We start from the raw sequence: 72089 nt of genomic DNA, 5'->3' as shown, positions 1-72089 counted from the left end.
TTATTATTATTATTATTATTTTATAGTTAAGGAAACTGAGGCAAACAAAAGTTAAGTGACTTGCCCAAAGTCACACAACTATTAAATGTCTAAGCCCGATTTGAACTTGGGTCTAACTAATTTTGGGAAGTATGTCACTAGAGTGTTAGCTGCCAGGTAATGAATCCCTTGGACCACATTAATTCGTGAAAGCCTCTACTGAAGCCTAGAGGCTATAACAACTGAAATTCTCAAGAGGCAGTATTTCTTAATTTTATTTTTAAAATTTTATTTATTTTTATTTATTTTTATTTTTTCCATGGCTACAAGATTCATGTTGTCCCCTTTCTCTCTTTCCTCCCTATCCAGAAGCTGACAAGCAATTTCATTGGTAATATGTGTATTACCACTTGATACCTATTTCCATATTATTTATTTTTGTAATAGAGTAATCTTTTAAAACAAAAACTCCAAATCATATACCCAAATAAACAAGTTATAAATCATATGCTTTCTTTTGCATTTCTATTCCAACTGCTCTTTCTCTAAATGTGGATAGCAATCTTTCTCATAAGTCCCTCAGAATTATCTTGGATCATTGCATGGGTATTAGTAACAAAGCCTATTACATTTGATTGTTCCACAGTATTTCAGTTACTGTGTACAATGTTCTCTTGGTTCTGCTTGTTTCACTCCGCATCAGTTCATGTAGATTTTTCCAGTTCTTAAAGAAATTATCTGATTCATTTTTCCTTATAATACAATAGTATTCCACCACCAGCTTTTACCACAATTTGTTCAGCCATTCCCCAATTGAAGTACATCCCTTCATTTTCCAATTTTTTGTCACCACAAAAAGTGTAGCTATGAATATTTTTGTACAAACAGGTCCATCCTGAATTTGTTTTAAATCTCTTTGAGATTTAAACCTAGTCATGGTATTGCTGGATCAAAGGGCATGCATTCTTTTAGAGCCCTTTGGGCATAATTCCAAATTGCCTTCCAGAATAGTTGTATCAATTCACACACAACTCCACCAGCAATGCATTAGTGTCTCAATTTTGCCACAGGCCCTCCAACATTTATTATTTTCCTTTACTGTCATATTGGCCAATCTGTAGGTGTGAGGTAGTACCTCAGAGTTGTTTTGATTTGCATTTCTCTAATCAGGAAGGATTTAGAACATTTTTATATGATTATTGATAGTTTTGATTTCTTCATCTGAAAACTGCCTATTCATATCCCTTGACCATTTGTCCATTGGGGAATGACTTGATTTTTCATAAATTTGACTTAGTTCTTGATGTATTTGAGAAATGAGACCTTTATCAGAGAAATTTGTTATAAAATGCTCCCCTAGTTTGTTGCTTCCCTTCTAATCTTGGTTGCATTGGTTTTGTTTTTACAAAACCTTTTAAATTAAATATAATCAAAATTATTCATTTTACATTTTATGTTTTCTCTTTTTTGGTCTTAAATTCTTTTCTTCTTCATAGATCTGCCAGGTATACTCTTCTATTTTCACCTAATTTACTTATATATCACTCTTTATGTTTAAGTCATATACCCATTTTGAACTTATCTTGGTACAGGGTTTAATTTTAAATTAATTGAAGATAACTTAATCTGGTCAGTTGTCTCTCTCTACTATACGGAAAAAAAAAAGCACCTCACCCCTCTTGCACAGGTCTCTATATACTACTTGTGAGTCCCTCCCCTAGACATCCCAAGACATATCTCATTAGTAAATAGACACTGAGGAGATGGACTTAGAGAAATCAACTCCTCCCTTATTACTTCATCACAAGAGGGTTGTGTCCTTGCTGGGACCCAGAAGATGCCAGCACATTTTACCATGTGGCTGGACCACTATTTTTTTTTTTTAAACCCTTACCTTCTGACTTAGAATCAATACCTTCTGACTTAGAATCAATACTGTGTATTGGTTCTAAGGTAGAAGAGTGGTAAGGGCTAGGCAATGGGGATCAAGTGACTTGCCTAGGGAGTGTCTGAGGTCAGATCTGAACCCAGGACCTCCCATCTCTGGGCTTGGCTCTTGATCCACTGAGTCACTCAGCTGCTCCCTGGCCACTATTCTTTAAATCAGTTTAATATGGCTGTTTAGCCCACTTTTTTTTTTTTTTTTTAATTTTAAACCCTTAACTTCTGTGTATTGACTTATAGGTGGAAGAGTGGTAAGGGTAGGCAATGGGGGTCAAGTGACTTGCCCAGGGTCACACAGCTGGGAAGTGTCTGAGGCCGGATTTGAACCTAGGACCTCCTGTCTCTAGGTCTGACTCTCAATCCACTGAGCTACCCAGCTGCCCCCTTAGCCCACTCTTAATCTTTCAGCTGGGTCAGGGTTCACCATGTTTGGGCCAGTCTTACCTTTAATCCTTTTATCTTTAACAAAGATAAAAGATCCCAACTCCTTTTCATAGCTTGGGGAAGAAACTGGATGTAATCTAGAGGTTTAGAATCAGATAATTTCAGGCTTTCATTAAAGGGGAATCTCACAATCTAATATTAATTTTCCACAAGGCCTTGAGATCTGTGTCATTTGGTTAGGTATAAAATGATAATAGCATCCATAGAACCATGGATATACATAGCTGACTTATTCATGCATGCATATACACAGTTCATAGTTACCAGATCTGTGTCATTTTGTTCCCTGCTCTCCACTCATCTCCTCTTCAGCCTCCCCAACGGCTTTGCTAAATGGAAGAAAGAGACTGTTCTCTATAAGAACCTATGTCCTGGAGTATCACTATCCTGGCTGGTGAGGGGCTCTCTGAGATCACTATTTCAAGATCATTATTTCCAACACCATTCTTTACTTCATTCCTTCATGAAAAAAGAGGCAAAAGACCATCGCCCTCAAGAAGCTTACAATCTAATGGGGGAAACAAGAAGTGAACAAATATATGCACACAAGCTATATTACAAAGGTAAATAGAAAATAATTAACTGAGTGAAGGAACATTGGCTGCAATAACAAATGTCTTCCAAGACTTCCTCTTTCTATCCTTTTCAGTTCTGGAACCATAAGCAAATCAACCTTATCATTGTTCCTGGAATGGATGGGTCAATCTACTATTACTCAAATTAGATAACAAACTATCTTCTTTACAAATTTTAAAGTACTATATAAAAACCAGTCATTATTGTCTTTGCTGTTATTAGCTCAGGGTAATAATTGTCCCAGTAACTTTCTCAGACCCAAATAATCCTTTCCTATATTTACTGGCTTTCCTCTTAGAAAGTGAGCTCTTTAAGGGCAGGGACTATCACTGCTTTTATATTTAAATACTTGTACATATATTAATGTTGTCTATGTGCCAACCTAGGAATACAAATATAAGTAAAAAGAAAGTCCCTGATCTCAGCAAACTTATATTCTAATGAGGGAAGACAAGTAATAAAAAGAAACATTAAAAGGGAGAGAAGTGGGAAGGGGATAAGAGGAAGTAACTGAGGCAAGGGCATGGTAGAAAAAGTCTGAAGAATCAGAAGTACAACCTGAAGGGGAATGAAGATATGGCTAGCCTCAGTAAAACAAAGATTTATAGCATAACCAGGCAATCAGGGGAATGATAATTCTCTGTAGAAGTAAAGGGTACTTCCTGTATCTTCATTCCTTTATTCTTTTGTTCATTCATTCATATATCCTGTCCTACTGACTGTCAAACCCTCTTCATCTGTTGTGGAGTCATGGCCTGAGCTGTGGTGACAACCAACTCTTCAATTGATCTCAATAGTTCCCAAATGGTACCGTTACTATGTTTGAAGTTTCTAGGGGAAATTGTTCTCATTGACATTCATATTTTTCCATTTGATTCAATCCAAGTTCTCTTGAATCCAAATCAACCTTCTTCTACTAAAACATACTGTCTGTAAAAATTTTTAATGTTACACTGATTAAGTTATTATATGATATAAATGATGTAGCATGATTAGGATTAAACAGATATTTTGGTTAAAAAATGAAAAAAATGCTTTGTGCATGTGCTAGTAATTTCCAAGCTCATCATCACTCATGATTGTAGCAAATCACATTTTTGAAAAATACCAGTAGTTAAAATTTTTTTATTATGTTTTAATTTTACCAATTACATGTAGTAACAAATTTCCATATAAGTTTTATATGATCCAAATTGTCTCCCTCCTTCCATTTTTTCTCTCCTCCCTTCAAAAGCTGGCAAGCAATTCAATTTAGGTTACACATGTATTATCATACAAAATATATTTCCATATTGTTCATTTTCATAAGAGAATAATCATATAAAACCAAAACTCCAAAACAGAAACCCAAATAAATAAGTGAAAAATTGCAAAGGGAAGCTTTGATCTGAATTCTGACTCCAACAGTTCTTTCTCTGGAGTAAACAGCATTCTTTGTCATGATTGTTCTGGATTGTTGTCTGTCCCTCAGAATTATCCTGGATTGTTGTATTGCTGAAAATAGCTAAATCTATCACAGCTGATCATTCCACAATATTGCTATTACTGTGTACAATGTTTTCCTGGTTCTGTTTATTTCACTCTGCATCAGTTCATGCAGTTCTCTCCAGTTCTTTCTGAAGTCATTCTGTTTATCATTTCTTGCAACACAATAGAAATACCAGTAGTTTGGAGGCAGAGCCGAGATGGTAGAGTTGTAGGAAATGGTGTAGTGAGTTTGACACTACACACTCCTCCAATGAAATCTAGAAAATGTATCAGACAGCATTCTAATGGGGAAATACATGTTGAATCATTTGCCCAAGCCATTTCAGTGTAGACAGATAGACTGAGAGGTCTACAAACACTTGGGACTGAGCTGGGTCAGAATCATGCTTTGATCTGCATTTTAACTATAATAGTTTTTTCTTTGGAGGTGGGTAGCATTCTTTGTCTTAATTTTGCCATATCTCTACCAACACTGATCATTTTCCTTTACTATCACATTGGCTCATTTGATAGAAATAGAGGTTTAACTGGAGAGATGCAAATTGCTTATAGTTGAGTTGTATAAATATAACAAAAATAATAATATTCCCTCTGAACCAATGCAAATTGGCTTAATGTAATTGATCCTAGCCCTCAGGATGCAAGAATATCCAGGCTAATAAACCAAGAGGCTGGATATTGCCTGGTCTTTTGACAGATGATACAGTTAGAATTAAGTTCCCTGTGTCTCTGCCCCTTATTCCTCATGCTTTATTAGACAATTTAAAAAAAAAATCCTCTTTTCACTGGTCCCAGATATGTTATTATCTCCCCCTACGGATGACAAGGCACTCTTTGGTGCCATGCTGGCTCTCTGTATAAAACCCTATATGTTTGGGCCCAAGGCTTTGAGTCTTTGAACAGTGAACAAAATCATTGCATATTTCCACATTCAGAAAACACACTACTGTATGCTGCACAATGAGATTATACTCTTTTTTTACATTTATTTTCTTCCTTTCCTTGTGAGAATACAATTTTGTTAATTTCTATCCCTGTGTAGTTCTGCTATTCTATATTTTAACTTGGCCATACTACATTACCTAAATTAATTGACTGACTTTATAAAACTAAGATCTCTGGCTTTTGTCTTTCTTTATGTCTCTCTCCCCACTCCCCTCCATTGCTTAGCACAGTCCTTGACACACAGTAGATACATATTAGTTGTTGGATAACTGGTCAAAGGATCGTAGTTCTAGATCAAATGAGATATTTGTAAAATGCTTAGCACAGTCCCTAGCACATCATAGTGTAAAAGGGAATTCTTGGTTCTCTTTGAGTTCACACTTGTGAAAAGGGAATCCTTTGTTCTCTTTGCCTAGTTGGAGTTAACACTTTGGTTAACAATAACTTTGAATCAACACAAGCTTGAACTAGGTGGAAGAGCTCACAAATCACTTAGTGAATTCACACCCTACCTAGTGCTAGGTGAAAAGCCAACAAGACACTTGGAGAATTCCACCTTTTTTTTCCTAACTCAGTCAGAAACTTGTTCATACCCTCAGAAAGTGTGAACCTTTTTTGATGAGTATTCACCCCTGAAAAGTGTGAACTAGCTCCCAAAACACTGCCTCCTGGGCAGTGCTAAACATTTTGGAAACTGTGATTGGCCCCTGTGAAGAGGGGAAGAGACAAGAAGTCACCATAAAAGCAAGCCCTGAACACAGTCTGGGGAAGTTGAGTCTAGTGGAGAGTGAGTCACTCCAAGAAGGAAGCTGGTGTCAAGAAGGTTGGCTCAAAAAAGAAAGTCAGCCTCAGGAGTCACCTTCAGCTCCAGTCATTGTCTTGGGTGAATGGATAGCTGGTTTTCCCTTCCTGTCTTCTGGAGATAGTTTAATTCTGATTGAAGGTTAACAAATCCTGGCTGAGCCAAGCACTGGAACAATATTTAGTTAGATAGGTTAATGTCTTCTCTACCCTTTTGTATTTCTCTACTTTCACTCTTTCCACCTCTTTTATAAATATTTATAATTTTCATATATTTAGTCAAACCCATTAATTTTAACACTTACAATAGATGCTTATTCCTTTTCCCTCACTTCCCCCTAGAATAGCCAGAGCCCCAAGAGGCCCTCTGGTCCAACTCTTTAATTTTACAGATGAGAAAACTGAGGCCCAGAGAGGTTGCTCTTTGTTTAGGGTCACACAAACAATATATGGCAAAGGTAGGATTTGAACCAAAGTTTTCTGGCCTTAGAAATTGCTCTTTTGACTAGATCATATTGTGTTCTTGAGTTATAGGGATGTTTACCCCCAGGCTTGTGAAACAGAGGAGTGGATGGATAAGAACAGTTTATTCCAATGGCCATGATAGCAGCTGAAGCAGATGTTGTGGAGCACTTAGAGCTTGGTCAGGTATCTAGGACACTAAGGTCGTCTATTGCATTGGAGCCATTACCTTTCATCCTGATTTTTTGTCTTGTCACTGGGCTTTGATGACTGGAACAGAGAATGAGGCTGGTCATTTTGTGCAATTCTGCCTCACTTTATCCAGGTCACTTGCCTGCATCACCTCTTGATGTCATTGGTCCTCTCTGAAAACAAGGGATGAACAATAACAATTTGTTCTTGTAAAGAGCAAGTTAATTTGATAATCAACCACAACTCCAGAAAAATGATGATGAATCACAATTTTGGTAAAGATGTGGTGGAGTAGAGATAAGGAATGAGACATGCATTTTCAGATGTGGGCAACATGCGATATATTTTGATTTACTATGCTTATGTGTCACAGAGGAGGACTTTTAATTCCTTGTTGGGGAGTTGAGGGGTGAAGGGAAGTGATGGAAAAAACACCACCAACCAATCAAATATACCCAAGATCGGTGGGGAGAATGGACATAAATAGAAGTCAAACATGGGGAACTGGAATGGCATGGACATATATTGGGAGGGACATGTAGCCAAAGCATGTGTATGGAGAGGTAATTCACACTCTCCATGCTGCAAGGACACTGATATTCTCTTGGGATGGATATTGCCAAGCCACTCTATAATGAGTTGGGATATCTTGCCTGTGCCTTTTGCTTTAATAGTTAGCTATTGTTTCCAGTAACTTCATCTTCTGGAGAAGCTTAAATACATGCCTATAGGACTACTAGTTTCATTCAGAAAGAACAAGACCCTTATCTTAGTAGCAATAGAAGGCCCTTCTACTTCTACCTTCTTGGAATCTTAGCTGTGAGATGCATCATGTCCTAGCAGCAGGATTTCTGCTCCAGGTGTCAAGCTTTATTTCTTCCAAACCTTTTGTTACATAGGAAGATAGGATTCGGGGAGCAATGTCTTCTCAGGAGGCATGTAAATATATGTCTTCTATAACCATGTGCCTTTGCAATAAGATGCCATTGCCAGTGGTAAGAACGGAGGGAAGCCTCCCATTCCTCAGAAGAGAAAGGAGGGAAAAAGTAAAGAATGAACTTCTTATTTGGGCAGCTAGGTGGTACAGTAAATAGAGTGCTCAGACACTGACTAGCTGTGTGACTGTGGGAAAGTCACTCAACTCTGCCTCAATTCTTCAGCTGTAAAATGAGCTTATTGTGGGAGAAAAACAACCAAGTCTGTAGCTGGGTCTCGCCCCAAGAATGGGAGATTCAAACTCCATTCAGGGCAGAAGTAAGAAAAGAATAGTATTTGAAGAAGTGGTGGCTTATGGTGTTATAATAGTCTGATAGCTGGTGGAATAGTCTGGGGACTAATCAGGTAGCCGTAGGGCTGATGGATAAGCCCAGAGGCTAGTTGAGTAGCTTCTCTGTAGCTGATGGAATAGCAGGTGTGGAGTAGCAGCTCCAAGTGTGGAATAGCAACTCCACTAGTGTGGAAGCTTCTCCTTTAAGAGCGGTAGCTTTTGCTGTAGAGTAGCACCTTCTGCTCTCTGTGGATCAGGGTCAGCATATTTATTAGGGTTTGGGGGCTAGTCATTTCCCATTCCAGAGAAATCTTCACCATTCCTGAAAACTGTGGAAAATGGGCATGACTAAATTCAGGTGGAGATGTATTTTGAAGTTTGACATGTATGTCATAGGGAATAAGGAGCATGCACAGGTTTGAGGGATTCTTTTGGAATGCCAGAGTCCCTATTGCACCGGTTCCGTGTTCTCCCATTGTCCATCTTGTCATCATTTGTCAATGTGGGAAATGTCTTGCTGCCCTTTTGGAATGACAAAATTGGGGGGAGGAGGAATGTGGTACATTGGAGCACCATTATAGGTAATTAATTATATCACAATTCTGAACTAAAATAAATATAGAACAATATGAGTAATTATTTTATTTATTTATTTGAAAACTACCTTCTGTCTTAGAATCAATACAGTGTATTGGTTCTACGGCAGAAGAGTGGTAAGGACTAGGCAATGGGGGTTAAGTGACTTGCCCAGGGTCACACAGCTGGGAAGTGTCTGAGGCCATATTTGAACCTAGGACCTCCCATCTCTAGGCCTGGCTCTCAATCCACTGAACCACCCAACTGCCCCAAATATGAGTAATTATTAAAACAGATTAGGCACAAAGCTGGTAACCAGGATAGAATATTACAGATCCAGTATAGGTGATTGATGAACTGATCAACAATACTGATTCTGCAATTCATGCTTGACTAATGCTGAAACTACAGATTTTCAGTTGATGTTTAACTTGTGCTAACTGGTAAGAAATAAAAGATTTCAGAGTATGAGGGTCTCGTTCCTTTTACTGCCTGTCTCCCACAAGCTGGAGAAAGAAATGGCAAACTAGTCCTATATCTTTGCCAGAAAACTTTTTAATGTTAGAAATCTTTTTAATTATCATTAAACACCAGCTTAACATCACAAACATTCTGAAATGATCCTTAAATCCCAATCTTCTTGGAAAAGAGTTTTTTCAGTAAAGCTGCGTCTCCTTTCTCTTGGCATAAAATTTCATGAAACAAAGGGCAAGTATTGTGTACATCTTGCTGCCAAAAGTTGGATGCTGCTTCACTGGTAAAGACTGCATGAGGTCCTGTCACTGCCCAGGCCTTGAAAGCCATTTGCTAGTTTTGTCACTCTGAGGATCAAAGATTTTCTCACAAAACCTCAACCTGGTTTCTTGCTGAAGCTGCTGTAAATAGGGCCTCATCATTTCATCTTCTTGCTTATTTGCAGGTTTGGTATTATTTGCATTAAGAGGGAAACCTGGTTCTCCAGGAATAGGAAAATTAGTGATCCTCAATGTATAAATTTTTTTCTTTGGCTTTCTGAGTTGCATTTCTGGGGTTTCTTTAAGCAGTCAGAAATTTAAGAGTTATGTAGATCAATGTCCTGTCAGCTTCATTTCTAATTTCATAGTTTTTGAAGAAGACATTGTCCTTGAAGATAGCTTTGTCCACAATATCTGTGCCTTTTGTCTCTCTTTAGAGTCGGTCCCTTTAAAATTGACTTTTAATGGGTAAGAGTGCCATGTTTCCAATTAGTTTGGTGTCAGGGCCCATGAGAGAGGAATGGTATGCTGGCATCTTGGCAGCTGGGCCTAGGCTTCTGATGAGCTGAGAGTGCTGGCTCCTGTCAGAGACCCTGGTTCTTCTGGTCTCAGTAAACCTTTTAGAGAGGAGTCAGAGTCAGACACAACTGAAAATGAATTAACAACAACAACAAAAAACCCTTTTTACTTTAACACACTGTCTCCACAGCTGTCAGGCTTGCTTTTTAAAGACCAGCAGTCTTTATATCATAAAGATTTGTCTGTATCTGATATTTCAGCCAATCACTTTCATCCAAGTACAACATTTAAACAGGTTTTTTTAAACTCTTGATTGCCAGGTTATTTAGGTTCCTTTACACTTCATTATCCAGTTGTTTAAAAAAATTCTTTAATCTGATCAGAGACTTCCTTGAGTCACCTCCTTCACTCTGCTTTTCAGAGGGCTTGAAAGAAGTATTTCTATTGGGAACAAGAAAATCTTGGCTAAGGTATTATCCTATCATTTAGTAGAAATAGTATCTCTGAAGTTTTTGACAACAAAGGCCATCACTATCTGTTCTTTCAACTTTTTAATTGTACTCTACCATAGTGCTACTTACTGAAAAGGTATTTAGTAATTACGTATATGAATGTGATTTTATTTATATATATATTTTATTCACAAATAGCTTTATATACATAATTATATGTCTCTCTATAAATATGTAGCTTTATGTATATATTTGTAACTAGCTTTACATATAGTTACATATAACTATATGGGAGATATATGTGTTCAAGAAGGACTAGCACCTCTGGTGTGATGGCTTGCTGAGTCCTTTTCAGGGCTGCTCATTGACCTTTGGTGTCTACCTCTCACTCAGTTCTTACCTGTGGCTCCAAGAAGCTGTGGTATATGAAGTGGCCACATACTGGTAATCAATCTCAGCAGATGGGCTAAACTAGGCTGAGAGTTATCAGTGGGTGAATTACAGGAGTGTCTACCCCAAGCATGTAAATAAATAATTCCCCCAGTGAAATGGGCTGGTAAGAACAATTTGTTCCAATAACCATGAAGGTGCTGAGGCAGGTGCTGTGTGGAGTGCTTAGAGTTTGGTCAGACATCAAAAAGGCTAAGGCCACCCACTGCATACTGGGGCATCACCACTCGTCCTGACACTTGGACTTCCCAGACTCTGAAAGAGAGTGTAAGGCTGACTTTGTATAACTCTGTCTCACTTAAATTCAATTCATGCACAAGTCAAAGCATTACCTTGATTGGACCTCCACAACAAAGGACAAACAACAATATAACTATATAATTTTACATATACTTTTTATGTAGAGAGCTAGATATATTGTATATCTATAATGTTGGCAACTAATTTTAGATATATATAAGTAATTATACATATAACTATATAGTTACACATGTAGATATGTGTGGTTATATATATAAATTTATACTTGTTATATATTACGTATATAAATTATATAAATATAAAACTACACATGTAGCTAATAGTTATATATGTGTGTATGTAAGGTTTTTACGAAGATACATATATACATATATAAATAATGTATACACACAAAATCTCATTGGATCCTCACTACAACTCTGGAGGTTTTATTATTATCATTTACAGATGAGGAAACAGGCTGGAAGAGGTTAATCGATTGCCCAGGGACACATGGCTTACATTTGAAGCTAGGTTTCTCTGACTTCAAGAACAACATTTTATCTACTTCACCACCTAGAAGAACTAGAGACCATTTAGTCCAATTTCTGAGGCTGAGACACAGGGAGGGCAAGTGATTTCCACGGGGGTCACACAGCGAGATTCTCAGGAGTCTCAATACAGATTTTTTCCTACAACATCACTCTAGGCCAGGTTAACTCTCCTCTAAATCAGTCCATTCAGGAGATTTGGGGGAAGGGAAAGAGGAAAGTCAGGCCCTGCCAATAGCTGGCGCACCTGCTGTTGTTGCTCGGACAACCTCTGTTCTCCGCCCCTTCTCCGTCTCTGCCCCACCTCCAGTAGTACTTCCAAGCTTAAAGGGAGCGTTTCCCCTTTAAGAGGCTGGACTTCCTGTCGCGTTGCCCCGGGAGTCGGAACGGGAAGTTTCCTTTCCGGAACACCCCGCCTGCTGTTCTCTACCCCCGAATTCGGCCCCGCCACGTCTTGGGGGCTGCACCCGCCGGTCTCCGCCTCCTGTGCCTGTCTCCGCCGCCTGCCGAGGCTTCCGCCTCCACAGCCTCGCGGAGCCGGAGCCGGGGGCCGGCTGCGTATCGCGGGGACAGGCGGGGGGCGGGGAGTCGGCGACGCTGCTAGTCCCGCTGACCGAAGCTGCGAAGATGTCGGATCTCGGAGACTGGTTTAGGAGCATCCCGGTCATCACGCGGTACTGGTTCGCCGGCGCCATCGTGGTGCCCCTTGTCGGCAAACTCGGCCTAATCAACGCAAGCTATTTCCTACTCTGGCCAGACGCCTTTCTCTACCACTTCCAGGTATCGGCCCTTGGCGAAGCTGGGGAATGGAGAAGACGAGGGGGTGGGGAGGCACGAACTACAAATCCCAGGTGGCTTTGCGGCGGTTGGAGCCCAGGTGGCCTCAGGTTTAGACGCACTTTGCATCACGGGATTTGTAGTCCCTTGTGTGAGCGTAGGCTTCAGAGGGTAGGGTGGGGTCAAGTCCTAGGTGGAGAGGTCAAGGACTATTTCGGTTTTCTGACCCTTGAGGATTTTCTCCCTTTAATTTGTCTCAATTTCCTCTGTTCTGCAAAATAAGGCCTAGGTAATCAAAATGGATAAGAGACAAGAGAGGAAGCATGGTGTAGAGGAAATTCCTAGGATTTAGACTGGAATATCTGGGTTTGAATCTGGACGACTTTGGGCAATCCCAGTTAGCCCTGGGCCCCAGTTTCCTCATCGACGAGGTGAAGAGGTTGGATTGGATAGACCTTTACAAGTCGTAAATCCTGTGAACGTGATGACTAATCATATCTTTCAAGCACTCTTTGGAGTTATCTGCATAGTAGTCTAGGACGTTCCCAAGTTGGATTATATATATTTACAGGGTTCGGAGTAAGACATTACTGACGACTTGAGTGATTTTATGTATTATGGTGTCCTGTCCCTACCTTCCTTCCCTCCCTTCTGACAGCCCCAGAGACAGAGAAGAGGAAATTAAGAGGTGGTGATGATTCCCAAGGGATTGGTTCCCAGATGCCTTGAGTGTCATAGTTACCAGATGGAAGGAGAAGAGGTGTAGGCTTTGGGCTTATTTGGGAACCTGTGTCCTCACTTTGGTGAGTGTGAGGATGGCACTTTGTCAATTTATGTTTTCCTGTGGGTGAAGTTTCTGTACGTTCCACTTAAAAGCCCTGCTGGAAGAAGTCTCATAGGTACCATTACTTTTCAAAGTGGTTAGGATTAGACCATAAGGGAAACACAAGAGAAGTCAAATTCTGACTTGATATATCAGTCTTTTTTGACAAACACTATTGAAGAAAGTCAACTGCTTTAAAGATGTTAAGACATTTTTGTATTAATATAGTAGTCTTTTATTCCATGGATTCATATTTACTGCTAGACACATCACATTCTCTGAAATAACTCAAATTTCTCATAACTGTTGCATTACATATATACTGCAAGTATCATCCCTATTTTCTAGATAAGGAATGGGGTTCAAAGGTTTAAATAACATGCCCAAGGTCACCCAAATGGCATAAATGGGATTTGAACTTAAGTCCTCATTCTCTAAATCCAGCGTATTTTCTTTCATACTGGTGGAGTCAAACTCAAATAGAATGAGATCCCTGCCAGCATCATATTGTCTTAGAAAATTATAAAATAACATTATTTGTATTGCATTGTTGGGCAGTATGGTGGCCCAGTGGATAGAGTGCCAAGTTCAGTAAGGAAGACATCTTCCTGAGTTCAACTATGGCCTCAGACTAGCTGGACAAGTCACTTAACCCTCTTTGCCTCAGTTGTAAAATGAGCTGGAGAAGGAAATGGCAATCTACTCCAGTATCTTTGCCAAGAAAGCCCTGAATAGTCAAAAAGAGTTGGAAAAGATTGAACACCATGCTTTATTTTGTTAAACATTTACCAGTTACATGCTATTCTTGTTCAGGCTACATTGGGGAGTTTTGCAGTCCTCAGGTAATGTGTTTGATACCTTCACCATTACATAATGATTTCTCAACACAGTCGGTGATATAAAGACATTTCTTCATATTTACTTAGTGTTATTCTTGCTATTGGCAACTAATGACCAGTTTTATTTCCCTTCTATTTTTGCTCTATGAATCAAGAGTGAATAGCCTCTATATATTTCTACATAAAGCCTTTCTTGATCCCCAAGGCAAGTAGTTTATTCTCTACCAAAACTATCTTATATTTATTTTATTTTTTATATGTTAATATACTTACATGGGCATATTAATGTTGTCTTCCCCATTAGAATGTAAGCTCCTTTAGGGCAGAGAGTGTTAGGTTTTTGTTTTTGTATTTCCATGTCTTACAACAGTGTGGCACATATAAATGCTTTATACTCTATTTGTGGTTACTAAATGACCCTGAAACTTGTAAGTTATAGAGAGAGTTGAGAATTTGATCTTGTGGACATTTTATTTTGCTCCTCTTCACCCCATAAAACCAAAAATAACCCAGAACTGATTGACTTGACAATCTTGCTCATTTTGTGCTTTTAAGGGAAAAAAGTGGTGATATGGACTCTTTTTTTTAACCTTTACCTTCTGTCTTAGTATCAATTCTAAGACAGAAGAGCGGTAAGAGCTACACAGACAGGGTTTAGTGATTTACACACAGGAAGTGTGTGAGGTCAAATTTGAACCCAGCTTCTCCTAACTTCAGGCCTGGCACTCTATACACTATATTGCCTAGCTGCCCTATAAGGTGGACTCTTTAAGGAGGGTATGGAGAGCATATAACCGAGAGTTATAAAACTGTGATTAACCTTAGACCCAGTTGCTGAGTTTATTTCCCAAGGAGATCAGAGAAAAAGGAAAAGAACCTCTAAATTCCAAAATATTTATAGCAGCTTTCTTTGTAGTGGTAAAGAACTAGAAATCAAGATGTCCATTAATTGGGGAACAGCTAAACTGTGGTATATGATTATGATAGATTATTACTGTGTAATGATAGATTATTAAGAAATGAGCAGATTAATATTTTTTAAAAATTGGAAAGAACTACATGAGGTAATGAGTTAAATGACTGGAACTAAGAGAACATTATTTCAGCTACAGATTTAATCTTTGAAGAATAACATGTGAATATTCACCTCCAGAGAATGAACTGAAAAATGGAAACATGAGACATATGTATACATATCAGTTTACTGGATGATGCCTAATGGTATGGGGAGGGGATGGTGGAGATACCTGCAAATAAATTCTATTAATAAAATTTATAAAAAAAACCAAAGGTATGGTAAAATGAGGGGGAGAGGAGATTTGAGTATCAAATGTTAAACACATTCTTCAAGGGTTCCCTTGACTGACTTCTCCTTGTATCCTTCCTTACCATGCATTTGGTTCAGAAATTGAGTCGATACAACCAAAATTCATTTTTTATGTAAGCCAGTGGGCTTGGGCTATGGCATGCCAATAAGCAATCATCAGATATTAAACAACTCCTAGTACACCATATCCTACCTTGGTTCTCTTTTCTCCACTTACTGGCTGTGTCCTTTACTCACAAATTCCTCAAACATGGCTAAGTCATGCAGAATACCAAGAACATCCTGTCAAGCCTGTCTATATATTCTGTCCCCTACCCCTAGAAAAGAAGTCAGTCTTGTATTTACTTTGGGCCTACCATGTACTAGGCTGTGCTAAGCACTAGGGTTACAAAGAAAGACAAAAAATAGTCCCTGTTTGCAAGGAGCTCATAGTCCAGCAAGGGAAACAACATGCAAACAAAAACTATATATAAATTTATTACAGACAGGATAAATTGGGACTAATCTCAGAGGGTAGGCACTAAGATTAGGGAGGTGGGATATTAACTGAGATTTGAAGGAAATCAAGGAAGCCCAGAAGTGGTGGAGATGAGGAGGGAGATCAGGCCAGTGAAGATCTTTGTAGAGGTGGAATGGAAGGACATATTTGAGAAAAAGCAAGGAGGCTAGTGTCATTGAGTCACAGAGTACTTGGAAGAGAGTAAGTATGAAAACACTTGAAAGGTAGGAAGGGGCCAGGTTACGATTTTAGCATGTTTGATGTACCATCTGCGGAGAATGTGTGTGTATGTATAAATAGATTCAGATTTTTCAAATCTCATCAAGGCATAAAGCATATCTTCATTAGACTGCTGAAAACAAAGTTCAAATATGTATACATCTGTTTATAGAAAACCTCATGCTTATTTAGAGATTTTATTAAATTACTTATTTGACAGATGAGAAAACTGAGGTCCCCAAAAGTGGTCAAGGCCGCATAGTTAGTCGCAGCTTCCTATCTGTTGCTATTTCTACTTGATCATATTTTGTATTGTTTTTTTTCTTCCTTTTGGTACTGTTTTAGAAGGGGAATATATCCTCTTGGCAACTGGTGTCATATTCAAATAGAAACAGGGACCAAGTACATAAGGCTCCAGATGGCAGCATATTGACTTAGAAAACTATATATTACCATCATTTATGTCCTATTGTATTTTTATTTGTTGTTAAATTACATTTTAGTGTGATTCCTGCTACACTGTCCATACAGGGGACTGTTGCAGCCTGTGTTTGACAGCTACCTCACTTCCATTTGTAACAAAATAAATGGCTTTTTAGCCATTTAATTACAGTTCTTCTTTGTAACTTATTGGTTTGGAACTTTAGGTAAAAGTAATTTATTTTCACTTTATTTGGTGCAGCATGCATGTATTTGTCACAGGTGCTAGACCAATAAATCTCATTACTTTTTCTGATTTGCTCTGTTCTCAGGCTTGCGGTGCACAATGTCTGAATTTTTTTTTCCTGTTATCACTCTCATATTTCTAGCTTTTCAGTTTTTTCCAATCATCATTTTAAAAAAAACCTCTTACTTTCTGTCCTAGTAACAACTTTAAGACAGAAGGGGAAGGTCTAGGCAAATAGGGTTAAGTGACTTGTCTAGGGTCACACAACTAGGCAATATCTGAAGCCAGATTTGAACCCAGGTTCTCTCCATTAGAGGCCCGGTTGTCTTTCCTATCCATTGTGCCACCTAGCTGCCCCTCTTCCAGTCATCATTAACTTAGCTCATAATGATGATGAAATTCCACCTTCTTTTTGAAAAGTCAGTCTCTTTTTGTACTTCTTACTTGTTCTATAGACATTTCGTGAAAACTTTGCAATTGTATTGGGCTAGGGGAAGATGTGGAATTATTGTTTTTAATAAGACTTTCACTTATTTAGACCTTTAAGAATTCAAAGTGAGAGGTAATAAACAGTATAGTCTTTACTCTGACAGGTACTAATTTTCTGGTTCTTGGCAAATCCCTTCCTTTGTCAGTTAACCTGTTACTCTCTAAGAGTTATAGATTTGTAAATTTATGTAGGTGAAAGTTAGTTTTCCACTGGGATTTCTACTACACCAGTGAAGCCACAGGCTAGTGATTAGCCAAGGATTAACAAAGCACTTTCTTTCCACCAATCCTGTGAGTTGGGTCAGAGGATCATAGAATAGAGCTTGAAAGGATCTTAGAGCTCATCTTGCTCAATATTCTTTTTTTATATGAAAGGAAATTGAGACCCTAATTGTAAGCATTATTATGGATGGTGTGGTCCATTTAGAATCCAGAAGACCTGGGTTCAAACCCTCCCTCTGATAGTTACTAGCTTTGTGAAACATGGAAAAGTCACATAACTTCTTTGATTTTTTATTTTTTTCATTCTACCTCAGAGTAGTTAGGAAGCTCAAATGAAATAATGGGTGTAAAGTGTTTTATGAATCCAATTGCAGTTAAATGATACCATTTTATAGAAGAATAAGAAGCTGAGACAAAGAAAGATTTAAATTCCTGGTTAGAAGTCACACCTCTGGTAAAGTAGAACTGGAAAATTCATGTTGGATGGATTTAAGACCAATATTCTTTCTACCATAATTGTTAACATAATATCGGGTAATGATAAAAATACATATGTAAATCTGTCCCAAAAATGAACTTCTAACAAATTTACCTGTCATTTCCTAAAATGTTCTGAAACTTTCTGCTTTCCACCTGTTTTTTCAACCTACAGAAATAGAAACAAATTATAGTTTTGACTTTATCAGAAAAAAATGATTCAACTTCTAAGTTTGCTTTTGATAAAGAGGCAATTTCAGATTTTCATTTTCATCATTGCCTCTTTAACTCTGATTATTTTAACAAGGGTTTTCTAATTGCTCTATTTTTTGAAATTAGCTTTCATATTTTATATTCCTAAAAGTAAAATAACGTAATTTCTCATGAACTTCATGAACTCTTGCTTATGGGGAAGATATTCTTCTAAATTGATTCTACTTAGCTAAGCCATTACAAACTAGTTTATTTTTTAAATTACTTTTTAATATGTTTTTATTTTTTTGTTAAACATTTCCCAATTACATTAAAAATTAAAAAAAAATTAAATCCTTCCTCCCTCCTAGAGAAGGCAATCAATTTGTTATAGAATATACATGTGAAGTCATGCAAAATATATTAGTCATGGTTAAAAACTAGTTTATTTTAGTATTATCATTAGATTACTTAAAAAAATTTGAACATAATGTACACACACACACAAAAGTACTTCCATATTCATAGTAGACTAGAAAAAGGGAATTTTATGAAACTATGAATCTATTATCTACAATTTGCTTTTTAAAAAAGTATATAATAAATTCAACATAATACTTCCAAAGCAGTCCTGCCTTCCCGTGTTTCCTTCTAAACTTCCTTCTGTTCTCTTCTCTGCTTTTTAAAAAATACTTCAATGATTATGAGGCCATTTTCAAAGTGTGTTAAGTTAACCTTGAATTACTTTTTGCTTTTCAGATTGAAGATTTGTATTTAGGAATCAGAAATACTGTTTCTAAAGCTTTTAGGTTGAGAAAATTGTGAATAACGCATTTATTTGAAAAGTTGTCTGTTTATTCCATGATCTCAGCCCATATTAGTACTGATTGTCTTATATAATTCCTTTATGTGCTACCAAGCAAAGTATATGGCTGGTGTTTAATAAAGATACTTTGTCTCCATGACAAATTAATTTTCTCCTTTTACTTCTACTACATTTACAGCATAGTTAAATGCAATTCTAGTGTCAGTTGTTGAAATGTTTTTGAGTGGCACTTTCTTTTTTGTTCCTTTAGAAAAATACTTCACACTGAAATAGGAGAAAATTAATCTTACATTTTTTAGATTTATTTCAGGAAATAGGAAAAAAAAACCTAAAAAAACCCCAAATCCAAGTCTGTGTGGAGATCTAGTATCCTTGATTATTTTTCAAGGTTTTATTTTTTATTGTCTTCTAATCATTACATTCTTTCCCTTGGCGATATACTTCCCATATTCATAGTAGAATGGCTTTTACTTGGCTTTTACTACTTCCCTCTCCTCCCTTCCCCTGCCCTCCCCTCCCTAATTTGAACCCAGGTCCTCCTGACTACAGACCTGGTGCTCTACCTACACTATCACTTTTATACACTGGGATTAAGAAAAACTTCTTGTAGAAGATGGAATTTTAGTTGGAACTTCATGGAAACTAGAGTAAGCTATTAGTAGGAGATAAGGTGGGGAGTGCATTTCTGATATGGGGGGCAACCAGAGAAATTACCTAGAGCATAGAGATGTTGCATCTTGTTTCTGGGACAGCAGGAAGCCAGTGTCATTGGATCATGGGGTATGTGGTGGGACCAAAGGGGTAAAAAGGCTGGAAAGGTAGAAGGGGACTAGGTTATAAAGTGCTTTGAATGCTAAACAGAATATTTTGTATTTGCTCCTGGAGGTGATAGGAGTCATTGGAGTTTGGGGAGTAGGAGGAGTTATGTGGTCTGACTTATGCATTAGGAAAGTCACTAGTGGCTGAATGGAAGATGGATTGGAATGGGGAGAGTCTTCAGGGCTGTAGACCAACCAACAGGGCTGAAAAGGAGGCATATTCAAGAAATGTTGCAAAGGGGGAAATTGAGAGGCCATGGCAACAAATTGGAAATGGGGAGAGAGAGATAGTAAGGAGTCTAAGATGAAAGCAAGTTTCCCTGTCTGAGGGAAGATGGTGTTGTCCTTTATAATAATAGGAAAGGTAGGAACTTTGGGGGAAAGATGAGTTCAGTTTTGGATGCTGAGTAGATATTTATTAGAGACATTGTTGGATTGGAGAGGAAGAAGAGATTTTGTTGTATTTGCAGTATTAATACCATACGTTTACAACATCCTATTTTTCCAGGACACTTGATGTTTATAATATTTTAATGTTTCACATGAAGAGTTGATATGTGGCTACAGTCATTTAAATACCATTAAAAGCCAGCTTCTTGGTTAAGTTTAATTAAGGGGAAAGTTGTTTTTTTTTAAAAACATCAACAGTTATGAGTTCTAAATAGCAGGTGCACATTGTATTGCTAAAAATAGTACTGTGGTATCTATTAGCATTTATAAAGCTTGTCAGAAAGAATTATGGTGGTTTCTTGAATGAAAAAAAGCATTTATTAAATACTTACTATGTGCAGAGCACTGGGGAGCCAAATAGAAAAGTAAGACAAGGAGCTAGTCTCAAGGAGCTCACATACTAATAATAGCTCATATGAAAGGTTTCAGCTGCAGGTGGCAGGGGTAATGCATCTCCTTTAATGTCATTTCCCCTCTTTTCTTTTCCAAAGTCAGGTTCTTGATAATTTCTTAGAACGTAGCATAATATAAGTGGCAGTGTTGGAGAAAAACCACGGGGACTGGGAAGGCAGTAGCACTTTGGATTTTAAGTTCTGAGCCTTTGAACTCTTAACTGTCAAGTGCCTACGTTGGACCAGAAAGCTACTTTTAGCTTTAAAATTCTGTTTCTGCTCAATTAAGAGAAGAAAATGTAGAGATATCTTAAGGATAATTTCAGTTATAATCTAGTACAGTTGTGAGATTCCCCAAGGAGGTGCAACCTAAAGTAAGTGTTCTACCTATTGACTTTGTTTCCTAACGTGAACAATAACCCAGAAAACAACATGAAAACAGGACTCCTGTTTTAAATTCTTGACCATGAACTGTTTTGAACAGTAAAGGAAACTGGGAACGTAAAACAAAAGTATTGTTACACTTCTAGTTTCTTCTCTTATTCTGTCTCTGTCTCTCTGTCTCTCTGTCTCTGTCTCTGTCTCTCTCTCACAACAAACATACACATTGTTAACTAACTGGCCTAGGCTAAATTTGAATTCAAGTCTTCTTGACTCCAAGCCTGACATTCTTATTTACTGTACCTACTGTACCTTTTTTCTTATTTTAATGAACTCCAATGGATTTCTGTTACCTCCAGGATCAAATATAAAATCCTTTGTTTGTTAAAGCCCTTCATAACCTTGTCCTTTCCAGCCTTTCCAGTCTTCTTACTACTTATTATTCTTTATTATTTTTCTCTCAACTTTCTTTACCAATTCCTGGAAGATACTGGTGTTGGAAGAGTCACTCTCTAAACCAAGTAATGATGGATGATATAGCATGCCAAAAGAGGCAATAACCACGAATCTCCCACCCAAATGTGACCTTGTCACAGTATAACATAAGCCCATAATGAGTCAGTAGTTGTAATATGGTAGCTAGAAAAGCTAAGTGAGTTATAGACTGTTAAAAAAAGTGTTTTGCTTGGAACTAGAGAAGTAATGGCCCCATTATACTTTTCACACGTTAGATCACACTTAGAGTATGTATTTTGTTTGGGGAGATCTGGTTGTTACATTTTCAGCACATTAACTAAACTTCGAGAATGTCTTAGGGAGGGAGACCAGAATGCTGAACAGCCCCATTATAAAGACTGTAATGAGGATTGGTTGAAGGAGCTAATGATATCTAGTTTTAAGAGTGAAAACTTGGATGGAGCATGGTTGCTGTCTTTTGAGTATTTGAAAGACTTAGAGAAGGAGGTGTGAAAAATAAACTGGCATTAGAAGCTCTTTTCAACTTGATTTTCAACTTCATTTGACTTTTCCAGTGTTAGTACTCAGCATTTCTTTGCATGCACTTCATAGGCCAGCCAAAGTGGCTGCTTTGCTCTTTTTCCTCAGGATGTTCCATAGTCCTCAGTCCCTGGAACACTCTCTGTCCACTTCTTAGAATGCCTGGACTCCTTAAAGACTTAGCACCTTATGCATTCACATGAGGCTTTTTTTGGTCTCCTTTCTGACCCCAAGGTTTCTTTGTCTGTGATTCATATGTACCTATATGTGTGGTTGAACTCAGAAGGCCTATAACTCCTTGAGGATATTTCATTATTGTCTTTGGATTCCTAGCACCTTTCACAGTACCTGGCATATAGTTGATACTTAATAAATGCTTGACAGCTAGATGGTTGGAGTACCTGGCCAGGGCCCGGAGTCAGTGAATTCATATCTGGCCTCAGACATTTACTAGCTGTTTGATCCTGGGCAAGTCACTTAACTCTGTTTCCCTCAGTTTGTCATCTTTAAAATGAGCTGGCGAAGGAAATGGCACTCCAGTATCTTTGCTAAGAAAATTCTAAATAGGGTCATGAAGAGTTGGATGTGACTGAAAAACAACAATAAATGCTTATTAATAAATTACAGCTTCAATGAGGCAGATTTAGGCATGATTATTAGGAAAATTTTCCTTACAATTAGAGCTTTTTTACTGTAGAATGGGCTGCTTCTGGAGGTAATGAATTCTCTCACACTGGAGGTTCTTCAGACAAAGACTATTTGTTAGATATGTAGAGGAGATTCTTGTTTTGTAGATTATCTATATGCATATATTAATCTATTATACTGAGGCCTTTTCTAACTTATAGTCTTTGTGAGGCTGTAATCAGGTATTATATAACCCGGAGAAAGAATATTGTTGGGAGCCCTCCAATCCATTTTGTTTCTGGCAACCTAGAGAGGATGGGAAGTGGGGCATCAATTGATAGAACTATTACTATTCTCTATCCCTTCCCTTAGCCAAGCTGACCACAGTCTAGTATGTGGAGGCAGAATTGAGTCTGCCTCACTGTGCTGGTTGGCTCTCTAGTTTCCCAAGGTTCATTGGTATTGAAAGATGCTTAATTAAGTTAGTTGTTGTTGTTGTTTGTTCTCCTTAGCAAAGGCAGCCAGGATGGTTTGTGAGGATCCATTGACGCTGAGTCTAGCTTTTATACCATATTTAGTTGAGAGACATCACAGAATGGTAGATAAGGTCTGCTAATTTTTACCTGAAGTTAGGAAGGCTTAGGTTAGAACTCTGCTTTGAAAAATTACCATGTTAATGTACATGACTCTGGGGAAGTCATGTAACCTCTTAGAGCCTCAGTTTCCTCATCTGTAAATGGTCAATTGGTGAATGTTGATTAGGTGCCTGCCTACTCTATACCAGGCAGTGTCTTGGGAATGCAGAAAGAGGCAAAAGATGGGCTCTGCCCTCCAAGAGCTCCCAGTTAAATGGGGGAGACAACATGGAATCAAATATATGCAAAGCAAACTATATACAGGATAAATGAGAAATAATTAAAAGAGAGAAGGCACTGGGATTAAGAAGGGTTAGTGAAGGCTTCCCATGGAAGGTGGGATTTTAATTGGGACTTAAAAAGAAGCCAGAGAGGTCAGTAGTCACTGTAGGCCTGGAAACAGCCAGAGAGAATGTTTGGAGGCAAGAGATGAAGTGTCTTATTAATAAAACAGCCAGGAGGCCAGTGTCACTGGATCCAAGAGTATGATTAGGGAATAAGGTATAAGGAGACTGGAAAGGTTGGAAGTGGCTAGTTTATGGAGGCCTTTGAATGCCAAACAGAGCATTTTGTATTTGCTCTTGGGAGGCAATTAGGAAACCACTGGAATTTATGGAGTAGAGAAATGTCATAATCAGACCTTCATTTTATGGAAATCACTTTGGTGGCTGAATGGAGGATGAATTAGAGGTGGGGAGAGGCATGAAGTAGGAACCTGTAGGTTATTGTAGTAATCCAGGTATAAGGTGATGCAGTTCTGCACTAGAGTGGTAGCAGCCTCAGGGGAGAAAAGAGCAAAAGTGAAAACTACAGGTATTGGCAGTAGCTGGGGTATGGGAGTGTGGGATTTAGTGAGGAATCCAGGATGATCTCTAGGTTGTGAGCCTGAACTTCTGGGAGGATGGTATTGCTTTCTACAGTAATAAAGAAGGTAGGAGGTAGGGGAAGTTTAAGGGAAAGATTATGAATTCTGTTTTGTACATATTGAGCTTGAGATGTCTTCTAGACATCCAGTTCAACATATTGGAAAGGCAATTGGAGATGTAACATTGGAGGTCAGCAGCAGAGAGATTGGAGTGGGAAAGGTAGATTTGAGACTTGTCAGCATAGAGATGGTAATCAAATCCATGGGAGTTGATGAGATGACCAAATAAAGTAGTCCAGAGGGAGAAGAGGGTCCATAACAGAACCTTGAAGGATACCTATTTATCGGACACAATCTGGGGAAGGATCCTGCAAAGGAGACAGAGCAGGAGCTGTCAGATAGGTAGGAGAAGAACTAGGAGAGAGCAGGGAGGAGAGGATGATCAACACTGTCAAAGGCTGCAGAGAGGTCAAGGAAAATGGGAATTGAGAAAAGGACCTTGGATTTGGCAACTACAAGATCACTAGTAATTTGAAGAGAGCAATTTCTATGGAATGGTAATGTTGAAAACCAGATTGCAAAAGGTTAAGAGGAGAGCAAGAAAAGAGAAAGTGGAGGCATCTACTGTAAGTGGCCTTTTTGAGACTAGCTAATACCTTACTTTGGTGTTGAGGTAATGTATACAAGTGCTTTGTAAATCTTAAAGCACTATATGAATATGAATTCTGGGTTGCCCACGCTTAGGCCCTGGGATGAATTTTTGTATACCTACTTACCTTTGAGAGCTTATCTTCCTTCCTTGCCCTCCAAGTCTGCTCTGAATTGAGAAGTGGAGCAGCTAGAAGGCAGTTAGTTAATAGAGTACTGACTTTGGAGTCCAGACTATCCAAGTTGAAATCCTGTCTTAGTTTTGTCTAGCTGTGCAATCCTGTCCAAGTCTTTCCACATTCAGTTGCCTTATTTGTAAATGAAAGTGGTAATAGTCTGCTCTCTTACAGGATTGCTGTGAGAGTCAAATGAGATAACATTTGTAAAATGCTTTACAAACCTTAAAGTTCTATAGAAATATTATTATTGTTGTTGTTATTAGACCTGGAGAAAACCTGCCCAGGAAGTAATGGGGTTTCTTCTTCCCACTCCTAAGTGATTTAAAGGTTGGATTTATAGGATCCCAGAAAAACCTGGGTGTCCATAAGATAATACTTAAAAAAATTTTTTTTTTTTTAAACTCTTACCTTCTGTCTTTGGATCAATACTGGGTATTGGTTCCAAGGCAGAAGAGTGGTAAGGGCTAGGCAATAGGGGTCAAGTGACTTGCCCAGGGTCACACAGCTGGGAAGTGTCTGAGGCCAGATTTGAACCTAGGATCTCCCGTCTCTAGGCTTGGCTCTCAATCCACTGAGCCACCCAGATGCTCCAAGACTTACAAAAATTAGCACTTACATAGTACTTAGAAGTTTGTAGAATCATTTTAAACCTATTATTCTTGCTTGTTCTTCACCATGGCCCTGTGAGGTAGGTCATATTATCCCCATTTTTACAGATAAGGAAACTGAGGCCAAGAGGTGAAGTGACTTGCCTAGAGTCACATAGCTCTTGTGTTGAACATAGACCTTTTTGACTACAAATTTCATGCCCTACCCTCTGTGCCACGTGTCTTACTTTGTTAATGATTTCTTTCAACTCTTGAGATAGGAGAGTGCTTATCATTGTAGTGTGCTTATTGCCATTAAGGGAGAGGGCTCTGCCAGGGTCTAATTTTGGCCTTACTTATAACCTTATTAATGTTTTTAAATCTTTGTTTTGATTTGAACAGATATGGAGGCCAGTCACTGCCACCTTTTTTTTCCCAGTTGGCCCAGGAACCGGATTTCTCTATTTGGTGAATTTATATTTCTTATATCAGTATTCTACACGACTAGAAACAGGTATGTTTTTCTTTACAATGATTTCCATATGGGTATGGGCTTTTCAGTGTGGCCTTTGCATAATGAATCTGTTCACATACTTTCTTCTTTGATTGGGATATTGAGGGCAATTAGGAAGAGAAACCTAAATTATGCCTTATATCAGAGAAAAATTGCTTGTCTTAATGTTGACCTTTTATTTGTAATTGGGTAGGCTCACTTTACTGTCACATTTTTTGGTTGGTGTGGGGAGAGGTGAAGCATCTTGGGTAATTAAGGCCAGATATAGTTTTAAAGGGAAGTCATTTAAAGAGAAACTTAGCTCAGTTTAAGCTCCATACTTGGGAAAACCTTCAGCTAAAATTTTCAGTTCACTAAATTGTAATTTATTCCCCCCCAGTACTTTTCTGTGCTCTTGTGAATTGCTGCTCATGTTAAGAGATAATAAATAGATACTACTCTGATAAAAATGTGAAAATAATTTGGCTGTTAAGCCTAAATGATTTTGAAAAGGTTGATTGACTTCAGAGTTTTTATATTCTTAAAACAAAATTACTGACTGTTAGCGCAGGATATAGATTGAGGATCCTGAATTGCCCTTGATTTTAATGCAAAGCTTATGCCACTGAAAAATGGGAGTTACAGCTTTGGTATTAGGGAAATATGAGGCCCATTTAACATTTTAAACTTGGAAAAAAGTTTATGTTGCACTTTTCTTAAACTGATACTCTCAATAGGAAGCTTTTATTAAAATATATGTATAGAGTACAAACATTCTACATATATACATATTGTAATGAACTTTAACCCTTGGAAAAGAGCTTCTAGCTTATCCAAGTTCTCATTTTACATACGAGGAAACTTCAGAGAGAGGCCAAGTAATTTGTCCAAGGTTGCACAGCTATTTGATGACAAAAGGTCTCCTGAATATCAATGTCAAATGGGGAAGGTAGGTAGCACAGTGGATAGAGCACCAGGCCTGGAGTAGGGAGAGTTCAAATCTGGATTCAGACACTTTCTAGTTGTTGAATCCTGGGTAAGTCACTTACCCCCAATTAAACTAGCCCTTGCCATTCTTCTGTCTTAGAATTGTTACCAAGACAGAAGAAAAGAATTAAAAAAAAATCAACATTGAACTAAAAATGACAGTCATTTGACATACCTGCCCTCTGGCACATACTTAATAAGCTTCTTGTTTCCCTTCATGTAATAGTTTTTGGATTGACCAATAAGAACTTTTCCAATTCAAAATCTGTTCTTTGGATATCAGTTCTGAAATGTCTATCGATGGCTAGTTTTTAATTCCAGGCTGACTTTTCCTACTATGCTTGTCCTACTTAGGCCCATCTCTATTTACCCAGCCAGTTTTTATTTTCTCAGGAAATGTAAAAACCTGAACTATACTTAATTAGATAAATCTTTTGGAAAAAAAAATGTGTTTCAAGGCTAAATGCTTTTTTGATTGTCTTCTATTTTTTGCAGTTGTACCCTACCTACTTGCATGAATAATTGAAAGCTAACTTTATCTACAAATGTCACTGAGCAAACATGAATCCCTACTAAATCATGTAAGAAGTCAGAATTAGAAGGAGAGCTTTGAGATCATTTTGTTCAGTCTTTTCATTTTTGAGATGAAGGAGTTGGAGTCCAGAAAATTTATTTATTTATAAAACCTTTACCTTCTGCCTCATAATTGATACTAGGTATCACTTCCAAGGCAGAAGAGTGGTAAAGGATAGGTAATTGGGGCTTAAGTGACTTTCTCAGGGTCACACAGGAATTGTCTGAGGCCAGATTTGAACCCAGGACCTCCTATCTCTAACCCTGGCTTTTTATCTATTGAGCCATCTGGCTGCCTCTGACATCCAGAAAACTTAAGTGGCCTGTTGAAGACTATATAGCTTTTTTAAGGACAGTCACTTCTAGAGCTCAGGGTTTTTATCTTCCAACTCAGTACTTTATACCAGATTCAGTAAATTGAACTTAATGTAATTTTTATCAGCCCCAGGTGTTGCTTCCTGAATATTTACCAGCCTGACCAAATTTTTAAGGTGCTCAGTATGTGTGGGTGCTTGCTTATTTATGAGGCTTCTGATTTGAATGGGAAATTGCAATTTGAGACTTGTTAATTTGCAAGTTTTAATTCATTCAAGTAACTAAAATGTCAGTTTATTCAGTTTGTGTGATTACAGTGTCTTAAGTACTCTGAATCTGAAGTTGTCTTTGAAAAAAAATTGTAAGATTGAAAGCTTTATCAAAGGCTCAAAGCCTTCATTCAGAAATCCCATTGGACTTAGATTTATCATTATGAGACCCTGTCATTAGGCTTCTCAATGTGGTGGTTGGAATACCATAACACTGCAATGTGGCAGTTGAGGGGAAACAAAGGAATTCAGAAGAGACCATTGCTCAGTAGTGTTGACTGAACTGGGTTCTGCTGGGTGTATAAATCTCCTTCTGACTTTTTTTTCAGCATCCTTAAAGATTCCCTGTAATCAGGAATACTCTAGTATTCAGGAATATTAGGAATACTGTAGTATGTTCTGGCCGAGATACTTACTATCTGCCAAGCTTCAGTTTCCTCTGCTGTAAAATCATTACTAATAGCAGCACCTACCATTGCAGGGTGGTAACATAAAGGGAGAGCTTTGCAAACCTTAAAGTGTCACATAAATGCTATTATGATTACTTCTATGTCTAATAAAATTCATTTCAACCCACATAGCTTAAATCTTTGCTATGTGTTAGGCCCTGTGCTAGCCGCATATCAAATTATAATTATAATACATCATAGAATTGGCTGGTAGGAACTAGTTACCTTTTGTAGTAGGTACACCTTCCTGTGGAAGAAGGGAGCTGACACTTTACTGGAGTGACTTAAGTTTGGGATTTTATGTATCTACATCATTTAGAATGCTGAAATGCTTGTTTTAAGTTAGCCCTTTATTTGTTCCATTGGCCCTTGACCTCCATCTCAAATGTAGGTAAGAGGAGTTGTACATGTGAGCAGTGTTGCAGGTGGCAGGATAAGCTTGGGTGTGTGCTCCAGTGTCATGAAATAAATCCTGGCCTAGAAATCAGTGTCTCTGATTGTTTCTGACATTAACCTGCTGTGTAACTTGGGGGCAGGTCTCTTCATTTCTTTGGTTCTTAGTTCTACAAAATGGGGATGACACTTCTCTTCTTACATTAGAGAGGTTTTCTAAGCCTCTATACACGTTCACAATACAAAATGTTGTGGATATGACATTGCTACCATATTTGAAAAAATGATTGACATCTGGAACATAGTAATTCTTTGTTAAATGTTTTCATTAAGATGGTTCTTTTTATTAGGAAATACTTTGCTAATAACAGAATTTGTATTTTATTTCATGGATTTTGAAGGATCAGTGAATGATTTTCTAGAGCTCAGGGTTTGAGGGCACTAAACTAATAGATTAAAAAAAAAATCCTTTAAACCCATACCTTTTGTTTTAGTATCAATTATAAGACAGAAAAACGGCAAGGGCTAGGCAATTGGGGTTAAATTGACTTGCCATGGGTTACACAGCTTAGGTGTATCTGAGGGAGGCCTTCCCTACTCTGTGCCTGGGGTTTTGTCCACTGTGTTCTAACCTAGGTGTTCTAACCTCCTACATTGGTAAAGATATATTTTGTCGTTTACTCTCAACCCAATTCTTTCTTTGCTTGGTGTGTCTCCCTCCCTACCCCCTCAGTACTTTCAGGAACACAAACCTTTTGTAAAAGGAAGACCGATTTTACTCTAGGATCACATGTTGCCCCAGTTACAGTGGAATGACTGGCACATACCATATGGCCACTAGCTTTTTGGAAGACCCCTGCATGCTGCCTTATATAGGACTTAGGAGTCAGATGAACTGGATTCAAGCCATGACTTTTCATTTATTAGCTCTATGATTAATGGTCAAGTTATTGAACTTCTCTGATTCTCAGGTTTCTAAAATGGGCATAATGCTACCATCTACCATACAGGATAGTTGTAAGGAGGAATTGAGACAGCATACATGGAAGTGCTTTGTAAACAATAAGAATTATTTAAATGTAGTTATTAATACTTATATGCTATAAAATTGTAGGGAAACATGGGACCTTACAGTTGTTAATCTAGTCCCTTAAAATAACCAGGGAAATTTTTAAGGTACAGAGTAGTCAAGTGACTTGCCTGAGGGCACACATAGTTAGTGACACAGCTTTGATAAGACACCAAGTCTGGACAAAGTGGGCTTTGTCCAGGGCATCTTTTGTGATGCTTGCTGCTGGCTGGATGCAGTTTTCCTCTATCTCTCTTTCCTATAATCTCCCTTGGTGTGATTATCCTTAGAGAGTTTTGATTTGGTCCCAGGGCAGCGCATCAGAAGCTTTGTTTTGGAATTCAGATGGGAAACCAGTGCTGACTTTATTGCAGTGACTTGAGTTTGGGGTTTTATATATCTGCATCATTTAAAATGTCAGAAAGCCTTATTTTAAGTTGGCCCTTTTTCATTTTACTCATCAGTCTCTCTCCTGCCCTTCCCTCCACCCCCATGAAATTGATTTTCTTTGTATTGCTTTTCACCATTATTTTTTTGTTCTCTCATTTATTCTTGAAATGTGGACTTTTATTTGTTATTTTTGCCACAGGATAACTTCTTGATCTGGAAATCTTAATTTGTTTGTTTTTTGTTTTCAGGGGCTTTTGATGGAAGGCCGGCAGACTATATGTTCATGCTCCTTTTTAACTGGATCTGCATCGTTGTATCCTTCTGCTCGTCGTCGTTATTTTCCTTGTTAGAATGAGCCCCTCCTTTTCGTGTTTTGAAAATCCAACAGGATTTCATCAAACCCTGCACAGTGTTGGTCTCTTTGCTTGCTAGTTAATCCAGCCTCTTCTTAAAAGCTACCCCAGGGTTGAGAAGAGCTTGTGATGCTTTTTTCTCACCCTTTCCTTTGTGAGACTTTTTCGCATTTTTCTTGTGGGTTTCATTCCTGTTCTTGCTTCCTGTTCTTTGTGTTCTCATGTGTGACAGCTCATTGACTGCAGAAAGAAGAGATGCGATACCTTAAGGGAGCTTTGGAAACTGGTTATCTTGGAAATAGAGTCTGAAATCAGCACCCTTTTGTCACTACGTTGTTGCCCTCGGCTTCAGGTACTCAGTGGTAATTAAGCCCCCCCCTCCAATAAAGAACCCATCTCCGTAAAAGGACAGCATGGAGTCCGCTTTGCTCTTTGCATCAACAGAATTGTCAGCAGGCCGGGCCCTCCAGCTTCCGAGTCCTTATGACAGACGGTGAGAGCAGCAGAAGGAAGGAACTCAGTGGTTCAGATCCTGTGCAGAGTTGGTGAGGCTGGCAGCAAGAAAAATTGCCTTTGGGTTTTTAAACTTCCATTTTCAGCTTGGAAGAGAGCCAGTAAATAGGGCCCTGTTGGGTCTTTTTTCTCCTTCTTTTTGGGAAGTTGCTTTCTGACTGTAGCCACACTTTGAAGTTCCAATAATGAGCACAGCCCCAAGGAGCATTGGCAGTCCCCATTCCAGAGGGATGAGCACTTGCATTCTCTGCCTGAGAGAGAAATGCTGAAACTCTTAGAAGAGAGGGCAGAGGCTAGGCAGATTTGAGTTGTGTACATAAAAGCACTTCATTCTACTGTTGCTTGTTTCTTGATGCGTCTATTTAAAATGTGAAGAGTCACCACAGACTGTGGCAGCAAACGGTATGTGCTTGGACAATTTTAAGCAAACTGAACTTTGGAAAATGTTTTTCACTTCTTAATTTCACTCTCATGCTTCAAAGGAATGTCTTGGACCAGATAAACCCCCGACACACCCCTTCCAACTCAGAGTCTGTGAAGGAAAACCCTTATATTGAAAAACGCCACCACTACCACCAACTACCAGAAACCAATAACGAGATCAGATTTGATTATGCCCATTATTTCCTGTTGAGTTTTCTTTAACTATACAAACTAAGATTACTGGTTTAGTAATGGACATGCAGGTAAGTACCGCCATTAAAAAATACTTACTTGTTTGCAAAGATTTTTAACGTATTAACTACTTCTATCAGAAGAATTGCTTGTACATTGCATGTGTGTGCTTTGGGATTTTAAAATAATATTTGATTCCGAATAAGCCTTTAGCATGAGAAAATTGGTGATACTTAAAACCAGTGCTTTTGGGGCTTACTTGCCTGTCTCTTGCCTTATGTCGTCTTTAGCTCTCTCTTAAGATAATGGACATAATGCTTCTTAAATGCCTTTCAAGTAGACAAAGAAAAGGAGTAGAATTTTGGAGAAAGCATTTGTCCTGCTTGCTAGCAAAATCATCAGTATGCATTTTCTTCTCTATCTTAACATGCCACTTGTGTCTTTGTTAGATTTTCCCAGCTGTGAGTTTCAGGTCTTCCCCTCCCCCCTTCCTCTGTTCCATTCCTACTCCCCCATAGCTCTTGTCTGATAAAGTATCCATTGGATGGATTTATGTGGATTAATTAATCCATTTGGAAGTAGGTAGGTTGTGTTGTATCTGACCTTGTCTTGCCTGGTGGAATTGAGTCATTCATTTTGAGATTTGAGGTTTTCTTTCCCTGTAATAGTAGTATTTAAACTGCTTTTGGTTACTAATCCTTTCATTTTTCCCTTTGATCAGGCACATGGCTTTTGATTTTCTCCAGTTTATCCTGTATATATCTTGTTGGCATATTTTTCATGTTTCTCTCATTAGACTGGGAACTCCTTGTGAGCAGGGGCTACTTCCCCCACCCCCCTTCTTTGTTATTTGTAGCACTTTGCATAGTGCCTGGCATAGAGAAGCTGTATAATAAATGCTTTATTTACTGACTGACTGAAGACGGGTGCTTATTTATAAACTTTTAAAAATAAGTAGATTATGGCTTTCAGAGATTAAATCTTAAAACCCCTAGATTTGGATCATGGTCCTTTTCTGAAACCCTTGCATTCCAGCACAGTAGTATGTGTGTTCCCTCATTTTCCTTTTACATCCATCAAAAATAGTACCACCTTTGAGATGCTTGGATGTCTCATCAGGTTAAGTTCTAGCCAGATAGGCATAAGAGAGAGTCAAGACCTAGCCGGATTTCTTTGTGAAGTCCCTGTTTGTTCCCTTGGCCTCACATGTCTGATTTCTTTTGCAGTTGCTGATGATTCCTTTGATCATGTCAGTCCTCTATGTCTGGGCCCAGCTAAACAGAGACATGATTGTATCATTTTGGTTTGGAACACGATTTAAGGTACATTCCCTGAAGAGGGAATTCTTCTTCCTTCACCCCTCTGGATAGAGGGTTCAGCTTTCCTCTCTTCAGCTCTGAGATCTAGTTTCTGGCTCCTCCAGAAGAGGTCACTGCAGAGCAATATACTACAGACAGATCTAGGGGCTGAGTTTTTATTTATTTAGTCTACTTAAAAGAGACTACTAACCTTGTCTGAACTCCTATGCTATTTTAATATGGGTAACACCTGTTGGAGCAAAAGGTAGTGGGTGCTTTACCTCACAAAAAGGTCAATTTGTCTGAATGCAGGAGAGGTTTCTCTTGTAGAAATCAAGTAGGAGGAAATGCTTCATTATTTAAAATCCTGTTTTTGAGCTTTTCCCAGTTCCTGTTTTCCTTTCATCTGATTATAGTTGTGTGGGTTTCAGGCCTAACCATGAAATGAATGATTGGAATGGATATACTTTTGTTTCTCTTCAGCTCTGGGATAGAACTGTTGAAGCCCCCTTGTTTTCTACAATTGAAGAAACTGAGAACTGGGGTTATAGGTGACTTGCCCCGGTTCATATAGTTAGTTCATGGTAGAAATGGCTTGTTTTAAGCCAGAGTGAACAACATCTCCATTGATACAAGTACAAAGCATACTTGTAAACACCACTTATGAGCCAAGAGATGAAGGGGATCTTCCAAGACAGAGATAGTGAAGAGGCCAGTGTCAGAAAATGCGGTTCTGGCTCCAGCTCTTCTGGCCTCAGATATTCTGGGATAGGATGAGTCACTTCGCCATTTTGGTGTACAAGCCTCAGTAATGCCTGTCCCTGGACACTGCCTCCCAGGGTACTTGTGTAATGAGCAAGGAAAGGTGCTTTGGGGGCTTTCTTTCACTCTTTCTCCTCAGTTAAAAGAACAGCAAACCACAACCAGGAGGTTTAAAAGTCATGCACATGTAAGTGGCCTGGGCCAAGATCACACACATATGATTTTGCCCATATATACCCTTAATTTCTATGATGTAAAAAGTTTAGAAGTGGTTTTTGTGCTCAAAAAGGCTTTATAGAGTTCCATTCCTGCCTGTAGTGACCAATGAGGTGCTAGCCTGCTCATCTATCTGCGTATATTTCTTCTTAGGCCTGTTACTTACCTTGGGTCATTCTGGGATTCAACTACATCATTGGAGGATCGTAAGTATTATTTTATTTTCTTTGTTTCTTTGGGAACTTAATAATTTTTTTCCCCCTTTATTAGAGAACACTTAGGGGCAGCTAGATGGCTCAGTAGATTGAGAGCCAGGACTGGAAACATACAGGAGGTCCAGAGTTCAAATCTGGCCTTAGACATTTCATAATTATGACCCAGAGCAAATCATTTAATCTCAATTTCCTAGCCCTTACTGCTCTTCTGACTTAGAATTAATACATAGTATTAATTCCAAGATAGAAGGTAAGAGTTTAAGAAAAAGTAAAATTTAAAAAATAGAGAGTACTTGCTTGGAAAGTTCTGCTATTCCCATGAGCAAGTAACTGTCTTGCACTAATGTTGCAGTCTTTTCTTCCTTATTGTTGCAACTTACTGAATCTGAGAGTACTAAGGATTTACGCTATAAAATGGTTACTATTTTGATAATACACTATTGAGTAGCACATTTTAGTTGTAGTAGAAAGTGTCTTTTAGTTTTTTCTTTATGCAATGTGTCTTCTTGTTTTTTCCAAAACGATTTTGTGAATATATAAAAAAATCAGATGGATTGATTGTCCCTCAGTAATATAATCTTTAAATAATCTAACTAAAATTATTAGTTTAGGGGGCAGCTGGGTAGCTCAGTGGATTGAGAGCCAGGCCTAGAGATGGGAGGTCCTAGGTTCCAATCTGGCCTCAGACACTTCCCGGCTGTGTGACCCTGGGCAAGTCACTTAACCCCCATTGCCTAGCCCTTACCACTCTTTTTCTGCCTTGGAGCCAATACACAGTATTGGCTCCAAGACAGAAGGTAAGGGTTTAAAAAAAAATTATTAGTTTATTCTCAATAATTTAAAAATGCTTGGGAAACTCTTATGTGGGGTATTATTTCACCAGTCATAGAAATGTAAGTTTTTTCCTAGGTGGGATTTGATTTCTGAAGTGTAAATAATTTTTTAAGTACATAAATGGTCTGTTAAAGTTTGCTTATGAGGTCAAATTTCAAAGTCCTCTCATTTGAATATGCTTTTGTTGTTTTCATATGCAATATCTGGATTTCTACCAAACATTATTTAAGTGTGTAATGGGAGTCAAACTTAGGAAAATATTTGATCTAATAGGTATAAAAATGCTTTTTAGTTAAAATTTAATAAAGAATGTATGTAGGTGGAAATAATCTAAGATGGAGTAATGTCCAGCTTTTAGTATGCATTTATTAAGCTCTTACCACATGCCAGGCACTGGTGATGAAATGACAAAAAGGAAATAATTCCTGCCCTCAAGAAACTTTACATTCTATGAATTCTTTATTTCTAAGAAGTGTAATCTGTTTTTTTGTTTTTTCATAACGCTTACTTTCTGTCTTAGAATTAGTACTGTGTGTTGGTTCCAAGAGTGGTAAGGGCTAGGCAATGGGGGTTAAGTGCTTTGCCTATGGTCACATAGCTAGGAAGTGTCTGAGGACAAATTTGAACCCAGGACCTCCTGTCTCTAGGCCTGTATAATCTGGTTTTGAATGACTCCAATAACCAATAGGTATGGTATCTGTCCCATCATCTTATACATGTCTAAGTCTGTATGAACTAAGAAAGTTAATCATGAAAACAGTACCTACACAGAGAATTTCTGTTTCTGAACCTGGGAAAGGAAATTGTTCTTCCAATACAAATTGATAAAACAGGAGAGAAGAACCTCTTTTGATAAATGTTGTCCAGGGATAGTTGTGGCTATTTACTGACTGCTGACAATAAGTATGGTAATCTTTGGAAAAGAGACTTTGGGTTGGATATAGAGGGAGAGCAAAGAGATGGTGATCTTTGTAATATAAATTACATAGAAATTTCTAAATGTAGGGTTATGGAAAAATTAAAAGGGAAAATATTTAGTATAGGGATATCCAGTGCAGGTCAAACTTCCTTTTTTTTTTTTTTTTTTTTTTTTTTTTAAGATATTTTATTTACCCAGTTACATGTAATGACAATTTTCTACATAAGTTTTCTGAAGTTATAAATCCAAATTGTCTCTTTCATTCCCCTCTCTCTTTCCTTTTTTTTTTTTTTTTTTTTAACCCTTGTACTTCGGTGTATTTTCTCATAGGTGGAAGAGTGGTAAGGGTGGGCAATGGGGGTCAAGTGACTTGCCCAGGGTCACACAGCTGGGAAGTGGCTGAGGCCGGGTTTTGAACCTATGACCTCCTGTCTCTAGGCCTGACTCTCACTCCACTGAGCTACCCAGCTGCCCCCTCTCTCTTTCCTTTTGAAGATGGTAAACAATTTGTTCTGGGTTATACATATATCATGTAAGACATATTTCCATATTGGTCATTGTTGTGAGAGAATACTCATATAAAACCAAAACCTCAAGATAAAAACACAGATAAACTAATGTGAAAATTAGTATGCTTTCTTCTCCGTTCCTACTCCCAGTAGTTATTTCTCTGGAGATGGATAGCATTCTATCCTCAGAATTGTCCTGGGTCATTGTATTGCTGAGAGTAGCTAAGTCTTTCACAGTTGATTATTCCACAATATTGCTGTTATTGTGTATAGTGTTCAGGTTCTGCTTATTTCACTATGCATCAATTCATGTAGGTCTTTCCAGCTTTTTCTGAAATGTTCATTTTTTTGTAGCACAGTAGTATTCTATCACCATCATATACCACAGTTTGTTCAGTCATTCCTCAATTGATGGACATCTCTTTAATTTCCAAGTCTTTGCCACCACAAAAAGAGATACTATAAATTTTTTTTTTTTTTTTTTTTTTTTTTTTTGCAAATAGGTCCTCTCCCACCCACCCTTTTTTTTTTTTTTTTTAAATCTCTGGGATACAGACCTAGTAGTGGTATCATTGGATCAGAGGATATGCAGAGTTTTATAACTCATGGCATAGATTCAAATTGCTCTACACAATGGTTGGATCAGTTTACAATTCTGCTAACAAGGCATTAGTGTTCCAGTTTTTCCACATCCCCTCCTCCCACATTTATCATTTTCCTTTATTGTCATATTGGCCTATCCAATAGGTGTGAGGTGGTATCTCTGATATATTTTAATTTCCCTTTCTCTAATCAATCGTGATTTAGAACATATTTTCATATGATTATCAATACCTATCAATAGATCTTATTTTTTTATCTGATAACAGCCTTTTCAAATCCTTTGACCATTTGTCAATTGGGGAATGACTTGTATTCTTATAAGTTTGACTTAGTTTTCTATATATTTTCTTTATATTTGAGAAATGAGACATTTTTCAGAGAAATTTGTTTACAAATTTCTCCCCAGTTTATTGTTTCCTTTCTAATCTTGGTTACATTGGTTTTATTTGTACTAAACCTTTTAAATTTAATATAGTCAAAATTATTCATTTTACATCTTATAATGTTCTCTATCTTTTTGTTTGGTCATAAATTCTTCCTTTCTCCATAGATTTGACAGGTAAACTACTTTATGTTCCCGTAATTTACTTATGGTATTTCCCTTTATTTCTAAATCTATTTTGATCTTATCCTGGTATAGGATATGAGATCTATCTAGTTTCTTCCATAGTTTCCATTTTTCCTAGCATTTTAGTGAGTTCTTATCCTAAAAGCTGGGATCTTTGGGTTATAAAACTCTAGATTGTTAAGGTCATTTACCTTGCTTATAATGTGTCTAATCTATTCCATTGATCCAGTATTCTATTTCTTAACTAGTACCAGATCAAACTTTCCTTTGTTGCCTTATACATCTCTTAAATTAATGACTTAGGGAATAAGCTGCAAGTAGTACTTCCCACTAACCTGTCCTGTTTTTCCTACTACCTTTGCCTTTTTGTCAGGGTTGTGAGGATTGTTGATCATGAGGGTAGTTAGAAGCAAACCGTCTATTGTGAATTCTCTTTTTCCTAATTTCTATATTTCAAATCTCAACATCAGTTCCTATTATTTCCATCTTTTTCTCTGGTCTTGGGAGAGATATGCTTTCTTCTTGTAAGGCTAACCTCTCTTTTTGGGTCCTTCATATCTCTTTCACTTTATGTAGCCATATGATCTCTTCCAGGCTCCACAGAGGATCTTAGTTATTAAGTCCATTATTCTTTTCTCAGTTCTTACTCTTGAGCTCTTCAGTCTCTAACACTGTGATACCATCCCCTCTTCCCTGAGTTTTCATAACACTCTTCCTTCCTTCTTGCTCCCCTCCTACTTGTCTGATCAGTTCTTAGTCTTTTCTTTACTGGATCATATCATCATCATTATACGTGTTTTTCCTTTATTAGTGGATCTACATGGGCACTGTTCTGGGTGGGCCTTCTTCTTTCTCTACATTCTTTCTCTCTCTCTCTCTTTCTTTCTCATTTGAAAACTCTTACCTTCTGCCTTAGAATCAATATTGTGTATTGGTTTCAATGCAGAAGAGTGTTAAGGTCTAGGCAGTGGGAGTTAAGTGACTTGCCTAGGATCACACAGCTAGGAAGTGTCAGGTCAAATTTGAATCCAGTACCTCTCATTCTACATTCTCTTTATTAGAGATCTCATTAATTCCCATAGAATTATTTATTAACTTTGTGCAGATGGTTCTCCAAACTTATTTCTCCTGAATTCCCATTTGTTTTCTACACATTTTCCATCTAGGTAGTAGTTCAAAGGATGTCTCAAGTACAGCGTGTACAAAATAGATCTCATCTTTCCCCCTAAGCCCATCCCTTTTCCTTACTTCCCTGTTCCTGTTGAATGTACTATCATCCTTCATGTCTCCTGGGTTTTCAACCTAGGAATCATCTTGAGTTTTTCCTTCTTCACATTCCCCATTTTCTGTTTTTCATGATTTCAGATTGCATGTTTTCTTAATGATGGGGGAGGGCATGAGGGAAGGAGAGAATTTGGAACGCAAAATTTAAAAAAATGATTGTTAAAACATTTTTTTACATGTAATTGGGAAATAGTGAAATAAAAGTATATTTTAAAAAAGAAAAGAAATAATGAACAACTTAAATAACCCTTGCAAACCAAAAAAAAAAAAGCAAATAAACCAAAAAAGACATTCTTCATTTCCAATTTGTTAGCTCCATCTCCACAACCTCTCTCTCATCCAACTCCATTCTAGCTACCCATTACCCATATTCAGACTCTTGTAACTTCCTTATCTAGACAATTGAAATAGTCTCTGGATTGGCCTTCCTGCTTCCAGTCTTTTTCTGCTCCAATTCATTCTGCACATAATAGTCAAATTGATAGGTCTAAAGCTCAAATGTGAACATGTCACTTCCTTGCTCCACAAATTTCAGTGGCTTCCTCGTACTTTCAGGATAAACTAAAGATTCTTTTGTTTGGTATTTACAGACCTTTACATCTGATTCTAGTCTGTATTTTTAGACTGATTTCATGTTACTTTTTTCTTTCTTACTTTTCTTTCCCCCAGCTCTGCCATGGTCGGTCTAGCTAAATGGACTATGTTGATGTTCCCTTTATACAGTATTCCAGGATGTCCCATGCCTGGAATTCTCTGCTGCTTAGGAGCTTTTGGAGCCTTTGCTCAGGTTCTACCTCCTACACAAAGCCATTCTCTCCATCCCACTACACCCAGTTGTTAGGATAGGTTAGGATAGGATCCCCACCTTTTATTTACTTTTTATGTATTTTGGACTTCCTCATCTTTGTACAAACTGTTTCCCTCAATAGAGTGTAAGCTTCTTGGAGTTGGGGACTATTTCCTATTTGGCCAGTAATGTATTTAGCACAGAATGGAAGGGAAAATTGAGACTGAATGACCTTGGAAGAGTTTCAAATAGCTAACTTCTGCAGGACTAAATTTTTCCTGTCTGTCACTGAAATTTCTTATAAGAATATAGGCTCATGGAACTGTTTTTGTGGTCCTGGGGTATTGATCACTTCATGAGCCACAGGGCAAGACATTATTGCCAATACCCCTTAAGAGCATAGTCAGGAGAATGCTGGCCTTAGAGTCAGAAAGACCTGCATTGAGATCCTGCCTCAGACACTTAACTAGCTCAGTGATCCTGCACGCAGGTCTCAACCTCTTACAGTCTCAATTTCTTTTTCTGCAGGATGGAAATAATAATACTTAATCTCACAGGGTGATTGTGAGAATTGAATGAGTACCATATGTAAAGTGTTATATACCATAAAGCATTACAAAATTGTTAAATTGTCTTGTTGAACCGTTTCATTGTTTTCAAAATTCCTGGAAAATAATTTTGATTTTTATTTTGCAGGGTTATCAATGAGCTGATAGGAAATCTTGTTGGACATCTATACTATTTCTTAATGTTCAAATACCCAATGGATTTGGGAGGAAGAACTTTTCTATCTACACCTCAGTTTCTGTGAGTAGTTTTCTTTTTTCCATTTTAAATGTCACTACCTATCTCTCACCAATTCTGCTAGCCTCTCTGTGAGATAAATGGGATAGGAATTAGCTTCACATTGGGAAGAGAAACCTGAGCCACAGATAGTAAATGACTTGAGAAGGACCACAAGGTTAGTGGGAAGTCAAGCATGATTTAAGACAGAAAGCCATTGTTCTGGTCATCACATAAGTCTATAAATGGCTAGATTATTGCCTCACAAAGACTATTTCTACAGAAGTTGGAGAAAAATATTCCCTGCCTAACAAAGTGATTGAATTTTGAGGCTGTTCCCCTAGCCAGAGAATTATCTGTATTTTATTACTTATTTACATACAGCAACACAACACAGAATCTCAGACTTCTACAACTGGAGAGCAGCCATCTGGTTCTAACCCCTCAGTTTACAAATAAAGAAACTAAAGCTGAGAGTTTGAGCAGTTTGCCCAAGGTCGAAGGGTAATAGATCACGGAGATGGCCTCTTGATTCTTGTTCCAACATTGAGTCTACTCTCAGTTTATTGAATACCTGCCAGTTGGAGTAACATTTACTATTTGAAAGGGAGGATGGGTTGCTATTGATACATGCTACCAGATTCTAGCTCGGCCTTTTCCCTCCAATTCTGAACACTTGAGTAAGTGTTTGGCCCAGCAAGATGAATCACATTAGCCTAGAACAGGTGTAGAGCGTAAGCAAGTTACTTATATCCAGAAGCACATCCCTATTACCTTTCTTCTTCCCCCCATGATATCATCATACCTGACTTTTACTATAGAAATCACATTAGAAACAGTTTAAGTGTGTGATTGAGACATTACCTTACTGTTCTTCAGGTTTATTGTGATTTAGGTAGGTTAAGAATCTAGCATAGTGCCTAGCACTTAGGAGGCACATAGAACCTGACGGAATTGAAATTAACCACTGTTTTCCTAACTTCATTTCTGTTGAAATATGTATTTTATTTCCTAATGCCAACTAACAAATGAACTTTTAATACTCAACCTGTTTATAAGGGACAACCTCTGTTGTGAATCCTTGAATGAGAATACTGTTAGGTACTTCTGAGGGTCAGGCCATGGGGGAGGCAGGACTACCCAGAGGGAACCCAGGAAAAGACCAGAGACCTGAAAGGATACTCTCATTAGTGATAGCCTCTCTGGCTTGGAGGGGAGGAAAAAGGTCCAATCTCCATGGTCAGATTAAAGAGAAGTGACAGAGTATGTAGAAGGCATTATTTAATACTTTTAACCCATGCCAAAATAACTTACTAACTTGAGATCTGCAGGTAAACATAATTTATGTGCCTTACTTCTCTCATGTTTAGCAATAATGAATACTAGTAACAAAATCAGCTCACATCTATATAGCCTTTTTAGATCTACAAAGTATTTTCTTTAAGGTGAGTAGTGCAACTATATAACTATTCTCCTTTAGGGCATTGAGTGTTAACTGAGATGTTAAATGATTAGCCCATTGCCACACAGCTGGTTAAGTGTTTAAGTGAGAGTCAAGGTCTAGTAGGGAGATAAGACAAGTTCAATACTATCACACATTTTTACATAGAAGGAATGGTGTGAGGTCTGAGGGGGAAGGCTTCATGGAGAAGGCAGCATCTGAGTTGGCCTTTAAAGGATGGTTAAGATTCTAGTCAACAAATAAAGGAGACAGGTCTTTTAGACATAAGGAACCAGTCTGAGCAAAGGCACAGAGTTGTAAGAGTACCAGAGCTCTCAGGATGTGGCTAAACTGGACCCTAGAGTTAATAGAGAAGAGTAATGGGGGCTGAGATTAGAAAGATAGAGTGGCACTAGTTTGAGGTGCAGGAGGGAGGAGGAGAAGGAAGTCCTTAAATGCTAGGCAAAGAAATTTGAATTTTATTTGGTAGGCAGTAAGGAGTTGTTATAAGAAAGATTATTATGGCATTGGAATGATAGGTTAGACAGCACAGTGAATAGTAATAGAAACATCTTTAAGGAGGCATTTGGTACAATCTAGGTATGTGATTATGAGCACCCTATTTCCCTCCCTTGCTGTATTAGAGTTTTGGTGGTAAGGACAGGAGGAGATAAATGCAAGATATATTGTGCAGGGAGAATTAGTGAGGCTTAGTAACTGCCTGGATATTAAGGGGGAAGGGAAGACTCAGAAAGAACTCTATAAAGTTAGGAATGTGGAGTACAGATGGATATTGGTGTCCCAGACAGAGGTAGTAAGAGCTGAAGGGAAAAACAGGATTAGGAGAGTATGATAGTGAATTCTGTGGGAGGTGCTCAAGAAAAAATATTTTTGGCAACTTGAGATGCGGGCTTTGGTGTGTAGCTACATCTCAGTATCCCAAACTGACAGTACTTATGAACAAAGGAGATTACGGTGGTGAAAGTCCTGACCCTCCAGGGTAGAAAGATGATGAATCAGGAGAATGAGAGGAGTTAGAGTAGGATACGAGTCTTTGAGGCTAGGAGAGGAGAAAGCATCAGGAGATTGACTAGGAGGATAGCAAATGGCAGCAAGTGCCCCTCATGGCTGGAGGACCTTTTGTTGGAGGTGAATAGAGGGATTCTCTGCAGCTATGTCTAAGTGTAGCTGAACTCTCAGTGCCCGAGTTGAGGTGTGGAACAGTCATGGGCATTGTTGGGCATGGCCAGGCTTTGCTTTGTTTAACTTAACTGTGTGCCTTTATTACAATGGACCATTCTTTTTGGGGGGGGGGGATGGGAAGGAAATGGCAACAATTTTTGGATAAAATATCCAAAATTAAAAAATTAATCAGTACGACTTTAAAAACAACCAACAACCCTTCTGTTTTAGTATCAGTCTAAGACAGAAGACCAGGGCTGGGCAGTGGGGGCCGAGTGACTTTTCTGGGGCCAAACAGCCAGGAAGTGTCTGAGGCTAGATTTGAAAACTTACCTTTTTAAATGTTAGCACTGTCAGTGATGCAGAGAAGAGGAAGAGGACTTTTCATTTGTGCCCTTGGCTTTGGTGGTCTGAAGAGAGAAGGTGGGAGGGGAGGGGGCAAGCAGGGGAAACAGATTATAGTGTGGGTTGGACTGCAGCAGATGAGTGTGTGTGTGAGGCAGGGTGCTCTTCCAGGAGTTAGTCTCAGAATGAGAAGAAAGGCCAGAACTGAGCACCATTGCATTTTGTGACATCACTTCTCCCTTATTTCTCTCAGTCCAGAATATCTCAGGAGCTTTCCTCCCTGGCCTTCAGGTTCCTGGACAGTCATTATCAGGAAGTATCTGGAAGGACTGTCCAGGCTGGTGGGATGTTGAGGCCCCTGAGGCATAGAAATGTGTGAATGGGCATCATCATGCCCATCTTCTTAAAATCTTGACCATCAGTTGATCCACAAGTGTTTATTAAGAGTTTATGTACTGGGCACTTTGTTAAGCCCTAGAAATATATAGTTGTGACCTCTCTTTATAGCCTTTTCCCCTGGATTTGGGGAAGCCCTAATTCCTGCTCAGCGCAGGAACAGAGCTAGATTTGGAATTGGAGGACTTTTATAAATCATGACTCTAATACTTAATATCTGTATAACCTTGGAAAAGTTCTTTTACTTCTGAACCTCAGTTTCTTCATTTGTAAAATGAAGGACTTGGATAGAATGAGACTCTTAAGTTCTGTTCCAGTCCTCAGGCTATGATTTTATGAATTCCTATATAGAATAGAAAGGAGACAGAAAGAAAATATCCTCAGAAATTCAGGCATTAGAATGGGGAAGGAGTCTGAGAACTTTAGTTCAGATCTTGACCCTGCTGTTCTGTTGGGCAAGTCCCTTAGACCTTTGTGCTTAAATCCTCTGGTTTGTAAAATGAGGGGGTTGGGCTCAGTGGTTCAGAAGGTCTAAACCAGTGATTTCCTACAACCATCTAATGGAAGAAGCAAAAGCCCATTAAAGAGGGGGTCTGGGGCAGCTTGGTGACTCAATAGATAGAGAACCAGGCCTGGAGATGGGAGGTCCTGGGTTCAAATGTGGCCTCAGACACTTCCTTGCTATCATCTAATGACAAGTCACTTAATCCCTGTTGCCTAGCTGTTACCACTCTTTTGCCTTGGAATTGATATTTAGTATCAATTCTAAGAAGGTAAAGGTTTTTAAAAAAAAAGATTAGGTCAGTTACAGAACCATCTGGATGCCTGAGCCTGGCTGGCAATCATGCTTGATGTAGTGTTTGAAACATGAGAATGCTTCGAAATCCTAACAGTTTGTATCTAAATTGTGTTTTTACTTTTAAGCTATTTTCTCATCTCATCTTTTGACTCTCTTGCATTGGACAAGATGGACATCTTTGTCTATGGACACAAATGATAAACCTGTTTTTTTAGATGATCATAGGATGTACCAGCCGACTAAAGATTTACAATTTCTGATTCACATCTCTCAGATTGTGCAAGATAATTGTATTAACACAATCAGCTACAGTTTGGTTTGCCCCTTTTGGAAAAAGCGGGTAGCTTCTTCCTCCCACCAGCTCCCATAGATCATGGGACACTGAATGGAAGAAAACACATTAGATTTGTGCTTTAGATTAGCCAGTGATGGGCAAACTATTCCCTGCGGGCCAGATCCAGGCCATAGTTTGCCCATCACTGCCTTAAGCAATTCCCTAATCACTCCACCCCCACTTCCAGATGTACTGATTAGGGAATTGCTTAAGGCAGTAATGGGCAAACTATGGCCTGGATCGGGCCCGCAGGGAATAGTTTGCCCATTACTGGATTAGACAGTTCTATGTCACATGAACCACTATAGACTGGTGGAAACCTTTCTGCTAAATTGTGTGAGGATCAGATTACAAAATACAACTTAAAATATGTTCCTTGCAAAAGCAATAACTGCTTCAAAATTACCATAAATTTTTGTTGATTATGTATAATTGGGTGCCTTTTTATACTAATTACTTGCATTTAATTTCCTTGTAATATGTTTGAGCAGTGGAAACAGCTTGAGTATTGTCTTACAGTAGCAGAGCAAAATTGCCTTTAGTGTGGTGTTTTTTTTTGGTGTGAATATTGTTATGTTAGAACCAGTCATCATGGTATTGAATAACAGGCATTGAAAATATATTTTAATTTAATATTCAACATTTATTTGTTTAAAGGGGAGAATGTCAGTGTATGAATGCTAAAATGTGGCAGTGTTTTTGGCATTCCATTTTAAAATGGTAGCATCCCAGAGGGGATAATGTTAGATATTCTCCTTTGGTTACTTTTTCTCTCTGATGAAGAGTGATTCATGGTACTTTTCAAAAAACTAAACAATGCAATGAGAGATGATATTCATGTCGGGGGAAATAAAATCTTAAGTTTCATTCATAAGATAGAGAATGGTTTTCACTTGAATCAGAGAATTAGAAGGTTTCAATGCCTACCTAGTCCATCCTGTACCTCTTTATGACATTTCTGATCAGTAGTCACCTGTCTTTCACTTAAAAAACTCAAATGAAGGAGCAGCCATATATACTTCTTAAGCCACTTTGGGACAGTTTAAATTGTTAGGAAGTTTTTTCTGTCTTATGCATTGCTTCTCATTCATTCTGTTTCTTCTTTCACATGAGAGCTCTTTCCAAATGAAGAAAGTTATTTCCTCTCTCTGCTCTAAGCCTTTTCTTGTCCAGGCTGAACATTCCCAGTATTCCCTTGATTATTAATGTATTTCTTAAATGTGGTACCCAGAACTCACTTTGGTATTCTAGACGTAGTGTGACCAATACATAAGATAGCTAGTTGTAATTGTTCTATCACCTCTTTTTTTTTTTTTAAACCCTTACCTTCCGTCTTGGAGTTAATACTATGTATTGGCTCCAAGGCATAAGAGTGGTAAAGGTGGGCAATGGGGGTCAAGTGACTTGCCCAGGGTCACACAGCTGGGAAATGTTTGAGGTCAGATTTGAACCTAGGACCTCCCATCTCTAGGCCTGGCTCTCAGTCCACTGAGCTACCCAGCTGCCCCCCATCATCCCATCATCTCTTCTGTTGTGGATGCTATGCCTTTTTCTCAGTGCTTCTTGAGATCACATTAGCTTTTTTGTCTGTTGACTTACTTTGAATTTGCAGATTCCTAAAACCCTGACGTATTCTTCAGAGAAACTGCTGCCTAGCTACATTACTCCAATTTTTACTTGTGAGGTTGTTTTTCTGAGCCCAAGTGTAGTGCATTATTATTGCTGACTTTTTTCATTTTAGATTGGGCCCAACAGTTTTGGTTTGTGGTTTGATTTTGACTGTCTTTTGTGATGTTAGATGTCCTTTCCTCTTTTGTGTTACCTGCAGGATTGAGAAGGATGCCATCTGAGTGATAAAAATGTTGAACAGCACAGGGTCCAGGGGTAAGTCCCTTGGGCACTCTGCTGAAGACTTCAGAGCAAGTTGACATCATCCATTTAACAACTGCTCTTTGGGACTGGTTATGCAACCTGACTCCACCATTTAGTCATATAGTTTTCCCATTTCTCTTAAACTGTCTCTACAAGAAGGGCACAATTGTCAACCAGTCTGGATGTGTGTTCTATTTTGGTACCTTTTACCTATTGTGCTGTGGTCAAATCAGGAATCGGGATAAAGAAAAGTAGGAGTAAAGGTCTTTAAGGAATCTGATATTTTAATTTTTTTTATTTTTTTTGGCCAGAGTGACAAAATACATATGAACTTCCAGGGGAAGCACATATGGTTAAGATGTAATAAAAGAGCCAGATTGTATGGTGCCAGACAACATTACCTGGAACAGGAGTTCAGAGAGAAGGGAATACCCATGTGGGCTGGAGTAATTAATTGGTGAAAGCTTTGTTGTTGAGGGGCAGGCTTTAGAGGTAGGCCTCAAAGGATGAGGAGGATTTGACCCAGGTGCAAAGGAGAGGGCTCCTAGGAGCTGTGTGCTGAGCTCTAGTTCCCACTCAGGATATGACTTTCCAAATTTAATAGCTTCTTTATTAAGTCATGTCCCCATAGCTTGAAGCTCCCTCAGCTTTCTGCTTTGTTTTCCCCCTTCAAACCTTGAAAATATGTTTTGGACATAATAGCGCATATCTAAGCATCCCTATACAGCTGTTTTCTCACTATCCTAGACTGGAAAAAGGTATGAAATGACTCTCAGCTGAGTGGTAGCCGACTTGTTCTGAAATTGATGCTCAGGGATGATTTAAACCTCATCATGTACACTCTCTTGGTTTCTATTTTATTTTGTATTCACAGTAAACATTTGGATAGTGCCTAAAAGTATATGCAGAGTACTGTGCTATGTGCACTTCTTCAGTACTATTGGGCTCTGGCTGAAAAGAAGTCTGTCCACTTATGGAAGGCTGTCAGGCAGATGCATTGGAACTCTACTCAGTGGGTAGTTGGAAGTTCTGGGAGGACTAAAGACTACACTATGAAGGGAGACAAAAAGGGATTCTTTTATTCTGGAAAAAAAAAAAAACAACTTGTGGAAGTAGAATTGAAGTTTACATATTAAAAAAACAACAACTCCCTAACTCCTTCAATAATGTACTTCCTAGTACCTAATTGGGAAAAGAGGTTGCTGTGGAAATATTGGTGAGGAAAATGGTGCCTAAGAATGAGTTATTTTTATATTCTGAAACTGAGGAATGCTTACCCTGTAAGAATTTATCTGTTAGAAGTGTAAATGTCATGCTTCAGATTTGTGGAAATTCATCTTTCTCTTCTCTCTTCTCCCCCTTTTTGTCCCCCTTCTTTCCCTGCTCCAGGTACCGCTGGCTTCCCAGTAGGAGAGGAGGTGTATCAGGATTTGGCGTTCCGCCTGCTAGCATGAGACGAGCTGCAGAACATCAACTGGGTGGTGGTGGTCGACACAACTGGGGCCAGGGCTTCCGACTAGGAGACCAGTGAAAACCTGGATGGTGTTCAGCAAACAGTGATACTGTTGCAGTTAAAGATTCTTCCTGGTGTAGGTTGTGCTTAAGACCTGAGTTTTATCTAATGCTGGTGGATCTGGCCTGTGCAGAATGTCATTTTTCCGGTACAAGACAAATTGTTAAAAGTCTCGAAGAGAAATGTTAAATTTCCCTCCAAATTACCGATCACGCTCCACTCTTTACTACTCTGAAGAAAGGAACATCAACTCTGCATCTTTCAAAACCAACTGCTGTTTTTGTGTCTTCTCTTCCTCCTCTCCCTTTTCTGAACAGCAGTACTCTGGTCCAAGTTCAAATAGCTCTGTAGATTTTTGTTTCTGTGGCATTGTAACCAAAACTTTGTCAGAAGAATAAGGAAAACACCTCCATCCCCCATTCCTCTCTCCCAGCCCACCAAAAATGCCATCACCCTTCGAAATTGGAGAAGGTTGTTTATTCAATGATGCTGCCTTTATGGTGAGCTCTCTTACCTTATGATGCTGACTCCTTGGGATCTGCTTGGGTACCAGGAACTATTGTAGAAGGACAATTTTCCTTGCTTTTGGTGGCAAAAAGGAGGAGAGAGCATCAGAACTTGAGAAAGAAGACAGGAGAGAATAGTGGAGAGCAGAAGATGAGATAAGGACAGAAGCTAGCTTTGGCCTGACCCTTAGCATGCTGGGTGTCAGAAGAGGCCGGGCACTGACCCCTCTGTGGGGGCTCCTGCAGAGTTGTAGCCGGACCTCATCTGTGACCGTTTGCCACACTTCTCCAGAGGTTTTTATGTTTCATTTGACATTTTATTGAGTCATCGAGACACACGGATTTGTATTAGGATTAGCAACCTTGTGTCCATTGTGGAATATGAATGGGAGAGTGTTGCTTGCCAGATTCCCCCCTTTTTAAAAGAAAAAAAACATGTGAATTGATCCCAAACTTCATTATATATTAAAAGTTAGATGTTTTAAAGGTGAACCCAAGAAGGTCCACATGGATTGCAAAAACGTGTTTTGGGTTATCAGGTGTATTTAGAATTGTTTCTGTCTTTGTCATTCTTGAGATGTGAGTGTATAACTTCTGTGAATCAAAACCATATGGAAGTCTTCTTTTTCCTAAGTGGGTTATTTTTTCCCCCATCAAAGCAAAGTTTGTCACCCAATAAAGCTTTTGAAGCCTACAGTGTTTCACACAGCTAAATGTTTCTTTTTTTAGCATATGTTTTTAGTTTCAAGTGAGCCGACTTTGCCACAATGTACTTGGTTAGGTCCACCAATTTGAGTCAGACTGAGTTAGCATTGAAACTTTTCTGATCTGTGATCTCTTCAAAGATTGGCCCTATTGGTGTGTTTTGTTTTGCCCTGCCCAGGCATATATTGAGAGAATTCAGTGATAGGTATGTGTGTTGTTATTCTGGGTTTATATTATTGGAAAAATAGTCCCTTATTTTCAATGCTAAATTTACATCTGCTATCTTAATATCTGCCTCCTTCCTCTAAATTTATATCTAAAAAAAAATTAGAAAGCATCTGAAACTCACATGTCATACATGTTCTGCTGTTGGCTATAAATAAAATTTACCTATAAAATTTTAGAAGCCATTATTCCTATTATGTTTTATCCATCCCATATCACTGGTCTTGGGCATCCCTGGGGTAGTCTTTGATAATGGCTAGCTGTTTACAGGGATTGTTTCCTAGGCTGCTTTTGGCCCACACTTGGATCAGCTGCATGGGAGAACAGTGGTTTCTAAAACTTGGCAAGTGATCTGCATTGCCATCATAACATTCACTCTCTGAAACACTTCTAAGAAGATACACTTGATTGATCTTGCTGGGTCCCCTTGTCATGACTGAGGCTAGAGGGGTCTCAGCTAAAAGTTCTGAAGCCCATGATGGCACTGGAACCCTTGGCCTTTTGTATAAGAAGCATCTCTTTCTGTAATCAAATTTTTTGTTGGCATAAAGATGATAAATTTTCTAACTTGGAGGTTGTCTGTATGTTGTAAGTTTCTTTCAACCTTTTGTGTTGTCTGTCTCACAGTGCCATTTTCCAGGATGGTGCTCATGAGATTTGAGGTCATGGGTTTGAGCACTTTGGGCCTGTTACCATCACACCTTGAGTTCCTCATTGCTGCAGACTACTCCTCGCCTCAGCCACGGCAAAGGGGTCTAGTAAAGGGGCTAACTCATTCCCACAGCTGGAGACCAACTCCAAGCATTGTGCTGGCAAGGAGGCAACAGCCTTGCTTTTGCCGATGAATGACTGCCTTTCACAGTCCATGCTCAATAGTATATCCAGATCAGCTAAGTGGCACTGTCTAAAGCAATAGTAAACGTCTATAAGCTTAACAAATGTTGGCTGACTGACTAAAGCAGCTGTCCTGCTATGCCTGTCGTGGTTTTTGAGGACAGCTAAGACTTGTATTTGGAATATAGTGGCTTTCTTTATCATGAGGTATCATTGACTCTCATCGATTTACATACTTGACACAGTAGTGGTTCTTGGGCACATTTAGTTTGTGGACTAATAGCAGTACAACACCCTCCCTTCTAACTGTTTCTGTTTGCAGTGGCAAAACAAGCCAACAGAATCCACCAGACATCGTGGAAAAATGAAACCTTTCAGTGTGTATCTGGAAACATGTTCATTTCTTAAATGTTGTACCTATTCAATGATTGTTGAGTTCTAATGCGTGTGAGGCTGTGTCTAAGACATTGCTTCCTTCCAATGAGGTCCTTCTAACCATGTAGAGGATTTATTTAGAAAGGCACACAAATGTAAAACAAGGCCACAGTTATATGGCATACCAGTGGCTGCATTGTGCTTTGGAAGAGCCCCAGGGAATCGGGAAGTGTCATGGAGGAGGGTGGATATTAGAACTAGGTCCTGCAAGACAAATAGCTTCTTGATAGGCAGAGATTGGGGGCATTAGTGGCATGTTAGACTTAAATGCATACATTTCAGAAACATAAGCAAAGATATAAGAAACCGATTTTTAAGTTTCCTCCTTAAAGACCCCATTGTAGAGGAGGGCATATTGTCTAAACCCTACATACTTGTGTTCACTAATGGCATCAGTGGAAAGTGGAGTGGTAAAAAGGCAAGCAGAGATGGAATTCTAATTCTTTCTGTTTCAGAATTTTTCATTAACCTAATGGCAACCAGACTCTTGGTTTCAGTGAAAGGCCATAACATGGAGTTAACTTGAGATTATTGTATGGAATGTGCCTTTTTAGAATGAAATAAGTTCCTATCTTCCTCAGAGTTAGTTTCTTTCTCTGCAACTGTGAGAGATTCTTGGAAACTTGGTTTTTGTTTAGGGTGTTAGTTATGTTGAGTTACTGAAGGGAAAGGATTTTTTTCAGGAGGAAGACTTATTGGGCTTGCCAATTGAGCATAGTATAAGAAGAACATTTGACTTTTAGCCCAAAGACTTGGCTTCAATCCTCATCTTTGGTTTTATTGTTCAGTCTTCATGATCCCATTTGAGGTTTTCCTGACAAATATACTGGAGTGTTTTGCCATTTCCTTCTCCAGCTCATTTTATAGGTGAGGAAACTGAGGCAAACAAGGTTAAGTGTTTTGCCCAGGGTCACCTAGCTATTGTATCTGAAGCCAGATTTGAACTCAGTAAAATGACTTCCTGACTCCAGGCCAAGCACTATCCATTGTGCTCACTAGCTGCCCTCATCTTTGATAATTAAATTTTTCCCTATATGCAATGTTTCTGGGCCTCACAAGAATGCTTCCACCTTCAAGGGCTTGTGAGGAAAGTGCTTTGGCAGTTTTAATGTTCCCTATCAATATTAACATATTTTGAAGTATCTGGGACTCTCCATAATCCACTCCTGAGAAGATAAGTTGAAGCAACACAGTAATGGTGTTAAAACCCCATTAAGTGAGATTTAAAATCAGTTGGGCAGTAGGAGATTCTGTAGAGATATTTCCATGTCAAGAAAGAACACTGGATTTGGAGCCAGAGGAACCGAGTTCAAATCCTGGCCTTGCCACCTGCTACCTGAGTGACCTCAGACAAGTCATTTAGTTTGTTTTGGCCTCGGTTTTATCCCACTGATCAAATGAAGAGGTTGGATCAGCTAAACCTCTAAGGTTCCTTCAAAATTTTAGTGTACGATGATGTGAATTGAATGATTCACCTTAGCTTCTATTATTTTCCCCCCTTTTAAGTGTTCAGCATTAACTTACTGTCTTTTCTCCTTTGCTCTTATTTAACAGTAGAGTTAATATCCAAAGGAATCAAAATATTTAGAATCCCTGACATGTTAATTGCCTGGTTATCTAGACTACTCTAAATACTTTGCTTTATAATGCTCTTCTCTGCAGGTAAGACCATGCTATATTTTGATCAGAGGAGCAAAAATGTCAGCTGCTATTTTGGGGCAGTCAGAATAAATAGCAATGGAAAATAGCTGTTTAGCAAGTAGGCACTTTGCAAGTTTTACCCAAAAGTTTAGCAGGAATTAAAAAGTTCTGTGATGCTGCCAGGAAAAACCCACGGCCAAACAGGATAATAGCCAAATCATTTGGCATCTTGGGCCTTTGGCCACCCTTGCAAAAGAGGCTGTTCACCTCTATCAGGACATGAGAGCTAGAAAGGACCTCAGAAATCATCTAGGCCAACACTCATGCCCTACCATTTTGTTTTTAATCTCATCGGTGTGTAGATTATGCTTTTTTTCCCCTCCTATCTTTTATTCACATGCTCCTGTGTGTGTGTTCTTCCATGTATTACAGCATCGATATCAGTTCTACTGAACATGTCAGGGCATCTTCTGGGTCTTTTGTCAGGTGGGTATAGATGGAGTATGTGGGCTGACCATCCGTTGTCCATCATTCATACTACATGACAGACCTGCCTTCCTTTCTAATCGTGGGTCTCCTCGAGCATATTCAATATTGTACACAGTTCTTTGTGGGTAATGTGCTGTTGCCAGTTTATGTCCAGAACTTCATAAACGAGATCCATAATCTCTGAAAAGAATTTGGCCTTCCTAATGAGGCAGAAGGGAAACCCCCTAACATTTCCCAAAGAAATCTATAAAAGTCCAAAGATGGGAAATGATGTCCAAGCTTACACAGCTAGTGACTGGCAAAGCGAGGCTGAACCCAGGTCACCTCTTCATCTAGTCCCAAGATCTCACACCATCATTTGCAAATAATGTCCGGGAGTCAGCATCAAATGCCATCATTCATTGATGCCACTGAAGATAGTCTGAAAAATCAAACACTTGTGGTCTAGGAGTTCCTGATCTCATTCAATGGTGAAAGGCAACAGGCTTTGCCTAAGGATGTTGAAATTCAGAGTTGATTTTCTTTCCCTCCAGTTATAGGAAAGTGTCTTCTTTTTCCTCTCTACCCCTTAAATCTCCATGTTCTTCCAGGATCCAAAATGACTAGTTTTGGCTCTGTAGCTGTGTATTGGTTTATATATTGTGGTTCCGTCTACGTTTTGTTGAAATAACCTCTTGGAGAGTCTTGCTTTTTCAGAAGAGTCAAGTGTGGCCTACACTTGATTGCCTTTTTAAGCTTGATATGATTCCACGTGAAGGAACAGACCTGCAGAAAGTCACCTCAGGCCAAGGAGGCTATTTACATTGGGAGTATTGGCTTTCTTAACTTGTCATTTAAAGCGCCATGTTGGACTGGGTTTAAGAAAATGTATTTGCTGGCATTAGCTTTGGTACTGATTCCTGTTGGTTCCCAAAGACTCAAGGGTCAGCCAGTTGTTAGTAACTATTGAATTTTCCAACAGGCATTTTGAAATTTGTCATTAAAGCAAAGAGACATTTTCTGGGAACTTAGTTTTTAGCACTGTGGATTTTAAAATTAATATTCAATATCTCCAAAAGTATTTTATTAATATTTAACTAGAGAGCTAGAGAACACAGAGAACGTTCCCTACTCACTTCACGTGGAAGAGAGAGGGTGTGGCAGAGTGAACCCAATATATACAGACCGTGTAAAGACACACCTATGGGAAAGGCAAAAGGAATTGTGGATAATACAGAAAAATTTGGGTAATGTAGTTTTAGGGATTCAAGATAATTCTAACTATACAGCACCAAAGTAAGAATATCTCTCTAGCACCCATGGCTCAGGGGAAAGTAAATTGGACAAGAACTTGAGGGCATGGGTTCTATTTCCAATTCTATCAGTATCTGTGTGACCATGGGCAGATTACTTAACCTCATTGGAACTCAAATGTAAAATGAAGGGTTTGGACTAGGTGATCTTGATACAGTTAAGAGTGGAAGCTAGGTGGTGCAGTGGATAGGGTGCCAGGCCCTGAGTCACAAAGACTCATCTTCCTGAGTTCAAATCCAGCCACAGACACTAGTTGTGTGACCCTGGGCAGGTCACTTCACTCAGTTTGCCTCAGTTTCCTCATCTATAAAATGAGCTGAAGAAAAGAACGACAAAACCAGCCTAGTATCTTTGCCAAGAAAATCCCAAATGGAGTCATGAAAAGTTGGACACAATTGAAATGACTGAATGATATAGTTAACAGAGTACTTGGAATCAAGAAGACCTCTTCAGGATTTGAACCTTTTTATAACCTAATCCTTTCCTTTATAGACTTCTTTCTCTTCTTGTTTAATTTTTTTAATTTCAATTTTATTTATTTTTCTATTACATGTAGAAGCAGTTTTTTTTTTAAACCCTTATCTTCCATCTTGGAGTTAATACTGTGTATTGACTCCAAGGCAGAAGAGTGGTAAGGGTAGGCAATGGGGGTCAAGTGACTTGTCCAGGGTCACACAGCTGGGAAGTGTCTGAGGCCAGATTTGAATCTAGGACCTCCCATCTCTAGGCCTGGCTCTCAATCCACTCAGCTATCCAGCTGCCCCCAGAACCAGTTTTTAACAATTGTTTTCTGACATTTTAGGAATCAGATTTTCTCTCTCCCTCCCTCCCTTTCCCAGCCTCCCCACGTCAGTAAATAATCTGATATAAGTTACTTTCATGTATATGTGCTTTCATGCACTAACTATTTTCATTTTGCTTAGGCCATGACAGAAGACACTTGAAAACTCATGAAGGAAATAAAATGGAAGATGGTGGGCTTTGATCTGCATTCAGACCCCAATGGTTCCTTCTTTGGCTGTGGATAGCATTTTTCATCATGGGTCCCTCTGCTGATAATAGTTTAGTCCAAAAAGACTTCTTTCTAAACCCCTCTGGCTCTTACTAGTTGTGTGCTCATGAGCACTTAAGCTTTTTAGGGCTCAATAAATGTAAAACGAGAAGGTAGCATTGACTCAGTGGCCTCTGAGCCCTTTTGGCTTTAAATTGGTGATCCTCTGACCTTGCATATCCTTCTTGCTGCAGTGCGTGATTCCATGCCATGCTAAGTTGAGCGTCTCTAATGATGAAATAAGACCCTGCCTTCAAGGAATTTGCCATTGACTCAAAAAAATGTAACATTTACAAGAATAGAAGGTTTATGTGTATGGATGTATGGATGTATATGTACTATCAACTGATCCCTAAGGTGAATCACTAAAAATACATACCAATAAGGATTTTCAATAAATCAGTGCTTCCTGGACATAATTCCAACACAGGTTTTTTTTTTGGGAAAAAAAGGTGGCATCATGATTTGCTCTTAAAAAATGACATATAATACTTTATAGTTTGCAAAGTACTTTACATTACATGCCATAACTCATTTAATTTTCACAGAAACCCTCTGAAGTATCTGTCCCCTCATTTTACAATCAGTATTTTTTTTAAACCCTTCCATCTTAGTATGGATACTAAGACAAGAGCAGTAAAGGCTAGGCAATTGGGGTTAAGTGACTTGCCCAGGGCCCCACATTTAGGAAGTATCTGAGGCTAGATTTCAACCCAGGTGCTCCCAGCTCCAGGCCTGATACTCTTATCTAATGTGCTACCTGGTTGCCCTTCAATTAAGTAATTCTTAAGCACCTACTATGTGTCAGGCACTGAAAGAATCCCTGCCTTCAAGGAACCTCCATCCTACTGGGGTAAACATCACATGCCAGATACCATATTGTTGCCTTTCTTTTTATTCCCAGTGTTTAGCAAGGTATCTGGCACGTAGTAAGTGCTTTATGAATGTTTATCGACTGACTTAACTGCTCTATACGGAGCAAATCCTAGGTACTGGGGGGGGGGGTAGTACCATCATCATAAGGTGGTGGTTGAGCTTGAGCTGAGTCTTGAATGAAGCCAGAAATGCTGGGATGCACAGAGATGGAGTATTATGTTTGAGGAACAGCGTGACAGTCATTATGTGTGGGATGTAGGAAGGGTATGATAGGACCAGGTTGTGAGGAGCTTTAAGGGCCTTAGAGAGTAATTTATCTGTGGTCCTAGAGATAACAGGGAACTACTGGAGTTTATTGAGTAGGAGGAGGGAGGGATATAGTCAATTATGTGCTTCAAGAAAGTCATTGGTGGCTATGTGAAAAGTGGATTAGGCAGGGAGATTGATTAGAATACTATTACAGGGGCCAGCTGGGTGGTTCAGTGGATTGAGAGCCAGGCCCAGAGATGGGAGGTCCTGGGTTCAAATCTGGCTTCAGACAGTTCCTAGCTGTGTGACCCTGGGCAAGTCACTTAACTCCCATTGCCTAGCCTTTACCGCTCTTCTGCCTTAAAACCAATAACACAGTATTGATTCTAAGATGGAAGGTAAGGGTTTAAAAAAAATACTATTGTAATAGTCCAGGCAAAAATGAATTCCCCTGAATTAGGGGATAGTTATGGGTTGAGAATGGAATGGATGTTAGAGGTGTGGAAAAAGAAATGATTTGGCAACTGATTGTATATGTGAAGTGAGGGAAGGTGGGGAGTTAAGAATGACACAGGTGGCAAACTTGCGTGGAAGGATAGTAGTGCTTTTGACAGTAATAGGAAAGTTTGGAAGAAGAGTAGGTTTAGGAGAAAAGATATGGAATTACATCCAAATGTAATATGTTTAAAATGCAATTGTTTGCGGGCAGTTAGGTGATGACTCAGTGCACTGAGAGCCAGACCTAGAGATAGGAAGTCCTGGCGTCAAATATGGCCCCAGACACTTCCTAGCTGTGTGACCTTAGGCAAGTCACTTAAACCCAATTGCCTTGCCCTTGCTACCCTTCTAACTTGGTACCAATATGCCGTATTGATTCTAAGATGGAAGAAAAGGGTTTAAAAAATGTAATTGATCATCGCTCCTAAACCCACCTCTCTTTCCTTCTTTCTATTAATGGCACCATTATTCTAGTCACTCGAATTCCCAAACTATGGGTAAATTTTGGATTCTTTCTTCTCTTTAATTCCCATATCCAAATCAGTTACGAAGGCTTACCATATCTGCTTCCACATTCCTAATGTTCAATTCCTCTCCGTTTAACGTGGACCCTACCATGGCTCAGTGGATAGAATGCCAGGCTTGGAGTCAGAAAGAGTCATCTTCCTGAGCTCAAATCTGATGTGTGACCCTGAGTAAATCGGCCTGTTTGCTTCAGCTTCCTCCTCAGTAAAATGTTTTGGAGAAGGAAATGGCAAACCCCACCTGTATCTTTGTCAAGAAAGCCACAAATGGGGTCACAAAGAGTTGGACGCAACTGCAAAGTGTCTGAACAACTACCTTAATCCAGGTCCTCATCACTAAATGCCAGAACTACCAACCATGGTCTCATTGGACTAATTTTTCAGCTCTCTCCTTTCTCCAAATGCATCCTTTATATATAATAGCTTTCCAGGAGAATTTTCCCAAGGCACAGATCTGATTTACTCCTATTTTCAAAGATCTTTGGTTGTTCCTTATTGCTTCCAGTACAGAAATGTAAACTCCTCAGCCTGACATTTAAAGCCTTCTACAATCTGCCTTCAACTTTACAGATTTATTTTTAAAATTCTCCCCTGTTCACACCCTCTGCATTCCAGCCATTGTGGCCTATTACTATTCCCTAAACTCGACCTTTCGTCTCTCATTTCTTTGTACTGCAATCTGTCCAACATGCCAAAAAGTCTCTACTTTCTTGCCTCTGCTTCTTAGAATGATTTTCTTGGTGTGTCTGTTCAGTTACCTCCTATTGCTTTAAGCTTATCATATTATAATTATAATATTAAATAATTTCCCTTCTCGTCTGTTGTTGGTGGTCTCTTCCTCATCAAATTACCTTGTAGGTACCTGTGCACATAATACCTTCCCAATAGAATGTAAACTCAAGGATGAGCATCTCTGTTGCCTAGCACAGTAGCCAGCTCAGTGCCTGGCACAATGGCAATTAGGAAGTGTTCGAGTTGAGCTGTTGGTGCCGAGTGTATACCCCAGATCAGTATCTCCAGATATTTGTAGTGTACGATCCACCTCTATGCAGGAGCCCATGCTGAACCCTTTTTTTCTGTCATGGTGATTTCCTTTGAAACCAGCACTCATGGGTTGTATTGCTGGATAATTATCTTTTCCCCCAAGGCACCTGGACAGTTCTTGCTCATGGTTATGATATGCTTACCCGTAGGAAATACTTAGAAAGGGAAAGATATTGCTCAAGGTTATTGGCTATTCTGCATTTGTGAACAGATGAGAGAGCAGGGAAGGAGAATCTGTTTGAAACAAAGAATATTCATAGCTGGTTGCATGACTAGTCAATCAATAAGCTATTAAACCTCTATTAGGTATGTTCCACCCACTGCGAAAAGCTCTGGGAATGGGATAGAATACCTATTGTTTAATTGCCAGTCTTTTTCAACTCTTAATGACCCTATTTGGGGGTTTTCTTGGCAAACATTGGACTGGTTTGCCATTTCCTTCTTTTTTACAGATAAGGAAATTGAGACAAACAGGGTGAAGTGACTTGCCCAGGGTCACACAGCTAGTAAGTCTCTGAGATTAGATTTGAACTCAGGAAGATGAATCTTCCTGACTTCAGGCCTGGCACTCAATCTACTGTGCCACCTAGCTGCCAAGAATGCTTATAAAGGAAGACTAAAAGGATAGATATGCAGCAGAGATCCCAGAAGAGATCAGATAAAATTTTCAGTGGAAAGCATAGTTGAATGACTTCCTATTTCAGAGATCACCATCATGTCTATAAAAGCAAAGAAGGTAGATGGCAGTTTGGCAAAGTATATCAAAAGTCAAGGGGCAAGGAGGTCGAAGGTAGGGGACAGAGTAAAGTTGTACTGTATGGTCAAGGTTTTAAAGGGAATAGACTGAGACCAGAGAAGCCATAATGGACTAGGAAAGGGGGGAAGCATGGAGTGGCTGGAGGTGGTGGAGATTATGGAGAACAGGTTTGATGCAGAGGGGTGGGAGGAATAAGAGTGGAGGAAGGAAGAGATAGAAGGATGAGAGGTGATGGTCAGATTGGGAACATCAGAATTAAGCTATCTGGAGGTAGAATACATTGGTGATTAGAAAAAGGTATGGCCATTCTTATGTGTGCCTACCATGGAGTGAAAGGTCCTGACTATGAGTGTTGAGGTTTGTCAATGAACTGGGAAGCATGGATTAAAAAAAAAAAAAACCAACTCTTACTTTCCACCTTAGAATCAGTACTATGTTTTGGTTCCAAGACAGAAGAGTGGTAAGGGTAGGCAATTGGGGCTTAAGTGACTTGCCCAGGGTCACCCAACTAGGAAGTTTCTGAGGCCAAACTTGAACCTAGGACCTCCTGTCCTTGGGCCTGGCTCTCAATCCACTGAGTCATCCAGCTGCCCCAAGACTTACAAAAATGAGCAAATATATAGCACTTAGAAGCTTGTAGAAGCACTTTAAACCTTGTTGGAAGCTTATTCCTTACCATAGTCCTGTGAGGTAGGTCATATTATTATCCCCATTTTACAGATAAAGAAACTGAGGCCAAGAGATGAAGTGACTTACCTAGAGTCACATAGCTCTTGTGTTTCTGAGGCAGAAGTTGAACACAGGCCTTTCTGACTACTAGGGGCAAGACAATTCTGGGTTATATAGGAAGAGGGAGGGAGGAGAGGGGCAAGGAGAAAATGAGGGAAAGAGGATGGAAGGAAGAAAAAGAACAGGGTCCAAACATTTTCTTTTTAATTTTTTAATTTAAATGTTTAATTAAAAAAATTTCAGTTCCAAGTTCTTTTCTCTCCCACTCATTAAAAAGGCAAGAAGCACAATACCCATTATACGTATGAAGTCACACAGAACATATTTCTGTAGTAGCCATATTGGAAGAAAATCTTCAATCTGCACTGAGTCAATTGGTTCTCTATTTGGGGGTGGGCAGCATTTTTAATCATGAGTCTTTTGGAATTATAGTAAATTATTATGTTGATCCATTACTGTCTTTTACAGTTGATTATCTTTAAAATGTTGCTATTATTGTTTACATTGTTCTTCTGTTTCTGTTCACTGTATCAGTTCATAAAGTTCTTCCTAAGATTTTCTGAAACCAGGTCATTATTTACTATAGAACAAATAGTTTTCTATCAAATTGGTATATTATAACTTATTTAGCCATTCTTCATTTGAGGGCATCCCCTTAGTTTCCAATTCTTTGCCCACTACAAAAAGAGTCACTGTCAATATTTTTGAAGATATGTCCTTTTTCCTTTTCCTTTTCCTTTTCCTTTTTTTTTTTTTTTTTTGCTCTTCTTAGGGCAGTAGTTCCCAAACTTTTTTTAACTTACCACCCCCTTTCCAGAAAAAATATTACTTCGCCCCCCTGGAAATTAATTTTTTAAAAAATTTTAATAGCAATTAACAGGAAAGATGGCACCTGTGGCCATCACCACCTTCCTGGATTGCTGCAGCACCCACCAGGGGGCGGTAGTGCCCACTTTGGGAATCACTGCCTTAGGGTATAATCCTAGTGGTGTATTGCTGGGTCAAAGGGTAGGTTCTGTTTTATAATTGTAATTTTTCCTTTTCTGTAATCTTAGCCAATTTACTGGAATTTCTCTAATTATTGGTGATTTAGAGTGTTTTATCACATGACTGATAGTTTTGATTTCTTTGAAAACTGTTCATATCCTCTGACCATTTTATCGACTGGAGAATGTTCTTCTTCTCCTTTTCTTCCTCCCCCTCTTCCTTCTCCTCTTCCTCCTTCCTCAGTTTCCAGTGTATTTGGGAAAAGACACCTTTATTAGAGAAATGACATAAAATTTTTTCCTAGCTTATGTTCTCATTTTGTCTACATTGGTTATCCACTGTGAATTTCACCATCTCATGATATCCCCTTTATTTCTAAATCAAATATCCATTTTGAGCTTATCTTTATATATGATGTGTGATGCTTGTATATGCCTAGTTTCTTTTTTTTAAAACCCTTATCTTCCATTTTAGAATCAATATATGTATTGATTCCAAGGCAGAGGAGTGATAAGGACTAGGCAATGGGGGTTAAGGGACTTGCTCAAGGTCACACAGCTAGGAAATGTCTAAGGCCAGATTTGAACCCAGTACTTCTCATCTCTAGGCCTGGCTTTCAATCCACTGAACCACCTAATGCCCCTGTCTATACCTAGTTTTTGCCAGACTACTTTCTAAGTTTCCCAGCAGTTTTTGTCAAATAGTGAATTATTGTCCCAAATAGCTGAGATCTTTGGGTTTCTCAAACACTAAGTTGCTGTGCTCATTTGCCTCTATATATTATAAGCCTGATCTAGAGAGGGAAATCAAACTCAAAGCAATTCTACAAAATATTTGCTTCCACTGAGTTTACTTCCAAATGCAACATAATAAATAGATGAGTTGTAGAAAATGTAGAAACCAGCACCTTGACTGCAGGTTATTCTACTGCTAGCTTATGTTCCTATGGTAGAAAGCACAAAGTCTGGCCTGGACTTTGACTTTCTGAGTTCCGGTGGCTTGCTCTCCTGATCTTTTAAAAGTTGACAAGGTCACGGCCAAGACTGGAATTCCTTCATATAAAAGTAGGAAAAAACAGACCCAACAGAGACAGAAACATCATCAGAGCCAAGCAACACAGCAGTGACTTTCTCCCCACTGGAAAGTTTCTGGCAGTCTTAGACCCCGTACTTCAGTGTAGGCACACATGAAAGAATCCATATCTGGTTTATCAGCCAATCAAAAAGCTACCCTTCATTATGTGACAAGAAGGCAGAAAATAATACCTTCCTGTGTTCAGCCATTTCCCGATGGAAAGGTATTCCCTAATGGCCTCAATGAACTCTGGGTGTAAATTGAATTGTCGGACTATACTGCAACCTAATGAGGATTTGGCTCATTGGCCAGTCCCAGTCCTCCATCACAGTGTTACAATTACATGGTATGAACCTCAAAGGACAAGTTACTGAGTAATTGAGGTAAGGGAGACTCTGAAAGTGGTAGTAAGAAACAAGAAGCCCAACAACTTCTTTTGTTGGCCTAATATGGTGGAGATTGTTGGCATGAATGGAAGAAGCACATCAAATACTAGAGAAAAGGGGCCACGTATGATGCTCCAATTCTACTTATCCTTTCTCAGAACCTTTAGAAATCTACGTTTCCAAAATGTACACTGCACACCAGGCTACCCCTGACTTTCCTTGCATTCTTTATCAGGAATTCCAAGATGGAGTGGTCATTTGCCCCCCATGGGGTCCATAATTTCTGTTTCAGAAACCAGAAATTCTTCCTAGACAGGCTGATTTAGCTTTGGTATCAGGAAAAGCATCCTAATGATTAGAGCTGCCCAAAAGTGGAATAATTGCTGTGTTGGGAAATAGTCCTTATTGGTGTTTTAGAGATTTTTCTTCAATATAAGTTGGACTTTGAGGTCTTCATCAACTTGGGGATTCTAGAGGAAAACTATTATTGACTCCAGTGGAATCCTCCAGGTAGATGGCAGTTGAATTGGGTATTACCCATTCAGTCAACTAGAATTTGTGCCTACAATGGACTACACTTGGGACTATAAAGAAAGGGAAAAACTAAAGGAGTTTAGAATCTAACAGAGGAGACAATACATAAGTAACAATGTCCAAACAAGATTGATACAGGATAAACTGGCACTGTTTAGCAGAGGGAAGTCACTACCATTGAGGGGGATCAAGGAAGGGTTCTTATAGAAGACGGAACTTGAAGGAAGGCAGGTATGGCAAGAAGCAGAGACATGGTTAGCTTAAAACTGTCACTGTGATAATTATGTTGTTATTCACTTGTTTCAATTGTGTGTGACTTTGTGACTGCATTTGGAGTGTTTTGGGCAAAGCTACTAGAGTGTTTGCCATTTCTGCCTCCAGTTTATTTTATAGCTGGAGAGATTGAGATTGAGGCAAATAGAGTTAAGCGACTTGCCCAAGACCACACAGATAGTGTCTGAAGCCAGATCTGAACTTAAGAAGATGAGTCTTCCTGACTCCAGTCCCGCACTCTATCCCTTGCACCTATGATAATTACAAACATATTGTTTGATGTTGTTGTTTAATATTATAATTATACTAAGTTATGAGATAATTATAATAATAGGACTCCAATATGGAATCACTAAAGGCTAAGTGATCCTAATGCCCATTGAAACAGATAGGCATTCTGAGGGACCTATGAGAAAGATGCTATTCACATCCAGAGAAAGAACTGTGGGAGTAGAAACAGAAGAAAGACAACTGCTTGGTCACATGGGTTGATGGGGATATGATTGGGGATGTAGATTCTAAACGATCACTCCAGTGCAAATATTAATAATATGGAAATAGGTCTTGATCAATGATACATGTAAAACCCAGTGGAATTGCTTGTTGGCTACAAAAGAGGGAGGGGGTGGAAGGAGGGGAGGGAAAGAACATGAATCATGTAACCATGGAAAAGTTTTATTAATTGATCAATAAAAAAAGATTTAGAAAAAGGAAACAGGCAAAACAGTCACTTGCATTTTTCCACTGTTAACGTATGTTAGATGGATAACATTTAAAGGCTTTTTTTTTTTTTTAAACTCTACCTTCTGTCTTAGAACCAATACACAGTAAGGGTGAGGCAATGGGGGTTAAGTGACTTGCCCAGGGTCACACAGCTAGGAAGTATCTTAGGCCAGATTTGACCCAGGACTTCCCATCTCTAAGCCTATCACTCAATCCACTGAGCCACCCAGCTGCTCCTATGCTTATAGTTTTTGATGAAACAAACTCTTGATCCTATTGTGGGGCCTTGGAGTCATTCTTCTTCTCCTGCCCCAGTTAACATTAGACATTCCTACTGTTTGTAGTCTAGAACAGTGATTCCCAAAGTGGGCGCCACTGCTCCCTAGTGGGTGCTACAGCGATCCAGGGGAGCGGTGATGGCCACAGGGGCATTTGCAAAAGGAAATCCCTACGGCTTATCCTGAAATATGGGCTGTAATTCAGAAGTTCTTAATTGCATTTCCTTCGTCATATTTAGTAGAACGTGGATTCGGTGCGGCAACCAATTTATTAACAAAAAGAAACCAATTGCAAATAGTCAATCGTGGTGATTTAAGATTACTGCTGATGAAAATAGAGCCGAGGATTACTAAATTGGTAGCAGCACACCAGGTTCATCCTTCTCATTAAGATGATTTCGAAGCTTTTAACTTTTTTTGTATTACATTCTATTCTGAGTTCAAGAAATAGTTTCATAATTTCAAAATTCTATGTTTCTAATTTACACCTTTCTTTACTATATTTTATGAAAAAGGTAGAAACGTTAACAAATTTATCTTTCCTATTAATTGCTATTAAAATAAAAAAATTAATTTCCAGGGGTGCTAAGGAATATTTTTTCTGGAAAGGGAGCGGTAGGCCAAAAAAGTTTGGGAACCACTGCTCTAGAGAAAGAAACTCCATCTACCTGAGCTTTCCTCAAGCCAATTATCAATAGACTTTGAGAACTTTTCAACCACATCTGGAGCTGATAGGAATTCCCCCTCCTACATCTGGCACTGATTACTTGTTCTTAACCAAGCCTGTTTTTAGGGTACATGACCTTACCACCTGCACCCCAACTCTGAACGAGTTCTTTTCCCAACATGTCTCCTTCACTCTCACACTGGCGAGGTTCTTGCCTGTGGTGGAAACCTCTATCTGTTTATATTGCTATAGTGTAGGAATCTGTTTTGTTTGCCTGCTGAACTGCACAACAATAAAGCTTGAGATTGCATCATTTTCTGAGTACCATTTTTAAAGAAATCCTGTACATAGGTATTTGCTCTAACCAGATCTGAGAGTTCCAAATCAAGCAGTCATCAGCGTGGTGATACATACGATTACATCCACATTTTTAAAGTTTTGAGTCAATGACCACATTGTGCAACCATTAAATTACAAGATCAAATTAGAAGAGATATGGGAGAGGCAGAGAAATCATCACCATATTATCACCATCAGATATCACCAATAAAAGTCATATCCAAAACAGAGGAATATAAAACGTAAATAATAAATATAAACATAAAACAGCCAGAGCCCTTCCTAATAGATAAGAGGGAAAATAATATGAGGGGCAGTTAGATGGCCCAGTGGATAGAGCACTGAGACTGGAGTCAGGAAGACTCATCTTCCTGAGATCAAATCTGGCCTCAGATACTAGCCACTGTGTGAAGTAAATATTTAGGGGACTTCTGACAGTTCCAACGTCAGTGTCAGGGTCAGCATCCTGGCGTAGGCATAACATGGTATGACATTTAAAAGCCATTGGCCTATGATTCAGGGATGGGAGGAACTGAGGTTTGAAAAGTCAGTGTGGGAAGCTGAGGAGCTCTCTCTGGTTCTGGACTTGGCCTCTGAACCAACTCTGTCTCTGGACTTGATTTCTTATCTGACTGGGCCATCTCTGACAAGCTGAGGTTCAGAGTGCTGGCTGCAAGGGAAGATTTTGACCTAAAATTAGAAAGGCTGAAACCTATTTCTCTCTTTCTCTTTACTAGTAAATGCTTATAAATCTAATAATAAACTTCCAGATTAATTTTTATTTATAACACCACATGACCCTTGGCAAGTCATTTAACTCTGTTTGCCTCAGTTTCCTTATCTGTAAAATGAGTAGGAAAAGGAGAATGGCAAACTGCTCCAGTATCTCTGCCAAGAAAATCCCAAATGTACTCACAAAGAGTTGGACAAAACTGAAAAATGACTGAACAACAACAAAATAATATGAACAAATAGTTTTCAAAAGAATTGCAAACTGTAGATGACCATATGTATACTTGTTTAAAATACAGAGAAATCTAACAAATGCAAATTAAAACAACTCTGAGATTTCACTTTACCCCCATGCGAATTGGCAAAGATGTAAAAGGGTAAGAATAGTTTATGTTGTAGGGGCTAAAGGAAAACAGGCACACAGATGTTCTGTTGGTAGAGCTGTGAACTGGTTCTGGATTTCAGTTTGGGCTTATGTAAGAAGGATGTCTAAACTGACTTTGATATAGCAATCTTGCTACCGTGTACATATGCCAAGAAAGTCAAAGATAGCAACAAAGGTCCAGTATATGCCAAAATATTCATAGCAGCGCTCTTTGTGGTAGCAAAGAATTGGAAACAGAGTGGGTGTCTAGAGATTGGAGAATGGTTGAAAAAAATCAAACCTGTAGCCTATGATTATAATGGAATATTATTGTGCAATGAGAAGTGACAAATGTGAAGAATTCAGGGATATGTGGGAAGTGAAATGAGCAGAACTAAGAGAACAATAAGACACACAATGAAAACAAGAATGTAAATGAACTGATCACTAAAAAGAAGTTGGTGGCCTCAAACACTCCCGGGCTATGTGACTGTGGGCAAGTCACTTAACACTGTTTGCTTAGCCCTTGCCCTTCTGTCTTAGATTTGCTACTAAAACAGAAGTAAGGGTTAAAAAAAAAAAAGGAAATTGGATTGTCAGGAATGGAGGGTCTAGAAAAGACACAATGAAACATATTTATTACCTTGTATTAGAGTGGTGGAAAGATACTAGAACAGAATATTGTTTAAATTGTTATTTCCGATCATTGTCCCAGATATTTTTGCTTAATTGTTTTTCTTTATCACAAAGAAAGGTGCTGGATGTAAGTGATAGTGATGTAAAGAAAAAGATGATAAAATGTATTTTAAAAAGACTAATTCAGAAGCTTCCTTCCTTCCTTCCTTCCTTCCTTCCTTCCTTCCTTCCTTCCTTCCTTCCTTCCTTCCTTCCTCCTCATTTTCTCCTTGGCCCTCTCCTACCTCCCTTCTTCCTTCTTTATTTCTATATAATCCAGACTTGTCTTGCCCAAAGAACCTTTGCCATGGGAACTCAGTGATTCAGGTGAACTAGCAGACTGCTCTGAGTTCCTGAACTTCTTGTGATCTTGCTCTTGGTTTTGAATAGACTTCTGGGAAGAAACCAGTAGGACAGGTACAGGAAACACTGAGCAGAGCTAATGGAGGGTCAGGGCAGGGAGACCCCATAGAATTCCATTCAGTGTTGCTTGAACAGAGAAGAATGATGACTGGGAGGAGCAACACAGGTGATTGAATAAAGAGCTAAGGATGAGTCTGGACCTGAGTTGCTGACCAAATATGGGCCAGGAGAAACAAACTGGTAATTTCTAGGTCCTAGAACTGGTGAGAAACATCAACCCAGCCAGAAGCCATTTACCCCCTCATAAATCCCTTCTCTTCCTCATTTTTCCCTAAGGAGTTTTGATTTCCTTATTTATATTTATGTTTGTGTTCTCTAAAATGTTATAAAAACTTGATGGCTATCATTCCCAAGACTGCTTGGTTATTAAACACGCACACACATTACAGTATCCTCTTCCTTCAAGGAATAGCAAGTTTTTCCTCTCTAATTATGCTATGGGATCGGGGCTAATATTGAAGAAAAGGAGAATGTCTATTGTTTTCATAGTCATCCAGAATGCCTATCTGTCCCAATTCAAACACCAGACTTATTTGATTTTCCTTTTATATTAATCTGAACCAAGAAAACACACACACACACACATATGCACACAAACTAGAAAGACACATTATGGAGAACAGTAGGCTTCCTGTATGGCTATTTTGCTGAACAGCTTCTCCCAATGGGGAGTGATAATTCACATGTGTACTATTGCTCAGAATGAGGGCTTTAATCACTCATGCTCAGCTTTAGTGAGGCATAGCTGGCAAGATGGCAGTGCCCAGGGCAACAGGGCTCCTAGCTTCATACAGCACTCCCCCTCTTGCTTAGATTCTATGTTCAGAATATAGGGTGGTCTTCCTAGAAGAGAGAAAGTAAAGGGATTCAGTGGGGCAGATAGAGGGAACACTGGATGGAGTACTGAGTCTGGACTCTTTCTGATTTCAAATCTGGCCTCAGACCCTTACTAGCTGTGTGACCTGGGAAGGTAATTTAATTCTGTTTGCCTCAGTTGTGTTTTTTGTAAAAAGAGCTGGAGAAAGCAAACTACTCTAGTATCTTTGCCAAGAAAGCCACAAATGGGGGGGGGGTCAGACACAACTGAATGATTGAGCAACATCGAAAAGGGCTTCCAGGGACACCTCTCCATTTTTGGTTACCAAAGAGAATGAAGTATTCCTTGAAATAACTAGAGAAAGTCTTCATATGAAAACAAAGAAGGTAAAAAGGATCTGAATTGGCAGAAGGGAACAGATTTGAGATTGTGGGAGAATAGAAGAATGTCATATGGGGGGGAAAGGGAAGACCAACTTAACATTGAGACATAAAAGTACTGCTCTTTGTGAGGAGGAAAGACTGGACCTCGAAGAGGAAGGAATTGCTTATCCTCTAGGAAATGCTGTTGTTGAGTCAAAGAGACTATCAGGTAAGAGGTCCTTTCTGAGGTTTAAAGGGAAGAAGAGCTTAGTAGTGGAGCATAACATGATGGTCAGAGAGAAGCAGCAAAATAGGAAAGACATGGGCTCAAGTTCTGCCTCTGAAATAAATAGGCTCTGGAACCCTGGACAAGTCACTTAAACTCTAATTTGCTCAGAAGGTGCTGATTTACATGGATAGAGGGAGGTTCCTCACTAGAAGCTCCCCACACTGATGAAATCATGGTCTAGGAGAGACAGAAGCAAAAAGAGAGATAGAGACAGGCAGAATCAGAGAGATAGAGAAAAAGAGACAGAGTCAGAGACTGAGAGACAGAATCAGAGTCAGACAAAGAGACAGAAACAGACAGAGACAGAGACACATGCAGAGAGGATAATGGTAATGATAATTCACAGCTGAGGGGTATAGGTACAGGTATTTATTGAGCTAATAGAAATAATGAAGAGGTTTCCACTCTTCTCATATGTCTAAGATGTGACAAGAGAACTTCTTAAGACACGTCAAGCGCTATAACTACTATTCACTTCTGATGATTCATGTGGACATAAATGCTACTGCCAAAAGGAGCCTATAAAGCTTTCTCAAAATTATAAAATCATTTAGAAATTGAAGACCGTAGGGCCATAGGCAGTGTTTTCATTCCTACTGACTAAAAGGAAGGAATTCAGAAGAAAAAGGTAGATTTGGAAATCTAACATGTGATGAAGAAGATGGCATCTGAGAATGGGATTTGGTTTTCTCAACAAGGTCTTAAAATGTCGGAATGAACAACAGGCTCTCGGTCAGGGATAGAGTGTCCCTAACAAGAGCTGGTAAGAAAAATTCTATTCTGGGTATGACTTTCATAGGGATGAGCTGGCTGCTTGAGTGAAAATGAGAGGAATTTTGGAGGGTAGTGACCTACTCATTCTTAGAATTGAATGGATGAATAAAAATGTATTGACTAAATAGCCACCATGAACCATGCCAAATCCTAGGGATAAAAACATGAAAGTAAGATGGATATTCTCTGGCTTTATTCTGGTGTTTTAGTTTGAGAAACAGTAGAGGGAAGGGAAGAGAGAGTCTGAATGCATGTGGTGGCAGGATGGATTGGAAAGAATAGCTTGGGGTAGAATGTGAAGACTGTTTGGGGCTGGATAAATGTAGCAGGCCATACCACACACTTACTCATTAAGGAATGGCGAGCTCTAGAGCTTGTGTTTCAGAACTGAGAGGATTATGTTCTCTATAGCAAGGTCTGAGGAGATTCAGTGGTTTAAATGGTACAATGGCAGAGAGCACCAAAGGCAGGAAGATGGGCAGGGTGGAATGTGGAAGCATGGCTAGAGCTGACTTGATGGAGTCAACCACATGAAACATTCAGCAGTGAAGGCAGCCTGGGCATATACTACAGGATGAAGATGAGAGCACAGAGAGCTAACTACCCCAGGCCAAGGAATTTTTAAGAGTTGAAGAAAACCAGCCACGGTCTAGTTGCTTCCTAGAGAGACTCCAGAGAAGAGAAACACACACACAGTATATATAATGTTACATACAAATATATGTATTTACTATAAATAATATATATATATATAACAACTGAAATCCTCAAGTCTGTTTCTAAATTTTAAAATAATTTATTAATTGACTGCTCAAGATATTCTAAACTGTCCAGTTGACTCTCTCCACAATCCAAATGGGCACCCCAAAGAGGGAGGGGACAAAATCCTTGCACAGGCCAATATATACCCCTCATGAGCTCAACACTTATCCATTTTCCGGACATTCCAAGACTTTTCTGATTGGTAGGTAGACACTGAAGAGGTGAACTTAGAGACCTCAACTCCTCCCTCATTACTTTATCCCAAGGGAGGAGTGTCTTTGCTTCAACTTGGAAGATGCCAACACATTTAGACAGATGGAGTCCAACATGACTGCTAGGGCTTGCTGGCTTCCTTTAATCTTGCTCCTAGGTCAGGGTTTACCCTGCCCCTAGTCCTTTTAAGATCTAAAACAAAAGAAAGGAGGACCCAACCTAGTTTCATAGCCTGGGAGAGAAACTGTTTCAGACTGACCTTAAAATCAGACTGTTCTTGGAGGTAGGAGAGTGTTAAAGGGAAAATTATTTCACAAAACATCCCAATTCAGTATTATTTTCCCACATATTATTTATAGTAAATGCAAACATAAACACTTTATAATATGTGTCTATAGTATATGACTATAAAATAATATTATGTTCAATACATGAAATATTAAAATATATAATCCCATGGAAGGAAGTTCCACAGGGGAAGTCAACCAAAGAAGGATGGAAAGCTATCAAAAATGAAATTCCAGACATGCAAAGAGAGCATCAGTGAAGAGGAAAGAGGGAGTTATTAAAAAAGATAGATGTGAATAATGGTGGACAGTTGAGTTTTATAGGGTAAGAATACTAGACAGGAAGTACTAAGTTCAAAATTCTGACTCAGATGTTTATTAACTGAATGACTTTGGTCAAGTAACTTACTTTCTCTCAGATTCAGTTTTCTAATCTGTAAAATGGGCACTAATAATAGCAACTACTCCACAAGATTATTGTGAGGATCAAATGATGAATGTAAAGTGCTTTATATACCTTAAAACACTATACAAATATTAGCCAGCATTCTAATAATAATTGATACTTATGTGGCCACTAAAGTTTGCAAAGTCCTTTACATAGATTATGTCATTTGATCCTCACAAAAGCCCTATAAAA

The 72089-nt window shown here is 38.9% G+C and overlaps 1 protein-coding gene and 1 pseudogene across 2 annotated transcripts; one reads left to right on the top strand and one right to left on the bottom strand.

Annotated features, from left to right (window-relative positions):
* Positions 1-9453: 9453 nt before the first annotated feature.
* On the bottom strand, positions 9454-9943 carry LOC123255428 (annotated as a pseudogene).
* A 1578-nt stretch (positions 9944-11521) lies between these two features.
* DERL1 (derlin 1) lies at positions 11522-49834 on the top strand. Of its 2 annotated transcripts, none has more exons than XM_044668957.1 (8): positions 11522-12400; positions 25958-26069; positions 30742-30806; positions 32019-32045; positions 33201-33296; positions 34404-34456; positions 40726-40776; positions 48511-49834. In XM_044668957.1, exons 1-8 carry the CDS (start codon positions 12248-12250, stop codon positions 48650-48652), a joined length of 699 nt encoding a protein of 232 aa, XP_044524892.1. In that variant the 5' UTR covers positions 11522-12247; the 3' UTR covers positions 48653-49834. The 2 variants fall into 2 exon arrangements, with proteins under 2 accessions (XP_044524892.1, XP_044524887.1); XM_044668952.1 differs by having other exon boundaries at positions 40666-40776.
* The last annotated feature ends 22255 nt before the right edge of the window (positions 49835-72089 follow it).

This window comes from Gracilinanus agilis, chromosome 1 (genome assembly GCF_016433145.1).
Source record: "Gracilinanus agilis isolate LMUSP501 chromosome 1, AgileGrace, whole genome shotgun sequence".
NCBI classification, from domain to species: domain Eukaryota; kingdom Metazoa; phylum Chordata; class Mammalia; order Didelphimorphia; family Didelphidae; genus Gracilinanus; species Gracilinanus agilis.
Note: the sequence above shows the minus strand (reverse complement) of the source record. Positions and strands in the feature narration are given on the sequence as shown.

Excerpts from the sequence above, each read along its gene's own strand:
- DERL1 (XM_044668952.1), top strand. The coding sequence starts at position 12,248 with ATGTCGGATCTCGGAGACTGGTTTAGGAGCATCCCGGTCATCACGCGG. Across the intron at positions 12,401-25,957 it reads CCTTTCTCTACCACTTCCAG|ATATGGAGGCCAGTCACTGC; the intron begins GTATCGGCCCTT and ends TGATTTGAACAG. Across the intron at positions 34,457-40,665 it reads AACTACATCATTGGAGGATC|GGTTATCAATGAGCTGATAG; the intron begins GTAAGTATTATT and ends TTTATTTTGCAG.